The following is a 72,089-nucleotide window of genomic DNA, read 5'->3' as shown; positions in this document are numbered from 1 at the left end:
AAACAGTTTATTGTCCTACGCATACAATTTGGGAGCTTAATCACAAGAAGAGCTACAGTTTAATGAACACTTACTATGTGCCAGACAGTATTTCACATACTTGATCTTGTTTAATCTTTGTAACAACCAAGCAGAGTAGGCATTATTAGCCCACTCTATGGAAGAGGACACCGCAAACTGAATTTTGTTGACGTTTACTCAGCTGGTAAGTGAGGAGAGGGAGTTTGATGCCAGATCTCATCACCATGTCAGTGATCTTAACTCTTCACTCTGCTGCCTTCCACAGTCAGGGGCTGGGGCTTCTGATCCTACTTTACACCCTCACTTCTCAGGAGCAGTTCCTGGGTTTTCAGCTGGCTCTCATAGCCAGCCCCCGAGATGATCAGAAAAAAACAAATCCATGGGTAATCATCTTGCAATAGGCCAACGGAGATCTTGACAGGCATTTCATTCAAGACTGAGAAATAACCAGGATAGCAAGGACTGGGTGCCAGCAACAGAGTGACATTTTGAATTGAGAAGTGATTTTAGTTTCTTGATGACATAATGATGGAAATTGTTCCTGAATACAATGTTTTCACTTGCTGGAGTAATATAGGTCAATAATCGTTTACATTCAGGGTTTTAAGTAATTCAGGGTTTTAAGTGTTTCAGAGAAGGTGTCAGAATGCCATCAAGAATATGACTTGTATCCCTTAACAATAACACTCAAATACTTGGTGGTTGTAGAGCATTTTTCATTCAGAATCTAAATAATGTCCATGAACAAAAGCCTGTCCATTTGCCAGGCTCCCGGAAGAGGGCAGTGTGTGGCCAGGACATTGCCAATGTTGCTTCCCCGGTCATAGCCTGACCTAGTCATTGCTTGAAATTACTTCTTTTAAGAAATCTCACCATGTCCACATCCTCTCCCTCCCCCCCCCCCCACTTCTCTCCCTCTCAATCTGTTTCTTCTTCAGCTGCATCAAGGTTCCAGTATCTCAACTTTTCCACTCTAATGCGCTTTCCTGGATTTCTTTCTGATGCATTCTGGAATCCATGTTCAGACTCTATAATGGTGCCATGGGAAGGAAAAGCCAAGGAACCCCAAAGATTGCTGACCAGCCAGAAGATATGGAATCAAGGTGGAAGCAAGCCTTCTAGCTTCTGAAACCATAAGCCAATAAATTACTGTTGTTAAGTCAACTCATTGTATGGAATTGTTGTTTTATTTTAAAGATTTATTTATTTATTTCTCTCCCCTCCCCCCCACCCCGGTTGTCTGTTCTCTATGTCTATTTGCTGCGTCTTCTTTGTCCGCTTCTGTTGTCAGCGGCACTGGGAATCTGTGTTTCTTTTTGTTGCGTCATATTGTTGTGTCAGTTCTCCATGTGTGCAGCACCATTCCTGGGCAGGCTGCACTTTCTTTCACACTGGGCGGCTCTCCTTACAGGGCGCACTCCTTGCGCATGGGGCTCCCCTACGCGGGGACACCCCTGCGTGGCAGGGCACTCCTTGCGCACATCAGTCCTGTGCATGGGCCAGCTGCACAGGGGTCAAGGAGGCCCAGGGTTTGAACTGAGGACGCCCTAACCACTGGGCCAAGTCCACCGCCTCATTGTATGGAATTGTTTTAGCACCTAGGAAACTAAGCCACCACCTACTAGCTTTGAGATCTTGGGTAAATAGCTCCATCTCCATCGAATGGAGATGATAATAGTACTTTTTTCATGGAGTTGCCTTGAGGATTGAGGTACTAGATATACAAATGGTACCTGGCATTTAGTAAGCACTCTGTAAATATTAGCCATTATTAATATACATCAGATTAGTTACAATCATCCCCATTGATTAGTTCTGCTATCTCCAACTCTTAGTAACCCCCAACCTATTGTAATTTATTTTCTGCCTTGTAGCATTACCGTATCCTTACTTGAGGATTGTAACTTTTCACCTCACTTGATATGTGACTCTATTGACCATCCCTCCATCTCTCCCTTCTCTCCCACTGGTTTATAGATCATCTTTCCCTCTTTCCTCTTCCTACCTTTCTGGCTGCCCCTTTTCTAGGTCTCCTTCACTGGTTCAGTTCCTTTTCTGCTGGCCCCTGGGGTCCTTGGCCCACTTGTCTTCTCATTCTTTCCATTCTCCATTGGCAGTTTCATACACTCTTATCGTTTGCAAATAACTATGCCAGTGAAAACTTCCACATCATGATCTTTACCTCAGATCTCTCTCCTGAGCTATAGGCCAATATTGAGAAGTGTTCCTGGGACCCCTCTGTTCTGGATGTCCTTCATGGATACCAGAGTCAACATGTCTAAGTCAAATGCATTAATTTCCCTGCAAAATCTTATACAAATCTCTGCTTGAATAATTGCACATCCCTTGTAGGATACTTGTTATTTGAATCACAGGGCAAGTCCTCTGAATGCTAAACTAAACAAGGGATTAGCATTGTCTTAGGTAAAAAGAAACAAGAGTGAAAGGCTGATTAGCTATTCTAGAAAATCAATTGTGGTATTTATAGTGAAAAGACTTTGGAATTAAGTAGACACAAGTTCGAATCTTAGCTATCATCTTTACTAGCTGTTTTACTAAACAGGGATGATAATGCCTACCTCTTATGGTCTTAGCACGATAAAAAAAGAATGCAAAGCACTTGGCAGATAGTAGGTACATAATAAGTGGTAGCTTCATGTTTGTTTTTACACTTAGAATACCCTAGACCTTGTTTTATGGGCTTATAGATCCTGTATCTAGGAATTTTCTCACTGAACAAGGCCAGTGGTTGCTGGACTTGTTGTGACCAAGATGCCTCAGTAATGTCTATTTGGAGATGCTGTGAGCACAGCCTCTTGAATGGAGTCAACCAGCCAGGGTGAGATGCTCCTCATTAGCAGAGGATTAAAGATCTAGTTTTCCAAGGGACTGGTGGATGTGCTTTCCTACAAGTTACATGGTGATTTCTCTGTTGACATTTAAAAAGTTAAAAAAAAAAAAAACTTTCTATGTGTCAAATCCAAATGGATCCAATTCAGGACATCAACAACAGGACTTTTCAGAGGAGAACCCATGATGTTTAATGGGTCTCTCTGGACAGAAGATAATGGAACTTGGATGGGAATTTTGTGAAATAAAGGTTATGGCTTAAGCGTATGTTTTCCATTGTGTTAAAGATACTGTGTTCTCAAACATTCCCAGTTATGCTCAGTGCAGGGGGTATTTGCTTCTCTGAAGAATGGCATAAGTGAATCAGGTGAATGTAAAGTAGCCCTGGTTGTGGGGCAGAGGCAGGGAAGTGGGGAGAGTGGGGCAGAGATTGGGGAGTGGGAGTGGTGAGAAGAAGGCTGAACTTGGTCCATTTTGCCTCTGTTGGGTTCATTTCCCTGCACTCTCCCCATTTGCTCTTCTTGGGGAGTAGAACATATAAGTCAGCAATGTATAGTACCTGTAGCCCCCAAGCATTCATTTCCATCTCCTTATCTTAAGCTGATAAGCTCCATACACCGGAAACGGGTTGTCTTTTACAAGTGGGATTTATTAGATTAAAAGCTTACAGTTTTGAGGTTGCAAAAGTGCCCAAATCAAGGCATCATGAGGAGATCCTTTTTCCCTGAGCTGCAGCTGTGGGCGATCAGGCACATGGTGGCACCTCCATCTCTACTCTATCCTCAGGGACTCGTTGCTTTCAGCTTCTGGCTAGCCTCTCAGATTCTGTGTTCAAGTGATTTCAGCTTCTGGCTCCTGGGGCCTTCTCTCTCAACTTCTGGGTTCCTCACTGTCTCTGAAGCTTTTTTCTGTATCTACAGCTTTTTATTCCAGTAATAGGACTAAGACCCACCCTGGGTCACACAAACTAATCAAAGGTCCTTACCTGAAGTAATTTAATCAGAAGTTCCCACCTACAATAGATTTACATGCTCAGGAATGGGTTAACTTAAGAACATAATCTTCTGGGGCCTGCAAAAGACTCACTGCCACACTGGTCACTCCAAGCACAGAGTCAGTGTCAGTGGAGAAAGGTTGACATAGGTTATGTTTCATCAAAAGCCAACCCCCATGGAAGTAGACGTGGCTCAACTGATAGAGCGTCCGCCTACCACATGGGAGGTCCAGGGTTCAGTACTCAGTGCCTCCTGTGTGGTGAGCTGGCCCACACATAGTGCGGCCACGTGCAAGGAGTGCTGTGCCACGCAGGGTTGTCCCCTGCATAGGGGAGACACACGTGCAAGGAGTGCGCCCCGTAAGGAGATCCGCCCGCGTGCACAAAGCACAGCCTGCCCAGGAATGGTGCCGCACATGGAGAGCTGACACAGCAAGATGATGCAACAAAAAGAGACACAGATTCCCGGTGCCACCTGACAAGAATGCAAGCAGACACAGAAGACCACACAGCAAAAGGACACGAGAGCAGACAGTGGTGGGGGGGTGGGGGGGAGAAATAAATAAAAATAAATCTTAAAAGAAAAACAAACAAGCCAACCACCAACTGGAAAATTTTTGGTTGGTGTTTTGTGATGCATTACTACCCAGGTGATTTTAGTGTTTCATTTTTAAAAAATGCTCAAGACCCTATGTCCTTTTCCAAAACACTTTATTAGTGGAGACTATTTCAAAGTAAAAGAGTCATGTTTGCAAAAAATTAGAATTCCATGAAAAGCTTTTTCTCTAATTCTCTTTTGGGTCTGTAAAAGCTCAAAATATAGTCTCCTTTTTAGGAAAATATATTATCTGTTCCATACAGACAATGGTATTTAAGCTCACCCATTTTCTGCTTCCCATGACTTAAATCTTAAGGAGGGGTGGGTTAGGATTTAGGTGATACCATTGAGATGTTTAAAGCATTGACTTTGGTGTCCTGGCTTTGTAATTTACAAACTGTGTGACCTTGGGCAGTTATTTCACCTCCCTTTAGCCTCAGTTTCTTAATCTATAAAATGGGGATAGTCCTACCACTTAGAGCACCAATGTTACTGGATTTCGTTTAGGTTCTTAGCTATGCTGCAGAAATGAATTTCAAGAGCATGTGGGGTGAGTTAGGGCAGTAATTTATTTAGGTAGGCAAGGAAGAGAAATGGGAGAAAATGACAGATCAGGGGTCCCAGGTAGAGAGGAAGGGGCTGAGCAGTGATAAAGAGGGCTGATTTACAGGCTACAATTTCCCCTTATAGGTTATAAACGCCCAGGTTTTACTTGCATGGTGATTTAAGCAGGGGAGAAGGCAGCTGAAGTCCAGGTCCAGAGGCAAGAGAGCACACTCAGGCCCTGTGCCCCTTTTTAAACTGCTAATTATCCCACTCCTTTGCTAATGGCAGGGGAGGAGTTCCAGCTGTTCACTGCTTTGATTGCTTATTTCCCCCATCAATCTCCCAGGAGGGCCCAATGATAAAGTCCTTAGGGAATATCTGGGCTTCTTCTGGCTTCTGGAGGAAGTCTTCTGAGTGGCAGACTCTGGGGGAGGGTCTTCCAGCAGCCATCTTGGACTTACTGCTGTCCACGTGGATTTCTTGCCAGGTGTCAGATCCATCTATTGACTCCCTATCTTACTAGCCTGCTTCATTAAGACATCATATAATATAAAATCTTAGCATAGGACCTGGCACATGGTGAGTGCCCTGATGGTAATAATTATTAATACAATGCAAAATCTTTATGGGGCTTTAAAAGAGGATTTTAATATAAAAATTTTAAAAAGTGCTGTTTCAGGCTTATTATCTGCTTTATGGAAAGTAATGTGCTTTTCATTATTTTTGTTCAGTCACAATTGGCTTGCATAATTAACAGTTATTCAGGGACTGTTTATTCTGTTCGAGATTGTTCCAAGTTTTTCCTCTCTTCCAGCTTAATGAAGCTTGATCAGGTGAATATGGGTAATAAAAATACAGGGGTTAGGGTCACTCGGTGTTGCCACTTGCTAGCAGGGTTTGGAGTTGACTGGGTCAGAGTTTCAGACATGTCCAGATTCTGCCGACTGAGCAGAACCATTTTTGAGCCAGGAGGTCTCTTTTGTCCCACAGCTCAAGGCTTAGATAAGATGAAGGCATGGCAAGGCCTCCTCGGCCCCTTTCCCCCACTCTGGGAACCTAATGCTCTGGGTTAGAGATGGCCCAGAAAGACCCCTAAGGGGAGCAATTCTATTCTTTAAGGCCTGGAGCAGGCTGGCCTCAGCTGCCCCTCCATGACTCCTCTGGAAGCCCCCTCACTCCCAGTTTCGTTTGGTGTTTTCAGGGCTAAGGGTGAGTATGGGAATCTGGGGGCCCTTTATAAGTGGGAGGCAGCCTCTGGTATAGCTGACCTGGTAGAATGGGCCAGAAGGGAGGGAGAAGTGAGCTGAAAGTGATCTAGAAAAGGGGCCACTTATATCTGGATTCACCCCTTTAGTTTAACTATCCAAGCCCCAATCTCTACTGCTGTGGCCCAGTTTTGGGTACTGGAGAAGGAATCAGAGCTCCTCAAAGGTGATAATGTGTGTGGGAGGGGTCAGCGAGGGCTTGGTCTTTCTCTAGAGCCCTTCCCTACTAAAGTGTTGGGTTGTACTACCAGGTGATTGTAGATGGTCAACCTTAAATCACATAGTGAAGGAAGTGTGTGTGGCTCAAGCAGTTGAGCATGTGCTTCCCACATGGGAGGTCCTAGTGCCGACTTTCCACATACGAGGTCTGAGGCTCAATCCCTGGCCCTGGTATCTCAAAAAAAAAAAAAAAAAAAAAAAGAAAGAAGAAAAAAATCACATCGTGAGAAAGTTATTTACCTGTCAGTTCTCCTGCAGCCCTTTTGATTATCTCAAGAAAAAATTGACTCATTTTGGTTTTAGGATACTCTCAACTAAGACTTGCTACTCTTCTCTGAAAAAATTAGGTGAGTCCATTTAAAGAAAGAAAAATGTTAACTCAATAATAAGTATAGGTGAGTACACAAATATGGCAGGAATCATGATGGTGGCATGTACCTGACCAGGTGGATTCCTACCAACTTGGATATAAGGAATGGTTAGAGAGTACAAAGTCCTCAGGTGTCCCGTTCCCCCCCCCCCCCCACCCCCCCAGTCACTCTTATCTCAAGTCATCAAAAACTGCTTGAGGGAAGTATACGAGAAAAAAAGGGCAGGCATTTCTGAAGACTGTCCAAAGAAAGTAGACATCAACCTTTCTGTAGAATATGTAAGGTTTTCCCAGGTCAGCAGTCTCTGCCACGTAACTCCTGTGGGAAAAGCTAATCAGGTGCAGGATATTATGTGAAGCACTTGGGGGTGTTTGCTGGGTTGTGTCCTACGTGCCACTTCACTAGCTGAGATTCTTGGAGTTGACTTTCCTTGGTCATGCTCAGAGTTGCTCAATTTTTCAGGGCAAGGCAAAGGCCGGGGGGTGCTGACTGGATTTATGTGTTCTCTCCTCTTTTGTCCTTTACTTATGAAAATTTAGTGTAGTTCAAGTGCATATCATCTCCTGGAGCAAACTGGAACCTACACACTATGGTGTGTTGTGGGAATTTAAAAGTCGTCGTAGACCACGGCTAAAGGGCAAGGAGGAGCACTACAAGGTCTCCTCTAGCCATTCAAGGCCTGCTGGTTGCTGCTGTCAGTAAATTTGGTAGAATTCGTAGCACTGCATATGCTGTCCCTACCATGGAGGAAAATATCCCAAACAATTTTTGAAATCCTTGGACTTTTGGTCAAGATGTGTTGGTTTTTGGATTATGCTTCTGCTAAAGAATTGCACATGATCCATATCAGAACTTGCTTGGGACAATCCTTCTTGGGGGGTGGGAAGGTGGGAGGAAAAGCAAGGCCCGTAATCCTTGGGAAAGTGCTGAATCAAGAAAAGCACGTCTTTTTTTGTTTCTCCCACATTCCCTTTCCTGATCCTTCTCCCTGATTTCAGCAACCTTCTCTTTCTCAGCAACAGGACCCAATCCTCTCACATTGCCTGGGGTCCCTCCTATGAAAGAAAGAATCCATCCATGGGCTCGTTCTCACTGAGGTCCTTCCTCTCAAGATGTTCCTTTCCTAAGGGATGTTTTCTTTTAAAAGTGGATTTATCCCTAGAAAAGGCAATGAGTAATTGAAATTAGTTTAGACATTGCTATGCTTTTCCCAGGCTAGCAATGTCTAGCCCCTGGTGGGGGCTAGCTTAGTGTGAGACACTTTCAACCCCCAATCCTTGATTCCGTCCCTGGGTGAGATGAGCCCAGGAAAGGCAGCACCCTTGGCTCCTCTTCACCAGAACCCAATTCTTTCTCAGTTCACACTTGCTCTGGTGGGACCTAGGGCACCTGGCTCTGCTCCAGCTTCTCCAGATGGAAAGTTATAGAAATACTAGTCGTGGGACTTTAGCAAAATACCAAATAAATGTATTCTGCTTGATAACTAGCTATGAAAATGAGATATATGTGCATTATTTGTAGGCGGTTCCCTCCAGATATTGTCCAAATAGTTTCTGTGGTATTTTTGTATATTTAAAACATGAAATTTGTTCTGAGCGAGTGCCATGGTAACCCACATACAAAAGCCCAGGAAAAGCATTCCACTTCTGTGGCTCAACTATGAAATCCTTTTTGCACAGAGCTTTGCCTGTGCAACCGTTTCTGCTTCTCTCGATTGAAATGAGCCCCAATTAATACAGCTGGAGCTGGTCAGCAAATACCGGCAGGTGTGTCTCTTCCAGAGTGTATCAAAGTGAATGTAGAGTGAAAGCTTCCATAGACCAGTGTTCATGTCAGCGAGCCGCCAAGGCTCTGAGGGCTGTGCTTGGAGGGTGTTATTGATCCACAGTGCACGGAAGGGCACTGATTTTTCAGGTGGGGATACTGCTTGCTTAATAATTGTCCGGAAAAGAAGATGTCAGTCCTCAGAGTTACTGGGTCATCATCCTCATTTAGCTCTGCCTGAGGGGCCGAGTGGCCGCAGAGTCCAAGCTTCTCTGTCCCCTCCCAGCTTCGCAGCACACATGGGATTCGTTAGCCAAGGCAGCGCGAGTGAGTGTACCGGGGTGACCAGGACTCATTAGTCAGCGAGTGTGTCGGGGTACCCATGAGGTAGTTGTCTCTGCCCTGAATGCAGGATGTGACTTGGCAGCCATTGAGGGGAGCCAATTAAAGAGCCGTCGGGCGGGGATGCCATCCTGGGACCCCCCGGTTCCCTGGCGGACCAGATGATGGGCACTGTCAGTTCCAGCCAACTGGCGAGTCTGTCCCCATGGCCCCCTTCTGGCTGACGTGGCTGTTTCTTTCCTAATTAATCGCTTGCGTTTCCCCTCCCCAGGGGATAGGGGAACTGGTCACCTGTTTGCCGGAAGGAAAGAAGTTTGCTGCAGCCCCACAGAGGTCTGTGGCACCACTGTCCCTATTCAAGGACCAGAGAGAGAAGCTCTTTTTAATTCCAGGAGTCCTTAACATCAAACGGTTCTCTAACTCAATTTAAAGTGATTCCTTTGTTCTCCTCCTGGTTTTAGACTCTTTCTAGTCATGTAGATCAGCCTGTCACATTCTTCTAAAAAAATTCAGAGGAGCCTGAAGTTTTGTAATCTTAGGGACATCTCTGGGCCACATGGGAAGGGTGACATCTACCCCCTTCAGACCATTTGAAACCATAGAAAGTTAAAACTGTAAGTGTTCTCTCTCCATTTTCTTCTTTCCTTTAGAAAATGAGTGAATAGAGGTTCCCCACAAGAGTGTCCTCACGGTGAAAACGAGAGAATGCTGAGTCAGGTGGGAGTGAGGACCCAGCTTGTCCCGTTTGGGTGACAGATGTCAGGGCAGGTCTGATTTTCAGCAGAATCTTGAGGTTGGTAAATGTAGTCCCTAGGTCCCTTCATGCCTCTTTCCATATCCACTTCCTTTCTTCTTGTGGCCCCATCCTTCCCTTTCCCTACTGTGTGCTTTCCCTTGGCCCCCCACCCATGGCCATGCTCTCTAACCCAGGGCTCTAGAACATTTCATCCTCCAGACTCCCACTGACCTGTGTGGCCTCAGTGACTGGCTAATTGTTAACTGACTAAATTACTCTTGTTGAGACACTAAATATGGATGGGAAAGATGACATTTTGTATTTTAACAGGGATATCCATTGTTTTATCTGACAGTGACTCAGTGAGAACTCCAGGTTCGGTGGCAAGCCTCTGGAAGGCGGTTTTAGGAACCCTCAACACCTACTGAAGAGGAAGGTGTCTGTTCTGTCCTTGTGAATAACTGCATTCTTTTTAACAAGATATTCTTAGTTCCGTTTAGTATTAAATCTGACTACAGAATGCCGGCTGGAAGCATTTAGAGGTTGTTACTATTAACTGGTCAATTTTCCCTTTTGGTGTATCAAGAATTGCTTTTCATCCTTTGGGAGAGGCTTCTTACCATGAACACTTGAATCCCTTTGGGCTTCTGGTAAATTTTAATCAGGGAGTTTGAAGGAGCAGTCTGTGTCTGGAGGAATGCAGTCACATGCTGAGTCCCCTAGGAGCCTGCCCACACTATCTGCAGGGAGAGAACTCTGTCCCTTTTCTGCAGTTCCATATCCACTGCTTATACTATATTCACTCCCCAACTCCTCCCTCATATTTTTTTTTTAAAGAAGGTACCAGGAACTGAACCCGGGACCCCGTATATGCAAAGTGGGTGCTCAACCGCTGAGGTACATCTGCATCTTATTCCATCCCTGATACCCTTACCAGAATCATCATCTTAAACCCTGGTTCCGATCGTTCTGTTTCCCAGCTTAGAAAAGTTTCCCTGGCTCTCTATGCTAACCAAATTGAGTGTAAACCCTCCACCCTGCCCTCTCAAACTCTCCACAGTAATGATGCCTTGCAGTGTTCTAAGCACTTTACTCAAATTAACCCATTTCGTTCTCACAACCCTGTGATGTAGGCACTGTTATTGTCCCCATTTCATGGTTGAAGAAACCAAGGTACAAGAAATTACATGTAAGGTCACACAACTAGCGTGTGAGTGGGGATCAGAAACCAAGCAGCCTGGCCCCGGGGGTACTTGCTTTGTAAATACCACAGTCACTGCTTGGCTGTGCTCGGGCCTGCATTCCTCTCCATGCTCCTTCCTCCCTGCTCATTCACTGTTCCCAGAATCCCTCCCCTGCTTTCCGGGTTTCACAAAACCTTTGCTTTGCCACACTCTCTCCCTAGCTCTGTTAGTTGAATTTCCCAAACACCAACTCCTCCACGCAACCTGATAAAACCTCTCTTCTTTGAACCCTACTTATTCTATTTGAGTTACTTTTTTGGAAATACCCAGGTTCCACCACTTCATCTGTTAGTTGTTTGTGCATTACCTAATCATTCCTTATCTAGATTGTAAGCACCTATAGGCTAGAACTGTCTTATCTTGATGGGTCCATGACCTATGTTCTTTCAAAAGTAGTTTTTGTATTGAATAGGTATTTACTCCGACAATTTTGAACTATAAAATTTGTGACTGGCAACTCATATCTTGGGTGATGAATTTGTCTACTGGTGAAGTATAGGTATACTGTTTGTCTTCCTATATTGTGGTACAAATTTGCTCACTGAATTTCTAGTGACTGAGAACATAAAAGCTAAATAGCCTACTGGTTTGCTTTTCACTTCATGACAGGTAGAGATGATGTCCTGAACCCCTGTTGGCACTGTCCCCTTGGGCCACAAGTCTGACTATTGTCCTGAGGTCTGGCAGCAGGGCAGGGCTGGGCTCCTGGGGAGCGAGTTGCTCTATGGTGCGTCCTGGAGACACAGGCTCAGTCACAACAGAAACTTTCAGCAAATGGCCGCTTTATAACTTACACAGCACAAAGGGTCTGAAAGAGCAGGGGGATGATCCCACTGTGTCTGGACTGCTGGGGAGGCCAACTGCTCAGGTCAGCACTGGTGGATGGCAGCTTCCCATACCCCACTTCACGTTGGAGAGGAGACACAAATCTTTGCTGCCAAGGGTGGGGTATTTATATGACCCAAAGGGAGGGGGCCCTGTCACTGTCCTACCCTGAGAAGCAGCTGGGGTTGCTTGTTTCTGGTTTCCAGGTTTAAGATCTGCTCAGGTCACTCCAATAAATCTAACAGCTACCCTGGGCTGCAGAATGGAATTATATAGAAACATCTTCACACAACAGAAGAGAAGGGGAGTGATGGGGCGGGGTAGGCAAAGGCTGGAAGATATGGCTGCTCTGTGTGTCTGTGACTTCCCCAGAAGGTGCTCTAACTGGGCCTGCTGACCCCTGCGCCAGATGTATGACTGTGCCAGTAGTGCTAGCTGGTGACACCAGCAACCAAAGGCCTGGAAGTAGAGGGGTCAGGTCAGCCCGAAGCTGGTCAGGCCAAACAGAAGGGCAGGGCTGGTTGTGAAACTGATGTTGAGGAGGACCAAAAAATATAATTGGCCAGAAATGATCAAGACTGGTAGTGTACCCTTGCTACCATCAAGGACTCTGGATTTTTTCCCTCAAGGATTTTTTTTCCTGTAAAAAATGTATTTATTAATTATGCTTAATTTTTTCCCTAATGATCTTCACTCTTTAAATGCTTTTTTTCCCCCCTATCTGGTTGCGTCATCATCTTTTTTGGTGTGTTGCTTGGCTGCACAGGGACCTGGGGCCTGCACAGGTCTGGGGTGCCTTTTTTTTCTTTTTTTCTACCAAGAGGTCCCGGGGATCAAACCCAGGCCCTCCGTATGGTAAATGGGAGCACAACTGCTTGAGCCACAGTTGCTTCCCTTCAAATGTTTTATTTTAAAACAATTTCAGACTTACAGGACAGTTGCAAAAATAATACAGATCCCACACAGAGAACTCCAACATACCACCCCCACAACCCCCTGGATATCCAGATCTACTAATTTTAACATTTTGCTACATTTGCTGTATCATTCTATCTATCATCAATCTATTTTCCATCCATCCAGCCAGCCATCCATCCAGCCATCCATCCAGCCACCCAGCCACCCATCTGTATCCCTCTACTTTCTAAGCATTTGAGAGTAGGTTATATCAATCATGCTTTTTGAACAGTTAATACTTCTATGTACTTTTCCTAAGAGCAAGGATATTCACTTATTTAACCACCTTAAGTACAGTTAGCAAGTTCAAGAAATTTATCATTGATATAAAGCTTATAGTCTGTAGTCCAATTATCACATATGTCCCATGAGACATGAACCTTCTCCTCCATTATTAGATATAGCCCAGGATCTTATATTGCATTTAATTTTCATTGTCTCTTTAGTTGCTCACCTAATCTTAACTAAAAGTCTGTGTAGGGAAGCAAATGTGGCTCTCGTGATTGAGCTCCAGCCTACTACGTGGGAGGTCCATGTTTCAGTCCCCGGTGCCTCCTAAAGAAGACAGTGAGCTGGTGTGACAGGCAGGTGCAGCAAGATGATGCACAAGAGACACAGGAAATTAAAAAAAAAAAACATAATGAGAGGCACAACAAAGCAGGGAGCAGAGGTTCCTGGTGCCTCCAAAAGAACATGAGTGAGATAGAGAACATGAGTGGCAAGCTGTTGCAAAAAGATGACACAACAAGAGACACAGGAAGGAAAAGAAAACAATGAGAGACACAACAAAGCAAGGAACGGAGGTGGCTAGGGTGATTATGTACCTCCCTGCCACACTGGAGGTCCTGAGTTCAGTTTCTGATGCCTCCTAACGAAACAAGGAAGATGAACAGACTTAGCAAGTGTAATGAACAAGAGGGTAGGGAGAAATTTTAAAAAAGAAAAAAAAAGGTCAATGTAACTGTCAGCCAGAGGCTCTGAGCAGCAGAAGTAAAACCCTGTTACCAAATGGAGTTGGGATAACTCCAGCCAAAGTTGGCCAATGTAGGTTTTTTGAGAAGAATGTACCATTTTGGTCAAATTTCAGGGAATAATGAAACAGCTCTATGCCCTCCTTTAAAGACCACTAGTCAAAGCAGAGAGAGGGCTTGCCACAGTTTGGGGTGCCTGTGTCAAGTCAAAACTAAATGGATTCTTTGGCTGTGTTCCACCTTTACCAGGCTGTGCTCCGTCTCTCCGAATGTGTCAATACTGGAGGGCCATCGCCTGGCAGGTGTTCACTGAGTCCATTCAAATGCCCAGTCGTACACCAGCACACAGCCAGAACCTAAGAAAACCATGAAATGGTCAGTCGCAGAGCCCTGCACACCTCTTTTTCTCTCCCCCTTATTTCTGGCAGTCCTAACAATTTATGATTTTTGTGCAGGGAGCCTATTTTTGTTTAGGGAGATCTGTAGGAAGGAAGATAATGCTTATCTTACAGAGTTGTATTAAAGTTACTATGCCCTACTAAGGTATAGAGCAATTACTGAATATTTTACTTTCAAATATAAGAGAAAGGTTGTTATTGTCTAGGACAAGGGATAGGATAAACTATTGGGGGGTAGCAAATGTTGTTAGCATTATTGTGTTGAGTGCTCTGGGCAATTCTGAGGCTGGGAGAAAGAAAATAATCAGACACGAGAATTGTTGCTATGGAAAAATTGAGAGGATTTGGGGACTGGCTAGATGAGGAGATATAAAGAGAGTGGAAAAGCCTAAAGTGACAAGATGATTGAGACTTCAAATCTGTGTGATTAGAGAAATAGATGGTGGATCAGTGGACATGGAGCTGTGGGGTTAGGAGGGCTGAAGAGACATGGTCTGGCTCAACCCAAATACCTTCCTCACTGTTTCAGTGCACACCATCCCTACAGCTGTCCAAATGCAACACCTGCAACTCTTTCCTAAGGGTTTTCTCTGGCCTTGTGTCAGGGTATTGACTTGGAGTTAATGCTTTCCTAGGATCAGCCCTCAACTAATGACTGGTAGGAGTTGATAGATGATACCCCAGCTTCCTCACCCCTCAGGAAGGGCCCAACTCTGAGGTGTCTTCTACACTGTCTCCAAGAGATTCCCAACAGAATTGAGTCCCAGTTGCCTACAGCTATAACCTGCTCAATAACACATCCTGATTGTTTTCTTCTCTTCCCAGGTGAAGATGCTTTTTAGGCTTCTGTCCCGAATAAATTACTTACATTCAAATCCTTGGCTCGGGGACTGCTTCTAAGACACTTAATTTTTAAAATCCTGTTGTAGAATAGGTAGGCTTATAAATTGCCTATGTTTTGGTTGTTATGCAGAAGTTCTTCAGGTGATGAAGTGCAAACACAGATAGCCAGCCATCTATGTGTGGAGAATGCATGAAATGATAGCTTTGTTAGATCAAGGGCCCTGGAGGGAGAGTGACAAGAAAGAGGGTGGTGGAGGGATTTGCCGGCTTTAACTAAGCTAGGCTCCTGTGAGGTTCTGTGGAGGACGCTGCACGAGAAGCTCACATGGGTCCGGGCTCTTGCCTTTATTGTAATCCAGAGGAGAGGAGGAAGGTTTTCCATAGATATTGAAGACTGGAAGGTTCAAACTATATGGTGTGAAAAGTGGAAGCAGCAAGGGACGTTTGGAGAAGCTGAGGACAGTGTCTTATCATCCAAGCCATATGGCAATACTGACCTTGCTCACTGCCGTTTTGCCCAGGGCAGGGCTAATCTGGGGTGGTTGCTCAAAAGGGAGACTTATGACTAAACCATGCAGGATGATGAGGCACAAAATATAATTTCTTTTATGCCATTACAGACTTGAATCTTTTCTAGAACATAGCAGAGTATAAATAAATAAAAATCAATAATAGTTTTTTTATCCAAGTCAGTTTTTGTAACCTTTAATTTCGAAATCATTTCAAATATACAGAGAAGTTGCAAGAGCAACACAAAAATGCTCAAATATCCTTCACCCAGTTTCCCATATACTCTTCATCCAGATTACATTTGCTTAATCATTCTCCTGAACTTTTTGAAAATTGCAAACATGATGATCCTTTCCCTCTAAGTACTTTAGTGTCTATTTCCTAAGAATAAGGACATTCTTTTACATAACCATATACAATGACCAAAATCAGAAAATTAACATTGATAAAGTACTATTATCTAATCTACAAAATTTATTGAAATTTTGCTAATTGTCCCAATAATGCTTAATAATATTTTTTCCTCTGTTCCAGGATCCTATGCAAGATCATGTGTTGCACTTAGTGTCAGGTCTTTGTCTTCTTTTTTTTCCTTTTAGTAATTTTATTCACACACCATACAATCCATCCAAAGTGTACAATCAGTGGCTTTCAGTATAATCACAAAGTTGTGTACTCATCACCACAATCAATTTTAGAACATTTTCACTACTCAAAAAAGAAAAATCCCATAAACTTCATACCCCCTTATTATTGACCCTGAACATTGGTGTAGTTCCTTTGTTACAGTTGATGAAAAATATTACAATATTACTGTTAACTATAGCTCATGGTTTACATCAGTTGTGTTTTTTCCATATACCACCCTATTATTAATACCTTGTAATGACCCTGACATTTTTGAAGAGTACAGGCCAGTTATTTTGTAGAATGTCCCCCAGTTTTGGGCTTTTCTGATGTTTCCTCATGATTAGATTCAGGTTATTCAATTTGGGGGCAGACATACCATGGAAGTGATGAAGTGACCTTCTCAGTGCATAATATCAGGAGGCACATGATAGAGGTTTGTCCCATTACTGGTGATGTTAACTTTGCTTGTTAAGATGGTGTCTTCCAGGTTTCTCTACTGTTCTAAATAATAAGTAGCTTATGGAAGCCTCTTATGACAAAAAGTAAAGAATGTCCAAAGCAAGATGAAAACATATCAAAGGGATATAGGAACAAGCTTGAAGAGGCTCCCATGGGCCAAATCTGGGACAATTTGATCATTAAAAAAAATGAGAGTAACAGATTTAAACCATTGAATAAAATAAGAATCCAGGTTATTAATAGCTGCATGAAGAAAAATGACCATTTAGAAACTGTTATAATAGTAATTGATTCAGGCAAGAATCATCAACGGATACTAAAATTTTCATCATTGAGTTATAATAATATTCATCAATAATTACACAATCTAACTCATTTTTTTTTTTACCAAGCAAAGGGTTTTGCTAGGGCTCTATAGAAATGCCAGGCGGAAGACCACATCCTCCCTAGATTTTATTTTATTTATTTATTTTTTAAAGATTTATTTTTTATTTATTTCTCTCCCCTTCCCCACCAGCCCCCCTCCCTGTTGTCTGCTCTCTGTGTCCATTCGTTGTGTGTTCTTCTGTGTCTGCTTCTATTCTTGTCAGCGGCACCCAGAATCTGTCTCTTTTTGTTGCATCATCTGGCTGCGCCCCCTCTCCTTGTATGCAGTTCCATTCCTGGGCAGGTTGCAATTATTTTTTGCACTGGGCAGCTCTCCTTATGGGGCACATTCCTTGTGTGTGGGGCTCCCCTATGCGGGGGACACCCCTGTGTGGCACGGCACTCCTGAGCACATCAGCACTGTGCATGGGCCAGCTCAACACATGGGTCAGGGTTTGAACCTTGGAGCTCCCATGTGGTAGACAGAAGCCCTATCCATTGGGCCAAATCCACTTCTCTCCCTAGATTTTAAATAGCCTAAGCTCTAGTAAAGAAGATCATTACAACACAAAAAAGAAATTGATATGGTGTGTCATATAAGAGGAAAAATGAAATTGTCCAAAAAAAAATACTAGACTGAATGCACAAGTGCCTGACCCAGTGTAGTAATTTTTTTACATTGTCACCCACACCCATGCCATCCCCCAACAAAGGATGTTTTCCATGAGGAAGAAAGGCTGCTGGTCCTTGGGACTGCCAAGTGAGGAGAGAGGGAGGGAGATGTTTCTGCAGGCAGCTGTTCTTTGGTTTCCAAGGGAAACAGTGGTAGAAGCTGCAACAGAAAAGGAGTGGGAAGACTGTGATTTAGCACAGATGGGTTAATTTGTCAGGTGCTTATGCATTAGAGGCTACCTGGACTTCCTCAGTGAAATTGAATTATGGAGAATATTAAAGTACTGGAATACTGATAAACAGCAGACTTTAATTTTTCTTCCGAATTTCTTGGGAAAACTTTTACTCTTGAATTTGCTTCCTCCATCATCCATTTGTGCCTGAGTATATTGTTCTTCCAGGGTCATAGTTCAGTTTCTTCTTCCATTCAGTTCATGAACATGAGTCACAGGGCAGGAGAATGAAATTAGCTATTGGGATCCATGCACATAGAGCATGATTAAAATAGCACAAGAGTTAAGAAAATAATAAAGTAAACCACTTTTATTCTAGTGGTTTGAGGAAAGCATCCCAAATTCTAGTCCAAGTCTCTGTTTCAAAGTCACAATTGGAACCTGGATCAGTCCTGCTGGTAACTCAGGAGTGGTTTGGCAGGGAGAGAAGTCAACCAAGAATGGTTAAAACAAGCCCAATCATGATGGTATTGACTTTTGCCGGGAAAGCCAGGAGTCTAAATACCAGGTCCAAAGAGTGCCTAAACTATTTGGCCTCCCTCAGATTTCCTGTTGAAAGTCAAAATGTCTAATGGTTGGGCATATTGTCTCTGCAAGTTCTGGAGACAGGAAGCCATGAACCCAGTTGAATAAGTTGTTGTAATGGACAGGCTGGAGTTCCATCAGCGAAGGTGAGGTACACTCAGATCCTTAAAGGAGAATTCCAGTGTATGGCATTAAATGTACAATTTTTCACTAATTAAGTGAAATTACTTACTGAGAACCTATTGTGTGCAGGGCGTTAGGTCCAAGTGGTGCTCCAGGGGCAGAGCAGGACCCAGTGTCTACACCAGGCCTGGGGCTGTAAATCCAATTGAAAGGACACCAGGGTGGGGAAGAGACCCAGGACCAGCATTATTGGCATCACCTTGGAATTTCTTAGAAATGTAGATTCTACTGAATCAGAAACTCTGTAGGGTGGATCCCAGCAACCTGTGTTTTAACAAGCCCTAATTCTGATGCATGCTAGAGTTTGAGAACCACTGGCCTGTCTTGATGAGGTTGGCTAAGGGTCTTAGGTGAGGCTGAGACTATTGGTTCAAGGTCTTCCAGGGTGGGATTGGAAAAGGCAGAGATTACAATTTCCCATTGGTTTCTGCCTCCCTAACACATTACCTCAACATCATAAAGCTTCTAAGAACTCATAAAACTCCTCATCAATTTCTGGTATCTAGGATGAAGTCAGGACCTGGCAACCTCTTTTTGGGCAATCCTGGAGACATGGGCAAGTTAAAATCTGCAGGCAAAATATGTTCAGCTGATATATTTTTGCCCTAATCACCCAAACTCTCCCTGATGAGGAAAGAGTGGTTGGTTGGGAGACTGCTATTGGGTGAACCGTAATCATAAGAGCCAAGAAAATGAGTGTCACTGTAGTTGTTATGCAACTTTTCCTGGCTTTGAGAGGCTGATGCCATGACCTGGCTCTTCCCTGTCTTCCCCCTCTCCCTACTTGGTACTGTACTCTCCAGTCATCTGACGGAACTTTGCATTTCCTCAAAGAGGTGTCATGCTCTCCCTCTCCCCTTTTGGTCTTCATATATACTGTTTTCTTGGCTTGGAACACTCTCCCCACCCCCCTCCTTTAACCAGCTCCCTCCTAATCATACCTCAGGTCTTGTAATAAACACCTTTCTTCTATGAAATCTTTCCTCATTCCTGTTGCTGCCTCCCCGCATGTGCCTCCCAGCTGTCCTGCCATGTGCTGCTATATAACAGCCTCCTCTTGGACCTTACATGGTCTTTTTTATTCACCAGCCTCCCTATTTGACTGGGAACTCCATGAAGGGAGCTGTGCTGTTGATTGCTATACCCTAGTCCCACCACAGCACTGGCTCATGCACACCCCTTACCCAGCCTTTGCAAAAGGAAAGAAGAATGGACACCGGGCTGTTTTGTGGAAAGAGGAGACCAGGTAAGGCTGACGAAAGCATAACCAGTGACATGTGTCCTGTGTTAGGTCCTCCATATGGCTACTCCCCCCATTGCTCCAAACATGCCTGCCTCTTTGGGTGAGTATCTGGATAGCATCATGTCTAAACTTCTTTCTACTGGGTGAGTGGAGTGAGGATCATGTGGTAGGCAATGAGAAATCAAAGACATGATGGTGTTGACATGATTTTATGTCATCTGGACAAGAGGCTGAATGAAATTCTGTCCTTTATTGAGACATTTGGTTCAGTCAAGCGTTTGTCCACATCTCCATTCTCAGTTTAGTTTTTTTCCAGGAAGGAACTGAAACACATAAAATTAGTGGGTAGAGTCTATTGAATCCCTGAATTTCCAGTTCATTTGTAAAAGTCACTAATAGGTAACAATATATATACATAGTAAATATCTTATAAAATATGTGGTGAGGTACTTATAAGAGAATTTTTTGAAATATTACAAAGTAATTATTATTGCCATTTGGCTTGTTGAACATTATGCTTTTGAAAACTGACGCTGTAATTTGGTTTTGAGAAAAACAGCTACCAGTACCTTAAATAGGGAGATGTTTTCATCTTACTCTTAAAAATACAAGCTCTGGTCCTGATGGGGAGATCTTTTTGATGAAGCATAATTTTGCCTTCTACTCTATGTCTTGCATCTATGTGAGTGGAGAGACGACCTGAATAACTATGGAGAGTTGGATCCATTTACACAGTTCTCTCCACCCCCAGCCCTATCTATAAGTATGTAACTTTTCAATAGTAAATTTTCGTCTCTATGAGCACATGGACAAATAACGTAGCAATGTTACCAACAACTGAAAAAACAAATAAAAGCAAAAACAAATAAAACCATCCATAAAATTCAATATCTGGGGGAACAGATGTGGCTCAAACAGTTGAGTGCCTGCTTCCCACATGGGAGGTCCTGGGTTTGGTCCCCGGTGCCTCCTAAAACACAAAAACAAGCACTAAGCAAACAAAGAAACCATCTTAGGGGAGCTGATGTGGATCAGTGGTTGAGCACCGGCTTACCATATACGAGGTCCCAGGTTCAATCCCCAGACCTGGTACCTCAAATAAAAAATAAATAAAAAATAAATAAATTTCAATATCTGGCCTGCATGATAAATTATGGCATATCACCAAGATGGCATGTTCTTTAATGCTCAATAAGAATACTGTGTAAAACATGAGAACATACTTAAGGTATAGTTAAAAGAGCTAAGAAAAGCACATGATTACAACATGTAAGCCACTTATGCATGTGAAGGGGGCATACAAGATAATATGCTAAAATGGAAATAGTTCTGTTAGGATGGTAGGATTGTGGATTTTCAAAAATATTTTCTCAAATATTAGAAAATAATAATAGTGAATTTACCAAATAAATGATGTTGTGGATACAGTGGGTAGATATTAATAAATAAATAAATAGAGCTTGGGTCTGACAAAAGGTAAAATATTTAAACAAATAAACTTTTCCTACATTTAACATTATTTGCCAGCTCTTTGGATGTTAAGATCATAGTATTGAAAACATTTTCTAAGAAACTCATTAGTGGGGTTTGGAAGAGAGCCTGATCTTAACTATATCTGGATATTGTTTGCTATGATAATTGCAGTAGGAAATAAATCTTGAAACATTTGCCTGAATATGCTCCAGATTGGGAATCTTGGCTGAATTTACACTTTGGAGTCAAGAAGCAGTTTGAAAAAGAACCCATATGCATAATAAGTAGGAATATAGAGCAAGAGAAATTCAATAGGGAAAATTTCAGTAATAAAATACCTATTTAAAATCAAGTTGAAATGACTACTCAGATTAATAGGAAATTAAAGAAAATTGATAACTACTTAAATTTACATCTGCTTGGAAGCTCTTAAAAACTAACAAGAACATACCCTCATGTCTATTATGTTAATATTACACAATTTGCTAAAATCTTTATTGAAACAATCTGCTCTGTTTTTCCCTAAGCAGTTCAGATACTTTTCTCACCTTGTTTGCCTTCTTTTCTAACTTTGTTCAAAAGAAGAGCAGTTTTACCTTGAATAGTACCTACAAGTATTGATTTGGGGCACTAGGCTACCTTACTTAATATTAGGAAGAGGTTGCTTAATGTAGGATGTTAAGAGAAGTCCACACACATAATAACACATTTTATTCTTTCTGGTCAAAGTTAAGCCTACCATCCTAACATCTGCAAACAGCAGAGTAGTCCCTCAAATATATATTTAGATACCATAAGTATCTAAACAGGGGCATGGAAGAAACCTGAAATAGGTTTCTTCTGAAATAGAACCTGAAAATGTGATAAAACACCTTATATCCCTAAACTAGTAGTGGACCCTGGATTTGGAAATTGGAGCTGTGTGTGTGTGTGTGTGTGAGAGAGAGAGATATGAAGGAGCTTGAACTGCTTTCAAGTAACCTTTCCGAACCCCAAACTATACCTAAAACTATGAGCATCTCTTTTCAGATCTTGTAAATTTGAAGAATCTCTGTGAGAATCTCTTTCTGATGTCTCTCTGTCTCCTCACCTCTAAAGATTTCCACTGTGGTTAACACATAAGAGGAAGTTTTTATTTCTAAGAGTTATCCAATAATTTTCATCTTCATGGAAATATGATTTCCCTTTTTCAAAATTCATTAGAATTATTAAAAAATATTGTGATTTCAGGAAACTATTCTTCCTCCTGCCTGGAATCCAAAATAAATTACATTTAGTGCAAGGCTGTGTATTAGATTACTTTAGGCTATACCAAAATTTAAAAAAATTCTCAAAAATTTTTTACTCCTAACATTTTTATTTTTATTTTATTCCCAGAAATGCATCTCATTGAATAAATAATATTTGGTAATAAAACAAATCTGCTTTTATATCTCTACAAAATTCTTTTGTGTAATAGCAAGAATTCAATCCGTGCTCTATAATTGTTATTATGAATTATAGTATAATTTTGGCATGCATTTTGCTATAACTCAGTTTTTGGCAACATATAAAGTACCTTTGATATAATATCGTAGAATAGTCAAACTGGGATGAACAATATAAATAATCTAGTGTAAATTAGGTCCCCTGCCCCCATTTCATAATGTAAGAAACTGAGGTATGAGAAGATGAAAGTCTCCCAGGATCACACATTCTGTTTTCTGACATTTAAGCCCTACTAAGAAAAATTACACAGTTTAGAACTTGATTTGTAAAGTATGACTTTTAAGGACATGTTTCTTATGAGAAAACAGTTGTTACACTTGCATTCTTTAAGAAGGGATTGCAGAGTTGAACCTGACATATATAAAAGAAGTATGTCCAAAATTTTTGTCCTCATTTCCCCTTTTGAGAGAAAGTGGTTGAAACTATCTGATCCTTTAAAATAATCATTTTTTAAAGGATGCAAAATTATCCTTGTATTTAAGATGAAATCTACCATTATTTCTAAATACAACTCAATATTTCTCTTAATACGGATCAAGTGGTATTCTGGCTGATTGCCCTTCTTTTCTATCATAGTGAAACAAGTAGAATAGGAAATATATTTTACTTTCCCATTTTGATTTTTTTCTGAAACAGCAAGAAAGTAAGTATGAAATAAAACAGACCTTTGTCATATACTGTTCACCCATCAGATAATCAGTGTAATAAAATCTGGGCTTTAGTTAAATCTAGTACCTCAACTTTTTTTCATAGGCATTTACAGTCTGTGGGAGTTGTTGAAAAAGTGTACAAAAACTGACAAATAATGATACTTGCAAAGGTTTAACCATTGTGTTTTCCTACAAATTCAGCATCAAGTCCAGGACTGATTTTATAGTCTTCAGATTTGAAAAGACATATAAGAATAGTAATTACTAACATGTGTCTCCCAGAAATGTCAGATACTTGTACTTATATGTAAAATTCATTTTGACTTAATGAAAACAAATTCTAATTCTTTAAAAATATTTCACCAAGGCATTTTATACCTGATGAGGAAATGACACATGAATTATAGTAAATAAACACTTCAGGTAAAGTCCCAGTAAATCAATTTAAATGGAGTGTTTAAGAAGTAAAATAAACATCTAAAAATATTAATTTTTCACATAGCTGGTCACATTTACTTTACTTTATTTGAGGTCCCACATCCTATCAGAGGAGAGTGCTACAAAACTCAATTACATAATTCAACTGTCTTTAATGCTCTGTCTCTCCAAAACTCATCCTACCCAAGAAGGAATGTAGTTATTCTATCTTCATTTTTTTCTCTCACAGCAAATACCAAGTATGAAAAGTTTCCCACCAGACAAAAATAATTTCATACAATGGAGCATTAAATTAATTTTTCTTTCAGTTTCTTCAGACACAAAATCATTCTAGTTTCCCTATGGTTAGCCCATGTATCATTTGATGCCTGGTCTCTGCAGTCCACTCCAGATTAACCTTGTTCTCAGCAGGTGCTGGAAAGCTCTTAATATGGGGGGTGTTTTATAAAACATTTGACATTGTTTAAAATGTTAAAAAGAAACCGGAATTCCTGCTCCCTTTCCTACCCACCTCTTACAGTGATCTTGACCCTCATCACCCTTCCTGAAAATGTGTCCCCAACATGCCTATTTACACGGCTTTCACGCACCAGAGGTTTGCACACCCATCACATACCAGGTCAATTTCTAACAGTGTGAAGGCTGTTGGAGCAGGGCAGTCTCCTTCCATTGGATAGTCATGTTACTACCAACACAGAAAGCCTTCCACGCAAAGCTTAGACTATCGTCTCATGGTCCCACCTGCCTTGGCTCTGATTGATGTAACAACAGTATTTGTCATAGGGGCTGTTCTGCTTGTAGGAGCAAACGATGATACTGTCCTGGGGCACAAAGAAGATACTATCCTCAGGCTCAGGGCACTCGGACCTGTCCCAGGCTGAGCACTTGGCGTCCAAGGCACTGTAAGCGAGGGAACTGCCTGAGGGACAGTAGCCATCCAGGTATCTGGACGTCTCTTGAAGTCCGCTTGGGATCAAGCTCTGGCATTCTCCTTCCTCCGTGGGTGTGGGAGTGGTGATGGAGCTGGCAGCCGGCACCTCACCCTGCCCCTGGGTGGCAGGCTTCCCCCTGAGGCTGGCCTTCTTAGCCAGCTCATCTGAGCTCCCCTTGCCGGACTCCAGGTCTGAAGGCGTCCTCAGCAGTTCCACCACCTCCTTGTCCTTGGGCTTCCGGAAGCAGGGCAGTTTGCGCACCCAAAGCAGCTCGTTCTCGGGCCACCTGGTGCATCCCTCGGTTTTCCTGGCCAGAGCAATGGCTGCAATGCCAGGTAGGCAGATGGCTGGCCCGATGGCCAGAAGGGGGATGTTTCCCAGGGTCTCCCCTTTCATCCCAGAGACGGTGAACATGAAGCCAAAGACCAGGAAAACACTGACCAGGGCCACCACCAGCCCAGTCCTCGGGTTAATGTCATCCGGCCGCATCTTTCACTCCATCCAGGTTGGGGGCTGCTTGCTGGCCAGGGAGCAGCGCTCCTCTCTTCTGTCGGGCGAAACCACAGTGGGTTAAAAAAAGAAATCCAAGTTTCCTCCTGTCAAGCCTGGCTCTCCCTCTCTATCTCTACCTTTTGCTCTCTGACTCTAAGTCTCCTGATCTGTCAGTTTTGATCTCTGTCTCTGTCTCCCTGACTCGTTTTCTTTAGCTCTCGCCTTCTCTTTCTCTCTCTCCTCTCTCTGGCTCTTTTTCTCTGTCTCTCACTGTCTCTCTAGCTCTTCTCTCCCACTCCTCTTGCAAACTCTCTCTGTCTCTCACTCTCTCTCTCTTACTACTGTAAACTCTGACTCTCTTTCATATAAACATCCACCAACTGCGGTCACCAAGGTACCTGAGGCTTCCTGCCGCTTCCCGGGGAGAGGAAAAGAAGTCCGTCTGAATCGCCTTAGAAACCGCCCTCACGGCTGGCTTCCTTGTCTCAGGACGCAAAGCTCGGCTTTTCCCACCGACTCTGCATCCAGACGTGGGACGTGCGAGCGTGGCTTTCCCAGCAGCGCCGGTCGGTGCCCGGGGTTCTGGAAGCCGGAGCCGCGGCGCAGCCAGCGCCGAGCTCTGCGCGCCGAGCGAGCGCGGGGCGCCGATGGATGGGTCGAGGATGGACTTAGTGTGGAAAGAGGGAGAGCGGCGCGCGGGCCTGGCCTCCTTACATCACGCTCAGAGCAAGCTCAGAAACAAAGACGCCCGGGCACGGGAGGGGGTCAGATCCTGGGGAGAGGCCACCGGCGGAGGGGCCTGCCCAGGGTCTCATCTTGGGGTGCTTGGAGCAGCCGGGGTTCCGCCCATGCCCGGGAGGGCCGAGCAGGGCTGATGGTCCCGCTCCCGCACGGGGGCGAGTGGGGGAGTGGCTGGGGTGCGAGGTTGTCGCCTGGCCGGCACGGGGACCCAGGTCGGTTTGGCCCACGGGCAGCTGCTGGATGTCTGAGCCTGACCTCCGGGTCCAGGGTCCGAGGGGCAGAAGTGCCGGCTGGAGGTGTCCCCCGCGGAACCGAGACGTCTCCAATTACAAATCTGGGAGACCCACACCGGACAGACGCGCCTTCCAGCGGTGGTTTCCTCAACCCCGCGCCTCTCTGGATACCACCGGCTGCACCCTTCGAGGGGCCGCGCGCCCGCGGGCCGCTCTGGGCCCGGCGTGGGCTGCAGCGATCCGCGCTGCCCCGGAGCTTAGACGAGCGCAGAGACCGAATTAGTGGTGAGGGGTAGTGGTGAGGCGAGGGCGCCGGTTTCGCCTGGGTCTTGGGTGAATCATTGGGATCCCCACCCACTAGCCTTCCAGCTCGGGACCCGGGAACGCCCTCGGATTTCCGATCCCGCTCTGTCACTACAGTGGCGCCAGCCAGCAGGGCTGGGCGAGGGAGTGGGCTCCCCCTGGCACCTCCACTCTCGCTCCCCGCACCCAGCTCTCGAGGAGTCGAAGGTTTCTTGGCTGGCGGGTCAGGCCTACCACCCTAGAGACTTCTCCAGCTTTGGGCGATTTTCTCCTCCTGCGCTGAAGCTGGCCTCGACCACCTGTCACCGTCTCACTCGGCTCTCCTTTCTGCAGCGGGGGAGGTAGTCCTCTGTCCCCAGGGGCGGGACTGGCTGAGGCTGTGGTTCTTTAACAGGGCTATGCATTGGGGCCTGAGGGGTGTAGTGGGAGAGGAGGTTGGCTGGGGTTCATTCTTTCCTGTCGGGCACTACCTTGCCCTGTGCCAGATGCCCCCATTAAACACCTTAAACAGGTAATCCTTCCTTATTATATTTTCTAAAGAGTTTTCTTAACACTATAGTTTCAGCCACATACCTGACAATCTCCCATGTTCATCTGTTCCCCCTAACCCTCCCCCCAATTCCTTGGGCCATGTGCCAGCTGGGCCCTGAGCCTCAGCAGAGTTGCAACTCCTAGTCTCTGGTTTGTTTGGACTTACCCATGTCAGCTAACAGGCAGGTGGAGATGGTCAACCACCACACCAGGGAACTGAGAGTGCCTACAGCGGCAAGCAGGAGAATCGCATCCATCAACCATGTGGGATCTAAGCCCCCTCTCGATTTAGAGGTGGAGTGGTCATGACCATCCCAGGGTCCACAGGATGGAGGAATAAAATATGGATTAGAGTGGATTTACTGATATTCTACTATAGAACTATTGTGACTCTAGCAATGGAAGAAATTGTAGCATTGATCTGGAGAAAGTGGCCATGGTAGTTGCTGAGGGGAGGGAGAGGGAAGAAGAAATGTGATTGTGGGGGCATTTTCGGGACTTGGAGTTGTCCGGAATGATATTGCAGGGACAGATGCTGGACATTATATATCCTGCCATAACCCACTGAATGTACTGGAGGAGAGTGTAAACCACAATGTAAACTATAATCCATGTGGTGCAGCAGTGCTCCAAAATGTATTCACCAAATGCAATGAATGAATGTGCCACAGTGATGAAAGAGGTTGTTGATGTGGGAGGAGTGGGGTGGGGTATATGGGAACCTCTTATATTTTTTAACATAACATTTTTTGTGATCTATGTATCTTTTAAAAAATACAATTAATTTAAAAAAATTAAAAATGGGGGAAAAAAAAAAAGACACTACCTTGGTGGAAAGAGCTTTGCCATCCAGCAAACTGGCCTGCCCCACTTAAACCAGTGATGTGTTCTTGGGTGAATGACTTAACCTTTCTGAGAATCAGTTGGCTCAAAATCATACAATTAATACCGTATATATGGAAGGACACCATGAGGTTTAAATAAATATAAAGTTCCTAACACAATATTGGTTCAGGGTCCTGTTCAAAAAAAAGATTGAAATATGTGTGTTCATAGTGTTCTCATCAGAGATACCATTTATTGAGCAATTATGGCATTTGTAAGGCAGATGCAGTAATTACTTGCATTCATTATTTTACTTAATTTTTACAACCCTCATTTTCCAGATGGGAATGAGATTAGAGAGGTTAAATCACTTGCCTAAAGTTATACAACTATTAAATGTCAGCTCTGTATTTGAACTCAGATCTATTATGACTTCATTGCATGAGTTATTCAATCACATGCTTTGTGTTTAAATCCTCTCTAGAACATCTCCTCTAAGTAGATGCGAAACCATGCTTGAATACCTTTAGGGGTGCTGAACTCACCCCCTCCTGGGGTAGCACATACCAATTTTGGATACTCTGACTGTTAAAGTGTCCTTCCTTATATTGGGCTGGTCCCTGTTCCCCTATGTCCATCCCCTCGTCCTGTTTTTTTTTTTTTTTTTTTTTTTTTTACCATTTGGTGACCCCATATATCAATTAAAACCCTTCTTCTGCATGAGAACCCTTCAGATATTAGTAGATAGTTCTCATGTGCTCTTTTTTAAAATTTATTTTTAAAGAAGCTTTAGATTACATAAATACTACATCAAAAATATAAGGGATTCTCATATAACCCTCCCACCCCTACACTTTCCCCTATTAACATCATCTTTCATTAGTGTGGTACATTTGTTACAATTGATGTACACATGTTGAAGCATTGCTACTAATCATGGTCTATAGTTTACATTATGGTTTACACTTTGCACTGTGCAATTTTATAGGTTTTGACAAAATGTATAATGTATAATGGGCGTTGTAATATGCAGAACAATTTTAATGTTCCAGTGTCATGTGCTCTTGAGCTTTGTTTTCTTTAAACTAAAGAGTCCTTTGGTCACCACATGCAAATCCATTGGTTGGAACTTATTCCAATTGCAGTTCAGACAGGACAGCAAATGGAAAAGTATAGAGGTGTGACAAAAGGAAATTTCTGGAAAGACCAACATGTGACATCTTTGGCTGGAGAAATGAACAGCATGAGCCAAATCATAAAGGGCCTTTTGGCCAGGCTAAGGACCTTTGACTTTATCTTCTAGGCAGTGAAGAAATGTGGAAATTTTTAAGCAGGGACCAACACAAACATATTCTACTTTTGACAGATACTGATAGCAGATTGAATACTGATAGCAGGTTAGAAGGCGAGTTGGAGGGGATAGTCTAGAAGAGGGGAGATCTGTTAGGAAGGCAGTGCAGTAAGTCAGACGATATGATGCACACTGACAGGCTAGTAGGGTGGCTAGAAGAAAGCAGTTCTGAAGGTTATTTAAGGATAGAATCAAGTGTCTTGGCGCACAAGAAAGCGAGATGGTGGGAGGAATCAAGGCTGACTACGAAGTTTCTCACTCAACTGTGTGGATCTGGAACCAGACACCTAATTTTCCACTACATCATCTAGCATATGCATCTTTTGTACTCATGCTCATTAGATGACTTCTGCATTTGTGGGCATAAAAATCATCATTTAGAAAGGAAGAAAAGGCAAAGAGCAAAAGTGAAGTGTCAGCTATTTGGCCATTTGTTTCAAGAAAATATAGTTTTCCTGAAAACCCCACCAAGTAGATTTTTGCTTATATCATATTAGCCAGAAGGATGTCATATGACCATTACTAGCTGCAAAGGAGCCTGGGATACCAGTTTTCTTTTTTCAATTAGGTACATTGCCACTCCAAAAAAAAGAATCAGTGTTCCATTAGTAGGGGAGAAAAAAAGGGAGAATGAATATTAAGGAAGCAACTAGCAGCGTGTGCTACAATTATTGAACACTTTTTCCTTCTTGAAACCCTCTTCCCCCTGCCTTTATTAATATTATTATATCCAAGTTCTCTTTCTAGCTCCTTGGTCGTTCATTTGTAGGTTACTTTGTAAAACCCCATTAATTTTTATTTTTAACAAACCCTTTAGATATGGATGTTCTGCTGATCTGAGATATTGATGTTCTGCTTTCTTTCCCTTTCCTTCTCTCCTCATTTTCTCTACTTCCCTTCCCTTGCTCTGCCCTCTCTGCCCTCCCTCTTCTCTCTTCTCCTCTTCTTTCTTTTCTTCTTCTCATTCTATAATAGTTTCAAACATCAACTGAACAGGGTGATGGCTCCTAAATTAATTTCTCTAGCCCTGTCCTTTTCCATCAACCTCAGATCTATTATATCTAATTACCTGCTTGATATCTCTATCTGGACAGCATACAAACACCTGAAACTCAAATATGTTCTTTCTCATTTGACCCCACCCTCCTCCTATTTTCCCATTTAAGAAATTTGGGGGAAGCAGACTTGGCCCAGTGGATAGGGCATCTGTCTACTACATGGGAGGTCCGCGGTTCAAACCCCAGGCCTCCTTGACCTGTGTAGAGCTGGCCCATGCGCAGTGTTGATGCGCACAAGGATTGCCCTGCCATGCAGGGGTGTCCCTGAGTAGGGGAGCCACACCCACAAGGAGTGTGCCTCATAAGGAGAGCTGCCCAGCGTGAAAGAAAGTGCAGCCTGCCCAAGAATGGTGCTGCACACACGGAGAGCTGACGCAACAAAAAGAGACAGATTCCTGTGCCACTGACAACAACTGAAGTGGACAAAAACAAGAACATGCAGCAAATGGACACAGAAAACAGACAAGTGGGGGTGGGGTGGGGAAGGAGAGAGAAATAAATAAAAATAAATCTTTAGGAAAAAAAAAAGAAATTTGGGGATTGTGCTTGAATCCTGAAGAAGTAAGATTGCTGAGCAGGAACCCCCTGTCACTTCTAGAAGCATCTAATTCCATTCTGACTTTTAAGCCATGCAGTTAATCTATTTAGGCTTAGATAAGGCTTGTGCATAAAACCAGAGGAAACTTCAATTACTGTTAATTATAAGCCTCATTCTCAAAGCAATTCCTTCTTGGAGGTAATTTCAGATGCCTTTGAACAGCAGGTATATATGCCCAAGTCAGCAGCAACAGTGGGTGGTGGTGGTGGTGGTGGGAGACATCACTTAGGGTCATGATACTCAGAGACAGATCAGGCATTCCAGTATTTAATTTCTTGCCTTTACAGGCTGAATCAGGATTTTAAAATCGTAAACGGTTCTTGCAATGCTGTAGGCATATGCAGCCATTTACAAAAGCTTTACAACAGGAGAGAATAGAAATTTAGTTTGGAATGAGGCTTTAGTGTGTGGGTGTTTTGAGAAGGAAACATAGAACCTTTTATTTCTGAAATTAAAAAAAATCATGGGATGCTAGCATTTGAAGGTACCTTATAGAATCTACTTCTATCTGCTATTGTACAGATGAAATCCAGAAAGTTCTCATTCATTCAGTATTACTTAAATGTTCATTATGTGTTTTGCACTATGCTAGTGCTGGAGGTACAAGTCAAGTAACACATGATCTGCTTTTATAGAACTCACAATCACAGAGCAAGATATGTGTATATCTGTCAGGATAGGAAAGATTACGATGTGAAACAAAAGATCCCCCAGGTTTGAATGGCTACTTGTTCATAAGACAAGTGTGGCAAGGGTCAGCTGCAGACCTGCTCCATGTTGCCTCCACTCTGTGTTTCAGAGCAGTCTCCATTTGGAACATTGCTAATCTTGCAGCCGAGGGTAAAGAGAGCAAGGCAAAGCATATGCTGGCTTTATTTTTTTCACCCTTGTCTTTGTCATCACCCCTATTTCATGTGAGGACTTCGTCCACAACATAAACATTTTGTAGTTATCTCTGAGACGAATGGTGGGTGTTTCACATTGTGCTGGAGAGATCATCTGGCATCAAAGACCTTATTTCCTGGTGTGGGATCAGTCCCTTCCTAGTGTGACAGCAGGAGCAGATGTGCTCAGAAGCACAGTGAATGTGATGGCCAAAAACTGCTGAGCCTGTTTCAGTTGGTTTCTTCTCTGGACTTTTCCTGATTTGTCTGCCTTCCTCTAGTCTTTCTGTCTCTTCTGGGTTTTGGACTTTTAGTTCAGGACTTGAAAGCCCACAGGACATGGATTCTGTCTCTCTTCTCTCTGTATTAGGAATGCTTTTTTAGTTATGGTAACAGAAACTCGTTGGAGCTAGCCTGAATCAGAACACAAAGAAGCTTATCACAAGGATTCCAGGATTTTTCAGAGAACTTAAGGGCAGGTATGCAACTGAACCCCTGGAAAGAGGTTGAACCAGATACTCAAATACCCTTAGGTCTTTCTATCATGCGTATTTCTCTTTTTGCTGTGTCTGCGTTCTTTCCTTTGTTTCCTATAGATTAGTTTCATTTTTTATCTGGTTTCCATGTCGAAAAGCATGTGTGGCAATTTGGTATTGTTTATGAATTCCAAAAATAGATATTCAATTGTGTTTGTAAACTTAAACTGGTCTGTTCCTCCGGGTGTATTAGATTGTATTCGATTCAGAGGTTTCACTTTTAATTTAGTAAATCAATATTAGGGACTCCGTCATTAGCGCAACTTGGTTTGAGTCCCTGCCCTACCCCACCCTCCCTTTGTGGGCTATATAAATGGATGCTCAATCAAAGACAAGGAAGTAAATACACATAGAAGAACACAAAGTTTAGTTTTGGATGCTGGAGTCCTGGGGTGAGAGCCGAGCCTTTCGCCTGATAGTTTGTAGCTGTGGAGACCAGATCCCTGAACAGCTGAGAAAGCCTGGAAAGAAACAAGCCTTGGGGACAAAGATGAGTCTTATGCTAACCTATAGCTGAGATCCGAAGAAGCTGGGACCACAGAGCCTTAGGAGGGAGAGGAAGGCTGAACCCTCGCAGAGACTGGCAGCCACCTTGCTCCAACACGTGGCAACAGACATTGGTGAGGGAAGTTAACTCTTTATGGTCTGGTAACTGTAAGCTCCTACCCCAAATAAATATCCTTTATAAAAGCCAGTAGATTTCTGGTATTTTGCATCAGCACCCCTTTGACAGCTAATACAGCATGATCCCCAGCAGCTCTCTTATTTTACATGGTAACAGTACAGTCACCTGGAAACAAAGTAATCCCTCAATCTTAATCTTAAAGCTCCAGAGAAAGAATTCATTGGATCATTTTGGGAGGTGCCCATCCACGGTCCAGTCACCTGTTAGGTGACATGGTCGTCAAGGACCCCTTTGCTGTAACATAAGGATGGTTGGGATAGTGCCCAGGGAAAAGGGTGGGGTGATTTGTTGGCTGAGCTACCTACATAATTCTATAAACAGAGGGCTTATAGAATTAACATATAAGAAATATCTGTTATATTCTTTTCTACCCACTATCATTCTAGAGTTTAAACTCCTTGACAGCAGAATCCATATCTCTGAATTCCAATAGGGCTTGTCGAGCAGAACAAGAAAAATTCTGAAGATAGTATCCCCTGTTAAGAGATATAAACCGTAGGGTCAAAGTCAAGAAAAGTAGAAGATTTTATTGAGATATATTAAAGAAAAATGGAATGAATGACATGATTTTGGCTGGAAAGACTGAATTTGGTAAATATTTCAACTCTTCCCAAAATAAATTATAGACTTAACACAATTCCTATTGAAATTCCAATGGAATTTTTCTTCGACTTTGAAAACATGATCCTAAATTTCACTGGGCAATTATACATATAAATAATAATGCTTGGAAAGAGAATAAAGTAAAGGCTTCACTAACCACATATGGAAATAAATTTAAGAGCTACAATAATTAAATTGTCTGGAGTGCTGCGAAAATGGTCACACATATCAACAGAATAGTATAGAGACTTCAGGCACAATACTGAGTGTTTATTTGAACTCAGTTTTAAGGTAAAGGAAGCATTATAGACCCAATGATTTTAAGAAAATCGACTATTTTGGACAAAGGTTAGATCCTGATCTGGGATAACTTTGGGACCACTGGAGCCTTCTGATGTCGCTTCATGACCATTTTTTCATTTCCTAGGAGATGGATAAAACTAATGAACTTGTGATGATGTTTTACTCTTCTTAAGTCAGTTATATCAAGATTTGTTTCATCCCTAAAGAAGATAGACTACAGCAAGGATGGAGAGAAGGCAACTTCCCTACTATTTCATACTCAAGGCCTATAAGGAGATTATATGGGGCATTGTCTATGTTACTGTTAGAGAAGAGAGAAAAACTCAAAGAACTGAATTAGGTGGTTATACTCGAATATAGTCACGGGCTTACAATTTCTTCCCTAGGGGAGTAAATAAAAAGGGTCATGCCTCCTCCTTTTGAAACAGTCATTCTGCCATAACCAAGGAGCTTGGCTATGAGTGAGGGGTAAGCCCCTTCATCTGCCTTGACCACCAGCGTGCCTTGCTTGCTGAGACCCAACTGGTGCTGAAAAAAAATTTTTTTTTAAAGATTTATTTATTTATTTATTTCTCTCCCTATCCCCCCACCACAACCACCCCGTTGTCTGTTCTCTGTGTCTATTTGCTGCGTTGTCTTCTTTGTCCACTTCTGTTGTCAGCGGCATGGGAATCTGTGTTTCTTTTTGTTGCATCACCTTGTTGTGTCAGCTCTCCGTGTGTGCAGTGCCATTCCTGGGCAGGCTACACTTTCTTTCACACTGGGCGGCTCTCCTTACGGGGCACACTCCTTGTGCGTGGGGCTCCCCTACGCGGGGACACTCCTGCATGGCAGGGCACTCCTTGTGTGTATCAGCACTGTGCATGGGCCAGCTCCACACGAGTCAAGGAGGCCCAGGGTTTGAACATTGGACCTCCCATGTGGTAGATGGATGCCCTAACCACTGGGCCAAGTCCACCGCCCTGGTGCTGAAAATTGCTCAACTTTGGCAGAAGGCTGGAAGCAGTGCAGGGTGCTCTCTGAATGATGTCTGGCATTTCTTTGAATCGTGATAAAGAGGAAGTGAAAACTCCTTTGCCTGGTCTTTCTTTGTTGGAGACTGACTCTTATGTCTTGGTGTATTTTAATAAAAGTAAGGCCAGGCCCAGAGAGGGGTGTTGCTTGTAACTTCGGTAGGTTCTAAGACATCTTTACCTGATGTCATATACCAAAATAAACTCTAGATGGATTAAAAAGTGAAATGTGAAAAATAGAGTCATAGAAAATCAGGACAATATATAAATTAACATTTAAATAATCTCTGAGGGGGAATATCTTTAGACAGAAAAATGATAGAAGATGTCACAGATAAAAAGACAGGCTTGGTAATTAAAAAAATTAAAATTTTCTGAACACAAAATTCATCAATGGATGAACAACCTTGGAGAAATATGTCCCTCAAAAATGGCAAAGGGCTTATAGGATTAATATATAAGGAATATTTACAAGTCAATAAGAAAAAACACAAACACCTTGATTTTAAACATGTGTAAAGAACATGAACAGAAAATTCATAGGAAGAGGAATATACATGACCAATAAATAAAAATGTTTGACCCCAATATTAATTCACCAATTGGTTCATTTATTCAACAAATATTTATTGCACTTATACCCTGTGCCAGGTGTTGTTTTAGGTGCTAAGGAAGAAGGAAAGACCAAAATAGACAAAGTCATTGTGGAAAAAACAAAACAAAACATCAATATATAGGTGTGCCAAATAATAATCACTACAGAGAAATATCAAGCAGGGTAAAGAGGACAGGGAATGCTGGGGGTGGTGTTTGGTATATTTTATATTGAGAGATCAGGGAAGACCTTACAGATAAGGTGACATTGGTGATCAGAGGGAAGTAAAAGATTAAGCCTTGAAAATGGCGGGGGCAGAGGGAGGAGTAAGTGCAAAGGCCCTGGGGCTGGAAAGTTCATGGTCTGTTCGAAGAACAGTAAGGAGGCCAGTGCAGCTGGAGCAGGAAGAGCAAAGGGGAGTGGAGCAGAAGATCAGGTAGAGAAGCAGCAGAGAGTCAAGTCATGGAGGCCTTCAAGGCCATCATAGGGACATTAGCTACTATTCTGGATGAAATTGACAGCTGCTGGAGGCAGTAAACCCTAGAATTCAGGACTGGAAGCTCTGAGCTGAGCCTTTATTTCTTTGAAGATTAATTTATATATTTACTTTTCCCCCTTCCCCTCCTCCTGCCCTGCTGTTTTTGCTGTCTTTGTTGTCTTCTCTTCTCATTTGCTCTCCTCTAGGATTCACCGGGATTCAATCCTGGAGACCTCTGATGTGGAGAGAGGTTCCCTGTCAATTGTGCCACCTCAGTTCCTGGTTTCTGCTGCGCTTCATCTTAACCCTCCCCTTGTCTCTCTTTTGATGCATCATCGTCTTCCTGCGTGACTCATTCGTGAGGGCACTGGCTCACCACGTGGGCACTCATGCGGGCCCTGGCTCACCATGCAGGCACGCTTTCTCTTCTTCTTTTTCACGAGGAGGGCCCAGGGATTGATCCCAGGTCCTCCCATATGGTAGGCGGAAGCTCTATCACTTGAGCCACATCTGCTTCCCAGCCTTTACTTTAGATGCACCACTCTGGCCCTCCAGCTGTGTGCCTCCATTCAGTTAAAGGGGCCTCAGAGCTACAACCCCACCTGGAGACTCCTTCCCCCATCCCCCATTCCCCTGCTCCGTTTAGTCCCTGTGCTGAGTACATGGGACCCTAGCATTCCCTGCCCAAACAGCCCCATACCTGCTCCCAGGGCTGTACAGAGCTCTTCTCTAGGTCCTTCCTCCTAAGGACTGACCATACTGCAGGTGTGTGTACCCCTCGGCCTGTGGAATGGCCAAGAAGCCACTGTTTTTAGAGTATGACTGGAGCTTGGACATGCATGATGGGGAGTCCACACCCTCTATGCCAACCTCTTCATGGTGCAGACAGAGCCTGGCATGAGTAGAGAAAGGGCCTCCATTATTTTCTTGCCTGAGGCCTTATACATGTTAGAAGTAGGTTTAGGGAATTGGGCAAAGGGGGGAAAGGGAAAGTTTATGTTCTAAGAGACTCATGCTGGCTGCTGTATAGAAAATAGACCTAAGGTAGGTCAAGGGCAGAAGCTGGGACCCCAGTTGAGATGCTATTGTAGCTATCCAGATGAGAGATGACAGTGGCTTTGACTTGGGTGGTAGCACTGGATAGCAGCACGTGGTTGTATTTGAAAGGTGAATCTGACAGTATTTGCAAATGGATTTGAGATGTGAGGGAAACTTAGGAATCAAAATCAGAATGTTGCTTGGTAAGCAGAGAGGTGGTAAGGCTTGACAGATTTTAGGTGCAGGAGATCCCAAAACCTAATGAATTACCCCTTCCGTATAGCCCCCATCTTTGCTCTGAACGGTGCTAGAGACATAGTGGATTTCTGAATCATTGTTTTCCTCTTTTCTTTGGCTTGTGATGACTCCCTCTCTCTAGATATTCACTCTGTGTTGAACAGATGCAATGAGATGGATCTCATTAGTATTATTCCCCCTAAAAATATATCTCAACTGCTCCAATGATGATTTTTAATATTTCCAGAACTCTTCAGTCACACATTTTCAAACAAGCTCTTGATTTTGTCCCACAGCTGGAGAGCCTTTCACTGTGTATAAATTTTTTTAACCCTTGAAGTTTTTTGGGGGGGAATCATCACTATCAGGAACATGTAACCTTTATATGATATTGAGGTCAAGTTTATCAGAGATCTAGGGGGAGTCTAGGTAGATTATATCCATTTCTTCAATTAGATCTCATTTCTGGCTTTCAGAAATTTCTCAGTATTCCTGGTCTTCTGATGGCTTTCTTTCCTGTTTTCCAGGGTTGTGGAGAAATTAATTTTTAAATACCTGTGCATTAAAATCTTTAATCCTGCTTCTAGATTTTGGGAACTTGAAGAAGGGTGAGGCTTGTGTGGTTTTTCTGCCATGTTAATCCAAATGCAACTTCTTTTTTTCATAACTGTACAATATCCCAGTTGTTGATGTAACGTAATTCATATAACCAGTCCATATTTTTCCATATTGAATGAACATTGTAATCAACATCTTTATACATAATCTTGGCATAAGACTCTAATTGTTTCTAAAGTCATCCTTTCTTTTAATGTTCCTTGAATAAAATAATAAAATGTGTTGGTGGTCTCCGGTTATTCATAAACACATGAAACTTTAAAATCAAACTTCTTAATCGAAATGTTGAATGTCAGTGCACTAACGTATTTAATCTAAGGAGAAGAGAATAAGAAAACTAGGTCATTCTTTAGTTTGGGAGTCAAATCACACCGGAATTATCTATTTTCAACTCTTCGTGATTCCTAATGATCCATTTTCTTGCCCTTTCTTTATTCCCTTACCAAAGATCCTGTGCAGAATCAAAAGCGAGAGAATGTGGAGAAAGATCTAAGCTGTTGGACAAGTTTAATCCTGCAGAGCGAATGGATGTTTGGCTGGCACTGCTAAGATACGTAAAAGGTTTTCATCTTTGGAATCATTAATTGGACACTTTTAACTTGCACTAGCTTTAATTTTTTTAAGTGAAGAAGAGAGTTGTGAAAATTCTAGGCCTCTGGTGGACTTTGTAGTGTGTTCTGCACACTCTAATGAACTCTAATGAACTGCAAGAGCTTTTTAAACTCTGTTAATTCAGCACTGGAAAACAGTTGAAGTGACTTCACATCTCTGGCAGCCCCAAGTACAATCAGGAAAGTTGGGAGTGTAAATGTAACCTCTGGCAGGAATCCTCAGTCACCTCCTAAGAGGTAGATAAGGTGGGAGACGGTAGCAATGTAGAGAAGGCCTGATTTCAACCAGGGTCATAGGAGGCACTCAATAAATATTTGTTAAATAGATGAATCAAAATGATGTTAATAGCTGGAAAAAAAATTAAGCCTCTTTCGGGTGCATCTAAACAATCATCTTCCAACTAAAAGGGGAAAATAGCACATTTTTTATTTTCTAGATTGAAAGCAGGGTTAGAAGACATCTCAAAATGCTGATTAGTAGAGAGTTGGGAGGGTCTTCAAGGTCCAAACCTGGAGCTATTTGCTCCTCTTTCAATTTTCTTCTTTCCCTAATTCAAGCCCACACCCTCTCCCCTCCTGCCAGTGAGTTCTGGAATGAGGAAGGGGGCAGGATAGACAAAGGTTAATTGTTAAGTTGGAAAAATTGGGGTTTGTTCATTCCGCATTTGGTGTTTGGGATTTTATGCATTTTTCTGTTGGTGTGGTGTAGAATCTCATCTCAACTGTTCACTTTTATACTTTTTTTTTTTAATCTTGATTATTTTGAAATAAATTATAGACATTAAGACATGCTACTTAGGCAAAAAAGCATTATCCCTCCTAACAAATTGTCAATATTTTCTTGTTACTAATTCAAATTTCCACTGTGGTCCCCCAAACACACGGGTATTTGAATCATTGGGAAGTAAGCCCTCTCTTTGTAAATCAGTAAAGCAGCTTTCTGGTTTACATACCAGCCCCCGGAGAGTTTTCTTAGTATGTGTGCTTTCTTGACTGAGTTACTGAATGGGTTGAATGGCTGTTAGCTTGAGTCTTGGGCAGCCTGGCTTTAAGAGATGAGCCAGGCCCTTCTGTTCTTCTCTGTAAATTTGGAGCGGGGACACCGAGAGGGAGCACCCCTCCAGGTGAGAGGTGAGAGACGTCAGCTGTGGGGAGCCAAGCTGAACAGTCAGGTACACTAGGGAGTGCAGCCACCACATCAAGCCACGTGTAAGAAGTACAAGGAAAGGAGGCAGGAGACAGTGAGGGAACGAAGCAGCTGTGCTAGGAGACGTTGAGGTGAGACAACAGGTCTTGAGGGTCGGGGAGAAACCTCAGTCCCTGATGCTTCTCTTTCCCAATCCCAGGGTTGGTGAGGAAGGGTTTTTCCCCACTCCTGGTTTCCATAACGAGGGATTTTTCCGATCTGGGCTTCCCTCCACTCTGGGGAGGTTAAGGTAAACATCTAATTGGTAAATCTGGGAGGAATAAGTGGCTTTCTCTTCCTCCTGGAAGTGGGCTGCTCTTCAGGCACAATCATTCAGCCCTGCCTCTTGCGGGTTGCTCCTCCAGTGTTCTCAGAACCGGGTGGATTAGCCAGCCGAGGCCTAAAGTTGGAATTGGCAAGCATGCTCAGCCAGCAGGCTGCAAACCTCATGCTTGGGCTTAGCCTTCCTCAGTGATAAACGTTGTCTTTGGTCTCCCTAGTCCACTCCTTTGTATTATCTCTCAGTTTCTTCAGCACTCTATAGGGAGGAGGTGTAGCCCTGAGTGCTCCTCAAAGACCCCAGAATTGAGGTTCCCATGAAGGCCAGCAGTACTTCCTGCCCTTAAGATTGATGAGAATCCTTGGTATCCTTTCAATTATGCCCCCTTTATTTGACTTAGCTTGAGTGACTTTTTTCTTCCTTGAAACCAAAAGAGCCTTGGGTAGTGTAGTGAATTAAAAGAAAACAAGGGCTTCGCACTGTCGTAGTATCTCAGCATCTTAGACCCTGTCGTTAGATCCCTCACTGCCACCCCTGACACCTCCCTATACAGAAAAACAGCTTCTCTCATTCTTCCCAGTGTCCTGCCCAGGCTCATGTCCCCACAAAAATCAAATACAAACCCCCAATCTCCACTCTTGTTTGACCAATTGCTATAGTCCCAGCCAGGTAACATTATAAAGGCAGAGTCTCCAGGTCCACTGTAGCTTCTTGCTTCCTACCTGCTTGGTTGAGCCCATGTTCCTATTGTGTTTCCCTGTGTGACCCAGCACGTCTTGTGCTGTCCGTCTCTGTTCTAGGACCTGTGTATACTAATAAATTTTCCTTTCATATATCTCTTGTGTCCCTTGTCCCTGCTGTGCCTGACTGTCCATATAAAGATTCTTACAGCACAAGTAGAATACAACATTTCTCTGAAAGTGATGCTTGAAAGATAAAACTAACAACTGATTTATTTTAAGGTTTTAAAATTAATTTGGAAGAGATGATGCAGGTGGACAGAGGAAGCAGCACTAGCCATATATATATATGTACATGTATATGTATATGGAGGTACTGGGGATACTGAACCCAGGACCCCAAACTAATAGCCAAATGAGTTTATATGGCTATGAGTCTCCAAAAAAGAGTTGGGAGGTCATCAGAGGGGTTGCTCTTACATGCCTCAGCAGGGTCCCAGACACAGCTAAAGTAGATACAAGCCCAGGTGCTGGTGCTCCTGAGGGCTACAGAGACCCACAGGTTCTATGGTCACAGCAGATGGCTCTGGAGCTCAGTGCCATGTCAGTTGACCCTACTTTGGAGTTTGTGCTCCTGAGTGTGATGGAGTTGGACTCAGATGTGACCTTTCTACAATTGCCTCTTCTGTCACTTTTACTGGACCTGCAGTTGGCATTGGGGTTGGTGTATACTCAGGAGGCCTGAATCTCTGGACTGTCCATGTGACAGCCAGGCCCTGAGCCTCATCAGACTTGCAGCTCCTACCCTCTGGATTATTGGATTTACCCTGACCAGCTAACAGGGAGGTGAAGAAGGTCAACCCCCAAACCAGGGAGCCAAGAGTGCCTACAACTGCAAGCAGAAGAATTACATCCATTATCCATGTGGAATCTATGCCCCCTCTCGATATAGAGGTGGAGTGGACATAACCATTCCAGGGTCCACAGGATGGAGGAAGAGAGTATGGATTAGAGTGGAATTACTGATATTCTACATTAATTTTTATTGAAGTATAAAAATTTGCATATATATAGAGAGAAATGAGCACAAATCGTTAGTGCAGAGCTGGATGAATTTTCAAAAAGGGAACATGCACATTTATTTAAACAGCACCCAGATCAAGAACATTTTAGCATCCTAGAAGCTCCCATTTTTCCTTCCCTCCCATTAAGTAACCATTATCTTGACTTCCAGCAGCATGGATTAGTTTTGCCTGTTATTGAACTTTATTTATATTAATAAAGGGCCAGGACAAGGGTGAGGCAAGTGAGGCATTTGCCTTGGTGCAAAGTTTAAGAAGATGCCCAAAAATCCAGTGATCAAGATAAATTATATTTTAATGCAATCTCTTTTTCAAAACAAAAAAATTGCAAAATTCTAAATTAAGATAGTATCAATATTACAGATTTTTCCTTTCACCTTAGGTGCCTATATGGTTCAGCAAGGCACTGCCTTTAGTAAGTTCTTTTTGGTTGGTTTTTTTTTTTTGCTCAGCATTACTTGTGAAATTCATATATGTCATGTTATGTAATAATAGTCCCTTCGTTCTCATTGTATAAATTACGTCCATGTGCAGTGTATGCGCATTCCAGTTGCCCTACATTTTTTTCTTATCACTTGGTATTGTCATTCTTTTTAATTTTAACCATGCAGCTTAGCAGTTAATTTTTGTGTGTACTGTGGAGGAAACCTGGTCAGAATCCTTGATAATGAAAGTGTCAGTTGTTTCTCTCTGTGAAAGCATCTGCCCAGCCTGGTTGCTGCTTAACATCTTGGTATAATTAACCTATTTGACTTCTAGGTTCCTGCCCTAGTCCTAATATATTGTGATTGTCATCTGGAAGGACAGCCATTAATTTAGTGCATACTTATTCATGCCCTTCTATGTCCCATGGTGCCAATTTCAGAAAGAGTTTCTTGGTAATCAAAACAAGGGATTTCCAATTTTTTTCTTTATCTTCCCCATACCAATATTTTGGGTACTTTAAAGCATATGAAAAATAGAAAATAAAAAGATAAAGAGAAAATAAACAACATTTTATAAGCCTTGCTAATTGAGATGGCTTCATACTATCATAATGAAAAGGCATAATATATATATGCTAAGGTGAGGTTAAGCATTTATGAGAGTGACTGCAAATCCACGTTTCATAGTCTTATGACTTCAAAGTTTTGAGGCCGACTTCTTGACAGATCATATTAGCTTGTCATTGTTTTTACCCTATGATGTGGCTGACAAAGAGCTTGTTCCAGGAGTAGGAAGAGTGTCAGCTTTGCCATATTCTTGTTCACTTCTGCTTGCATTATAATTATAGTATTGTCTTCAATCTGAGGATACTTTGCAGGAATCCTTTTTAGCCTCTTGTCCATTTTGTGCAGTTAGTTTAATTAAAATTATATAATAGAACTCATATATCCTTTTAATTGGGCATGCATAAACTGCAATGTGTTAGAATAAAGAGAAAGTGGGGGAAAAATTGTGAAACTTCTCATATTCTCCCCAAGCTGCCTCGTACCCTCTAAGGGTATCAATCCATTTTTTAATACTAGCAAAACTTGAGCTCTAATTTTCAGGAATGAGTAGAAGTTCCAGCATTTTCCCCATTCCATGCCAGTTACTGGTTTCCAACTTTGGAGAACACTGATTTAGAGTACTAGGTCACAACAACCTCTTTCTCTGTTCTTTTCAGCTTGAGTATATTGCCAAGCATTGGAGAAGAATACAGCAGAACTGGGGGGGGGGGGGGGGGGGGGGGAAGCACGAAAAAAACCCAGAAATAAAAAACAAAAAAAACCAAAAAAACAAAACCCAACAGCAACACACAAAACAAAATGAAAACCAGACTATTTGATTTTCTAGCAGCAAAAATTTCATCAAAATTATAGGGCTGCCCTGTAAAAAAAAAAGTCCACTGCCTTCCCTGTGATGGATCCTGCAGTCCTTTCCCGTGGTCAAACAAAAGCTCTGCTTCCATTTCACAGGGACACTGAGACCCTCCTATGTGCTGGGCCTGGTGAGAGGTTCTAGTTCTCCCTTTCAAGGGCAGTTGGGTGGCGGGGGTGGTGGTGGTGGAAGGAATCCTGGCTTAGGGGTCAGCAAATTTGATTCTTGCCCTGGGCCCAGTCTGTAGGTGTTTTATCCCATGCATCTAAGTGGCTTATTTGGATGATGACAGAGAAGGACATTTGTCTCTTCCTCTGACTCCACCATACGTAGGTCTTCTGAACTTTATAATACTTAAGTTTTTAAGACATTTTTATTGCATACCCTTTGTATGCCAGGCATAAATTTTTATAGTTCTGTCATAGCACTTACCATGGTGTACTATAATTGGTCTCATTACTTATCTGTGCCTCCCTGATTGTGAGTTTCTTAAATGCAGGATTGCTTCATTGATTTCTGAGTTAAAAAAACTGGTACCCTGGCCCAGAGTAAGCAATGAATAAATGATTGATGAAAGAACAAACGAGTCTCCTTGGTAAATGGGGATCTTCTAGACACTGCTAGCACCCTTCCCAATACCCTTAGAATTCACTTCTCCAATTATGCTGCTGGGTTCTGGGAGAATCCAAATACTGCCTACTTGGAAATATTGTGGTGATAATCAAATGGAAAACACACGCAAAAGTCTTCGAGTTCTCAAAATAGAAATGGTGTTACTCTTAGAATGAGTTGGTCTCAAGGGGAGTGTGGTAGACTGAATAATAACCCCCAAAATATCCAGGTCCTAATCCTCAAACCTTTGCATGTTATCTTATATGGCAAAAGGGGCATTGCAGATGCGATTAAGTTAAGGATGTGAGATGGGGAGATTATCCTGGATTATCCCAGCAGACTCTAAATGTGATCATGAGTGATGGAGGCAGAAGGAGATTTGACAGAGAAGAAGGCAGCAATGTGACTGCTGAAGCAAGATGGTACGCTGCTGACTTTGAAGATGCAGGAAGGGGCTGTGAGCCAAGGAGTGCAAGGAATGCAGCCCTGGAAGCTGGAAGAGGCAGAGAAATGGATTCTTTCTTAGAGAGCACAGCCAGCTGACTCCTTGACTGTTGCCCAGTGGAACTGAATTTGTACTTCCCATCTCCGTTACTGTAAGAGAGTAAACGTGTGTTGTTGTAAACTCCCAAGTATATGGCAACTTGTTTCAGCAGCCATAGGAGACTAATACAAGGAAGGTTCAGCTTACCACCCCTAACCCACTCCAGTGGATGGCAGGGTGGGGTGGAGGGGTAGGAGTCATCACCATCATCTCCTAAGAATCCTGCCCACTCTTCATTCCTTTGTCTTCAAATAAAGCAAGACCAACCTGTGCTGTCTTCACCCCCTTGGAGGGCAGATCTAGACCACAGGCTCAAGAGGAATTTCCACTGTGTTTCAAGGACAACAGAAGGCTTTTTTGGACTAACTGAAGTAAATCAACAAGCATTAAGGGAGGAGGGACAAGATGGCATTGGAGTAAGTGCACCTACATCATCTTTCTTACAAAAAATGCTGAGTGGGGGCCAAATCCTGCCAGAGTGAACAGGAGGCTTCAGGGCATCAACCTGGAGAGACTGCAACAAAAATAGTGATTGCTCAAGGTGATGCCAGCTTGTTTCTCATTTGCCGTGTTTCCTCTTCCTTGATTTCCTCTTTTCTGTGTGTACTGATTTTGACTACCAACACTATCTCTTTTCCCTCCTATATCTTTCTGTCTTCTGCCTCTGTTGTTTCTCTTACATTCCTCCTCTCTTGTTTAGCCCCCAATTTTTCTGGCTTTTTATTTCTAACACTTCTATTCTGTGTTCTATCTTTTATTAACTCTATTTTTGTGCTTTCTTTTCTCTTTCCCTCTCTCCTCATCATACTGGTCTTTTCATTCTTACTATATTCTTCTCCACATTCAGTTTCCCATTTCATTACAGGTACTCCACTTTTTTATTCCTGTAATTCTGCACTGCTTGCTTGAGTTTAATATTCATTTTCCTATGTCTTATATGGTTCTTCTGCTAATTTTACTATCAATATTACTATTACATATTACATATTTTCTTTTCTTACCTCTTTTCCTTTCTCTGGCCCTAATCTTTTTCCTTCAAGGGAAATTAGACAACAACAAGGAAATAGAATAAGAAGAACAAAGTGTCAAAGAGAAAACTTAGCACACACACACAAAAAACAGCACCTAAATAAAACCCAAAACTAGACAGAGAAGCTAATCAACTGAACAAACACATCAAGATAAAATGATGACCAGATAGCAACAAAAACATACAAACCATGCTGATAATCAGGAAGACATGGCCCAATCCAGTGAACAAACTGAAAACCAAGAAGAGGAACAGAACATCAAACAACTAATCAAAGCTGTCCAAACAAATATCATGGGCCAACTTAATGCAGTGAAGGAAGAGATTAAGGATATTAAGAAAACACTTGGAGAGCATACTGAAGACACTGTAAACATACACAAAAAGATAACGATATGATGGTGATGAGTGGCACAGTAAGAAGTCAAAAATACACTCTCAGCAAATAAAAGTAGATTTGAACAGGCAGAGGAAAGAGTTAGTGATGTGGAAGACAGTACATCTGAAATCAAGCAGGTAGTAGAATTGATAAATAAAAAGATAGAAAAAATCCAGCAAGAACTTAGGGATCTGAATGACAATACAAAACACACAAACATAGGCATTATAGGCATCCCAGAAGGAGAAGAGAGGGGAAAGAGGACCGAAGGAGTGTTGGAGGGAATAATGGCTGAAAACTTCCCAAACCTATTGAGGGAGATGGATGTATATGTCCAGGAAGTGCAGCATATCCCAAACAGTATAAATCCCAACATGCTTACTCCAAGTTATCCAATGCTCAAGACAGAGAAAATACTGAAGGCAGAAGAAAAAGAGAACCATCACATACAAGCTCAATAAGATTAAGTGCTGATTTGTCACCATAGAGGCAAGAAGACAGTATTATGACATACTAAAAGGAAAAAATTTCCAGCCAAGAATACTCTATCTGGCACAGCTGGCATTCAAAAATGATGGAGAATCCAAAATATTCACAAACAGAAGCTAAGAGAGTATGCCAATAAGAAACCTGCCCTTCAAGAAATACTAAAGGGAGTTCTGCAGGTTGAAAGAAAAAAACAGGAGAGACAGAGTTGGAGGAGAGTTCAAGAACAACTAAAAAGACAAAAAGAGAGATAAAAACAACATATGACATACATAAATCCGAAGAAAATATGGCTAATGTAAGTAATTCTTTGAGAGTAATAACTCTGAATGTTAATAGATTAAACTCACCAGTCAAGAGACACAGATTGGCAGAATGGATAAAGAAATATGACCCATCTATATGCTGTCTACAAGAAATCTACCTTAGACCCAGGGATTCAAGGAAGTTGAAAGTGAATGGCTGGAAAACAATCTTACAAGGAAACGATAACCATAAAAGGGCAGGAGCTATACTAATATTGCACAAATAGACTTTAAATGCAAAACTATTGCGAGAGAAAAAGATGGACACTATAAATTAGTAAAAGGGGTAATCTTTCAAGAAGAAAGAAAAATCATAAACATTTATGCACTGCCGCAACCAGCTCACAATAAGTTGGCTCGAAGGGAAGGCAACACAAAACTTTATGAAATAAAGGGATGGAGAGAGAGACGAGAGAGGAGATAAAGATGGGACCAGGGACTCATAGCTTCTGGAACTGGGAGGCTCGACCCTAGTTTCCACCTTGTATTTATTTGAAACTACTAAGAAGCTATTTGCTATTAGAACTGCAACATCATCTACAACAATAGAGAACAACTGCAACATCTAACAACTGCAACATCTACAATAGAATAGGTGTAACATTTACAGTAAGGAACAGGTAAGCCAGTTTCCTACAACATTTCTCCTTTTTTGTTTTTGCAAAGTCTATGTAAATGACATTTCACTGATTAACAAAGCTTCCTGCATGATATTTTCACTTTTAGTTTGAACAATACTCGTTAAATTTTTTTCTCAATATATTCCATCCCAGGATTGTTTAAACTTAAAACAAGAGATTTACATCAAGGTACATTTATATATCACTTAAATTCATCAAATCACTTAAGTACACAATATGTTACATTATTAAAGTTCTGATTAGTATTCAAGCATTTTGTACATAATCCATAACTGCTGTAGATTAAATAATAACAACAACAAACAATAAGCCTTCTAACTAGCAGACATTTAATAAATAGACTTTCATTTCTCATGGGCTTAATAGTCCCAACTGGCAAGGGTATATAGGCAAGTACTTGACATTAGTACTAGCCACACCCAATTCACAGGCTAAGTCAATACAAATTCCATTAACTTGAGAAAACATTGTATTTATCAATTTCAGCAGAAAGTATAGTTTTGTCTTACCTAAACATTTAAGAATTCAATTGAGCAGCAGGGACCATACAGCTTGTCTCAATTATTTGCCTCTTCCAGGCCCTAAAACTACCATTGTCTCTCATGTTTCTTAGTAGGGTCACTGCCACAGGTTTCTTCTCTGCAGCCAGATTCACTGGCATCAGGCCAGGGCAGAAAGCCTTGAAGAACTGTAGAAGTCCATTGCTGACCTTTTCACACAGTTTTTGCACTTTTTGTATTAATTCAGGCTTGTTTTACTTTTATAAAACACATCTCACTGAATGCTACCACAATACTTTTCCAACTTGCTATATGCATACTCGTTATGTCCTGCATATCTCCATATTAACCATTTTGTTTTAGGACAAAATACACCTATAACATTTCAGTTAGTATTCCCACAAACTTTTTACCTTTTTTTTGATATTCACTTAACTTTTATATCCTTCATTTCATCCTTCCTTTCTCTCTTTTTCTCTTCTTTCCTTCCTCTTTCTTTTTTCCTCCCTTTCTTTCTCTCTTCCTCCCTTTCTTTCTTTCACTTCCTTTTTTCCTTCCTTTCTTTCTCTTCCTTTTTTCCTCCCTTCCTCTCTCCTTTCTCCTTTTTGCCTTTCTCTTTTTCTTTTTTCCTTTCACACACACTGAAACAATTACAACATACACACTGACACTGAACAAACACAAAAGCAGTTCCAAATCTATTAATCTAGAATTTCTTCATTGCTTCCTTTTATAATTCAACATTACTCTTCCAGTTCTCCTCCTCTCAATTTCCTTCTTAATCTCTTTCTGTCCCCAAGCCATACTTGCTTTATGATGCCATGCTTGAACAAGTTCTGTAGTTTAGATACTTTGATGTAAAGTCATTCTAGTCTTTGGAATGAGACCCAGCTGTGCAGTTTCCAGTGTCTCTCTCTCCATCTGCATGACTGAAAGTTCTGGGTCCCACAGGAACTTTTGTCGTCTCATGGCGTTCAGGGTATGGCTTTATTCGACGAGCTGGTGCACACATAGGACATTCTCTATCTCCTGGGGAAATACAAGCAAACCCTCAAGGACTTGGAAGGCTTTCCAAACTGCTCGGAACTCTGCGCCATTACACCAACTTTAGTTTCACTTGAGGAGATCCTTCTTCCCTTCCAACCCTTATTTGGAGCCCCACATTGGGCACCAGTTGCAGCAATTAGGGTGGCTCAAAGGGAAGGCAACACAGAACTTAAGAAATAAAGGGACAGAGAGAGACACAAGAGAGGAGATAAAGATGGGACCAGGGACTCACAGCTTCTGGAACTGAGAACCTTGACCCTAGTTTCCACCTCATATTGGAAACTACTAAGCAGCTGTTTGCTATTAGAACTGCAATATCATTTACAATAATAGGGAACAACTGCAACATCTAACAACTGCAACATTACAATAGAATAGGTATAACATTTACAATAAGGAACAGGTAAGCCAGTTTCCCACAACAATGCACCTAACCAGGGAGCCTCAAAATACACATGGACACACTGGAAAAATTAGTGGAGAAATAAGCGCCTCTACAATTATAGTGGGGGAATTTAATACACCATTATCACCATTAGACAGAACATCTCAACAGAGAATCAATAAAGAAAGAAAGACTTTGAATAATATATTAGAGGATCTGGACCTAATAGACATACACAGAACACTACACCTAGATACAGCAGGATATACATTCTTCTAAAGAACACATGGATCATCTCCAAGATAGACCACATGCTTGCCCACAGAGAAAGTCTCAATAAATCAGAAAGATTAAACTTATATAATGTAATTAATGGAATGAAGCTGGAAATCTGGAAAGGCCAGAGATCCAGATTAGGCACCAAGACATGGAAGTTAAACAACACACACCTATATGAACAGTGGGTCAAGAGGAACTCTCAAAAGAAATCAATAACTACCTTGAAACTAATGAAAAAGACAACACAGCATATGAAAACTTATGGGATGCAGCAAAACTGTACTGAGAGGGAAATTCATAGCCATAAATTCATATATTTAAAATGAAGAAAGAACTAAAATCTAAGACCTAACTGCACACTTGGAGAAATTAGTGAAAAAACAACAAACTAATCTCAAAGGAAAAAGAAAGAAAAAAATAACAAAGATCAGAGCTGAACTAAATGAAATAGAAAATAATAAAGCACTAGAAAAAATAAAACAAAGAACTGGTTCTTTGAGAAAAATCAATAAAATCAAGAAACACTTAGCTAGACAAACAAAGAAAAAAGAGAGAAGATGCAAATACAGAAAATAAGAAATGAGAAAGGGGATATCACCACTGACTGTACAGAAATAAAGAGTATCATAGGAGGATACTTTAAAAGTTGTATGCAAAAAGGACAATTTAGAGGAAATGGGCAAGTTTCCAGAAACACATAAGCAGCCTATATTGATGAAAGAAGAAAATGATGATCTCAACAAACCAAACACAAGTAAAGAGATAGAAGCAGTCATTAAAAACCTCCCAACTAAGAAGAGCCCAGGGCCAGATGGCTTCACAGGTGAATTCTACCAAACATTCCAGAAAGAACTAACACCAACATTGCTTAAACTCTTCCAAAAATCAAAATAGAAGGAGCAATGCCTAACTCATTCTATGATGTCAATATTACCCTGATGCCAAAGTCAAACAAAGATGCTGCAAGAAAGGAAAATTACAGACCAATCTCTCTAATAAACCTAGATCCTCAACAAAATACTTGCTAATCATATTCAGCAACACATCAAACGAATTGTACACCATGACCAAGTGGGTTTCATCCCTGGTATGCAAGGATGGTTCAACATAAGAAAATCAATCATTGTAATACATCACATAAATAGATCGAAAGAAAAAAACCACATGATCATATCTATAGACACAGAAAAAGCTTTTGACAAAATACAGCACCCTTTCCTGATAAATACACTGCAAAAGATAGGAATAGAAGGAAACTTGCTGAACACGATAAAAGGTATATATGAAAAACCCACAGCTAACGTCATATACAATGGTGAAATCCTAAAATCTTTCCCTCTAAGATCAGGAACAAGACAAGGATGCCCACTATCACCCCTCTTATTTAACATTGTGTTAGAAGTACTTGCTCAAGCACTGAGGTAAGAAACAGATATAAAAGGTATCGAAATTGGAAAGGAAGAAGTAAAAATTTCACTATTTGCAGATGACATGATCCTATACATAGAAAGCCCTGAGAAATCTACAACAAAGCTTCTAGAACTTATAAATGAGTTCAGTAAAGTCACAGGTTATAAGATCAATGCACAAAGTCAGTAGCATTTCTGTACACCAATAATGAGCAATCTGAGGAGGAAATCAAGAAAGAAATACCATTTACACAGCAAATAAAAAAATCAAATATCTAGGAATAAATTTAACTAAAGATGTAAAAAGACTTGTACACAGAAAACTACACAACACTGTTAAAGGAAATCAAAGATAACTTAAATAAATGGAAGAATATTCCCTGTTCATGGATAGGAAGACTAAATATCATTAAGATGTCTACCCTACCAAAACTGATCTACATATTTAATGCAATCCCAATAAAAATCAACACAGCATTTTTTAATGAACTGGAAAAACTATGAAATTTATTTGTAAGGGAAAGAGGCTCTAAATAGCCAAAGACATATTGAAAAAGAAAAATGATATTAGAGGAATCATACTATCTGACTTTAAAACATACTACAAATATATAGTGGCCAAAATGGCATGATACTGGCAGAAGGGTAGATATACTGACCAATGGAACTAAATTGAGAGTTCTGATATAGGTCCTTGCATATACAGTCATCTGTTATGTAAGCCCACTCAACTGGGAATGAAGGGCCTCTTTAACAAATGGTACTTAGAGAACTGGATATCCATATGCAAAAGAATGAGAGAGGAACACCACCTCATACCTTATACAAAAATCATCTCAAGCTGGAGCAAGATCTGAAAATAAGAGCCAAGACCACAAAGACCTTGGAAGCCAGTATAAGGAAGCATCTATGGGACCTTGTAATAGGAAATGGCTTCATGAACTTCACACCCAAAGCATGAGCAATGAAAGAAAAAATAGATAAATGGGACCTCCTTAAAATTTTAAAACCTTTTGCACCTCAGAGGAGTTTATCAAGAAAGTGAAAAGACAGCCTACCCAAATGAGAGAAAATATTTGGTAACCGTATATCTGATAGGAGCCTAATATCTGTCATATATAAAGAAATCCTATATTTCAAAAATAAAAAGACAAAGCAATCTTTTGAACAGAGGCTTCTCTAAAGATGAAATACAAATGTCTAAAAAGCACATGAAAAGATGTTCAACATCACTAGCTTTTAGGGAAATGCAAATCAAAACTACAATGAGATACCATCTTACACCCATTAGACTGGCAGCTATTAAAAAATCAGAGGACTACAAGTGTTGGAGAGGATGTGGAGGAATGGGAACCCTCATCCACTACTGGTGGGAATGTAGAAGGATCCAGCCATTGTGGAGGACAGTTTGATGGTTCCTCAAAAAATTAGCTATAGATTTGCCATGTGGAACTGCTGAGTATATACCCAGAAGAACTGAAAACAAGGACATAAATATTCATAATGGCATTATTCACTATTGCCATAAGTTGGAATCAACCCAAATGCCCATCAACAGATGAATGGATAAACAAAATGTGGTATATACATACAATGGAATACAACTCAGCTGTAAGAAGAAATATAGTACTAACACATAGGATAACATGGATGAATCTTGAGGACCTTGTGTTGAGTGAAGCAAGCCAGGCATTGAAAGACAAATACTACATGACCTCTCTGATATGAATTAAGCAAATCAAGCTGTCTCAGAGAGCTAGAGACTGGCAGATAGGCTTACAGGAAATGGGGGGCAGGGGAGAGGAAGGTTGTGAGCCATTGCCCACATGGGAAAAATCTATGATAAAATGGAGGCATGCAGTAAAGGGATAAGACAGGGGCATTGGGATATTATTGGGTTGGGCTTTGCAGTCTTGAGGAGTGCTAGGGTTGGGAGGATGGGTCAGATGGTCCATGGAATTGGGGGGATGGTTGTCCTTCAGGCAGTGAAACTTGGTTGTCACTGAGGGCCTCGGAGATGGGATGGGGAGAGGAATAGAGTAGATGGAAGAGGGGTAACTGATGGTCAATGGAGGTGTTCTGCATGATCATGTGATGGATGCAGGCCATGCTAAATTTCACCAAAAATTTGTAGAAGTGTATGGTCTAAAATGTAAATCATAATTTAAACCATAATGTAACTAAAAATTTATAACAGTACAGTCTAAAATGTAAACCATAATGTAAATCATAATGTTACCATGGTTGGCAGCTATGTTTCAATATTTGTATACTAGTTGTAGCAAATGTAACATCCCCATGTAAAAAGATCATTGCTGGGGTGCTGGGTATGTGGGAGCCCCTACATGTGACTTTACTGTGACCTAAAACTTTTTTGAAGACATTTAAAAAAAATTAAGACATTGAGGAAGAAATGGAAGAGATTGCTTTGCCACTGTACCTACAAGGCAACAACTATTATAGGGATGAAAGGCAAAATGTCAAAAATTTTGTATAGTTTTCATTTTTTAATATCCTAATTTATTTTTTACTTTAGTTTTTCTAAATTATTATGTGTTTTATTTCTAATCTTTAAACCTATCATTACTATTTCATTTCCCTATTAATTGAATTTGACAATATATTAGGCTTCATTTTTGAAGAAGTTTTGGATCACGGAGGGGTTCAACTATGACAGGGGAGGAGCATTGGTGGGGGGGTGTAATTGATGGGGGATGCATGGGTGGGGGGGAGTCTTCCAGGGCTTGCATATAAGGTATATAGATATGTTCAGGTGTTCATTGGGTATTGACAGAGTGGGTAGAGTTTCATATGAAAACTGAGGGAGTGCTAAGTTCCCATCCTGGGGTGCTCTGTCACATCCCCCAATGGAATAGCAACAATCCCCCAAGTGCAAGGGCAAAGATGAGTGAAGAAGGATGGTCCAATAATGGGTCCTTGATACTGATGACTATGCTTATGAGCCTGTGTGCTTAAAATACCAACTTGGCCTAGAGTTGCAGGGTCCCTAAAAGTTACCTCCTGAGATCCTCCATGTTGCTCAAATGTGGCCACTCTCTAAGCCAAACTCAGCATATAAATGCATTATCTTCCCCCCAGTGTTGGGCATGACTCCCAGGGATGAACCTTCCTGGCACTGAGGGATTACAAACACACTCCAGCTGGTGATGCAACTAGAAAAAGATCTTGAATAAAAGGGGAGAAATGGTGAAGACAAATGAGTTTATATGGTTAAGAGACTTCAAAATGAGTCAGGAGGTCATCAGAGGGGTTGCACTTATGCACTTCTCAGCTGGAACTCAAAGATAGCCAAAGTAGATGCAACCCCCGGTAGTGGTTCTTCTGAAGACTAGGAGACACCCAGGTCCTACAGTTATGGCAGATAGCTCTGGAGTTCAGTGCCTTGCCAGTGGGTCCTACTTTGGAATTTGTGCTCCTGAGCATGATGGAATTGGACTTAGATGTGACTTCACTACACATGCCTCTTCTGTTACTTTTACTGAACCTGTGGTTGGTGCTGGGATTGGTGTATGCCCAAGAGACTTGAATCTCTAGACTGTCCATATGGCAGCTGGGCCCTGAGCCTCAGCAGAGTTGCAACACATACTCTCTAGTTCTTTGGACTTAACCCAGGTCAGCTAACAAGGAGGTGAGGATGGTCAAACACCACACCAAAGAACAGAGAGAGTCTACAATTGCAAGCAGGAGAATCCCATCCATCAGCCATGAGGGATCTAAGTCCCCTCTCAATTTAGAGGTGGAGTGGGCATTGCCATTCCAGGATCCTCAGGATGGAGGGTTAAAATATGGATAAGAGTGGACTAGTATTCTACTATAGAATTATTGTGACTCTAGCAATGGAAGAAACTATATCATTGATGTGGAGGCAGTGGCCATGGGAATTGCTGAAGGCAGGGAGAGGGAAAAAGAGATGTGATTTGGGGGCATTTTCGGGACTTGGAGTTTTCATGGAAGATATTGAAGGGACAGATGGAGGTCATTATATATCCTGCCATAACCCACTGAAGGGACTAAGAGAGAGTGTAAACTACAATGTAAACTATAATCCATGCTGTACAGTAGTGCTCCAAAATGTAATCATCAAATGTAATGAATGTACCACACTAATGAAAGAAGTTGTTCATGTGAGAGTGATGTGGGCTACGGGTGGAAGGCTGTTCGTCTCTTCGTAGATAACCTAAGCTGTATGTGTCCTGACCTGTGGGTGTGGGACAGTGAGAGGCTACAGCCCTGCCCTTGGTGACCATGGCAATGACTCCAGTCCTGGAGAAACAGTTTAGCAATGCAAACTCTATAAACTTTAAATATCCAGGAAAAATGCAAACCAAATGTGCTAAAAGCTTTTCTAGAATGTATGAAGTCCATGCTAAAAGCTTATCTAAGATGTGGAAGACATATGCTAATTCAAGCTTATTGAGCACTGAAACAAAGAACCATTTGGCCCTTCCTCTGTATAAAAGGAACTCAAAAATCTTGTTCAGGGCTCGGATTTTGGAATGAGAAGCTCCGAGCCCGGCCGGTCATAAATAAATCATTTCTCCTTCCCAAAAATTATTCCTGAGTCCTGGCCTTTCTATGTGCAAATAACTGAACCTCTTGACTTCTACAAGAGGAGTAGGGGATGTGGGGATTGGGGTATACGGAAACCTCTCATATTTTTTAATGTGACATTTTGTGTGATCTATGTATCTTAAAAAAAGGATAATAAATAATAATATAAAACAAACAAACAAAAAACAAAAATTAAAATGAAATTATAAATATGCATTGAGAAAGTTAAGTCTAGAACCCCGGTATCTGGCCCCAGTTCCAGGCTGTTATTAAAATGAACTTTAATGATCAACCATGTTCCTTCTCACATCAGGACTCATATCCCGAAACCAGCAAATAGGATCTTCGTTGTTGTTCTGGGCTGTGTGTTTTTCTTTTATTTTCAGCCCAAACCATGTAGAGTTCCTATGAAATGTATCTGCCTGACTGCCTCCTCCTTCCCTTTAGGATCCACACCGTGCTGGGAAGGGCCACTGCATCCTTTTTTACCAGTGTCCAAAGCTGGACCTTTTAAAAGACTTAAAACAGTGTTTTTGAGATAATTGGGGGAACTCGAATATGAAACGATATCTCAGAGTTATTGTTAATTTTGTTAGGTATGATGGGCATTATGGTTGGGTAAGAACAGGAGGGAGGAATGGAGGGAGGGAAAGAAAAAGGAAAGGAAAGGAAGGGAGGGCAGAAGAAAAAGGGGCAAACAAATCAACTATGGAAAACCTTGACAGTTATTAAATTTAGGTGATAAGCATACAGTTGTTCATTGTATTAAGCGCTAGAAAAAAATGATTATGAGCACAGATGCTGCAGTTGCCTGGATTCCAATCTAGTTGCCTCCACTCTCTAGCTGTGTGAACATGAGCAAGTTACTCAACCTCTCTGTCTTGGTTTACTTATAGATAAAATGAATATAGTAATGATGCTCACCTCAAAGGACTGTTGAGAAGACTTGATAAGATTATACTCCTGAAGCACTGAGAATAATATTTCTGGCACAGAGCACCACAAATGTTAACTGTTAGTATTACTTTTAGTATTGTCTGTTACAGTAGTACAGTGATTCTCAAGCAGAGGCTATTTTGCTCCCTAGAAGACCTTTGGAAATTTCTAGAAACATTCTTGGTTGTCACAAGTTGGGAGCGCAGCTAGAGGCTAAACATCTTACAATGCACAGGACAGCGCCTCACAGCAAAGAATTATCCAGTCCAAAATATCAATAGTGAGAAAATGCACTAGTGAACAAGCATATTGTAAAAATATTAGAAAGTACAGATTAGCAAAATGAACAGTAAAAATTACCTGTAACTGCACCTTTCAGAAATAATCGCTATCCAAAATTGGAAACTTAAAAAAAGAAAATGATGCCTTCATCAAAATTGAGGTACATAATAAAGATAAAGCTACTTCATCTCACTGCTTTCAGGTCTCACCTGTCCTCATTTCTTCGAAAATATCACAATTTAGAGAAAGTTGCCCAACATCTTCAGACTTTTGTTAAGTGTACCATTTGGTATTTGACTAGACTATTAGCTTCTGGTCTAGTATATGTTAGAATGAACATAAAGAAGCCACTTGAGGCGGTGGACTTGGCCCAGTGGTTAGGGCGTCCGTCTACCACATGGGAGGTCCACAGTTCAAACCCCGGGCCCCCTTGACCCGTGTGCAGCTGGCCCATGCACAGTGCTGATGCGCGCGAGTGCCCTGCCACGCAGGGGTGTCCCCGTGTAGGGGAGCCCCACGCACAAGAAGTGCGCCCCATAAGGACAGCCGCCCAGCACGAAAGAAGTGTAGCCTGCCCAGGAATGGTGCTGCACACACGGAGAGCTGACCCAACAAGATGATGCAACAAAAAGAAACACAGATTTCCTTGCCGCTGACAACAACAGAAGCAGACAAAGAAGATGCAGCAAATGGACACAGAGAACAGACAACTGGGGTTGGGGGGAAGGGGAGAGCAATAAATAAAAAAATAAATTAGTTAATTAAATTAAATTTAAAAAAAATCCTATTTAAAAAAAATAAAAAAGAAGCCACTTGAAGTCATGAGTGATCCATTTCAGAAATGTTGGTGGGATCCTACCCTGATATCAGTTTTCCAGGGAACAATTTGGTAAATTATATCAAAAGACTTAAGGTTTTTTTTTTTTTCAGGAGGTACTTGGGATTGAACCTGGGACTGCATACATGGGAAACAGGCGCTCAACCACTGAGCTACACCCACTCCCTCTTTTTTTTTTTTTTAAGTCTGTGGCTTAATTTAGGTTTCATTGTTTGTGTTGTGCAGTTCCATGGGTATATTTTAAAATTTTTTTTTATTCTAGCAACATATATGCAACCTAATCAAAAGCTTTTTAAAACTCTAAAAACTTTGACTCGAACTTTCCACCTCTAAAAATTTATCCTAAAGAAATAATCAAACAGGGAAGCGGACTTGGCCCAGTGGTTAGGGCGTCCGTCTACCACATGGGAGGTCCGTGGTTCAAACCCCAGGCCTCCTTGACCCGTGTGGAGCTGGCTCACGTGCAGTGCTGATGCGCTCAAGGAGTGCTGTGCCATGCAGAGGTGTCCCCCACATAGGGGAGTCCCACGCGCAAGGAGTGAACCCTATAAGGAGAGCCGCGCAGCGCGAAAGAAAGTGCAGCCTGCCCAGGAATGGTGCCACACACACAGAGAGCTGATACAGCAAGATGATGCAACAAAAAGAAACACAGATTCCCATGCTGCTGACAACAACAGAAGCGGACAAAAGAACATGCAGCAAAACAGACACAGAGAACAGACAACTGGGTTGGGGGGGAAGGGGAGAGAAATAAATAAATAAATCTTTAAAAAAAAAAAGAAAGAATCAAACAAATGCATGAAGATGTTTGTACAGATGGTTCACTGTGTTAATGTTTATAAATGTGAAAAATTGGACTTGACCTAAATTGGAAACAACTAACAAAAGAGAATTGATTGGTTGCATTCTGGACTGTCCAATAAAATACCATTCAATTACTTAAAAGAATAATTTTTCTCTATGTGTATTTACATGGAAAGGTAGTCATAACTTATTAAGCAAAACAATACCGCAGGAAAGGTCTGGAAGAGCTAATGTGTTAAAGATGGTTTTGCGAAGGCCATGGGTGAACACACGAGGTGAAGTATCAGAAAACACGCAGGTCCCTCCACCTCCTGGCATTCTGTGGAGAAGGGTGCTTTGGCCAACGTGCAGCTGGGTTAGGTTGGGACTATGCACAGTGGAGGGACCTCAACCCTTTTTAAAAATCAATAGTTTTTAATTTTATTTTTAAGTTTATCTCTCCCTCCCCCAGATGGTTCTCTTGTTTGTCTGCTCAGTGTTTTCTCTCCTTCTCCAGGAGCCACTGGGCACTGAGCCTGGGACCTCCCACATGGGAGGTGAATGCCCAGTGGCCTGAGCCACATTCATTCCCCATGGGTTGCAGTGCATCTTCTGGATTGTGGCATCTGCTCGTTGTGGTGGGTGCAGCATCTGCTCGTATTCTTTTAGGAGGGACCAGAACCTGAACCCAAGACCTCCCATGTGGTAGGTGGGTGCCCAACTGATTGAGCCACATCTGCTTCCCCCACCCCTTTCTAATGGACCTAGGATGGCCCTGTCAAGGGGTAACAAATATTTTGCACTCAGGGGGCGAGTAGTCTGCTCTTAGGTATAGCTTTTGGAGCTCTGGGAAACTCAGCTGTGAGAAACCAGGAGTTTTTGGCTCCCTGGTGCTGGGGAAAGTTGGTTTGGGTACAGCCCGAAGTGTTCCAGCTAGCTCATCAGCCCAGAAAGGGTATGGGGGTCATTCACCAGACAATCCTGTTGTCTCGGCAAAAGGTGGTGACATTTTGGATCACTCTAATTCTTTTCCTCTTCTTGTCTGTTTTAATTAAATTTTCTATATTTCCTACAATGTGCTGTTGGTATAATAAAAAAATAAGTGGCAAGAAAAAGGGGATGAGGTGAAGACCCTTTATAATCTATGCGGGAGGCTCTGGACCAGGAGTCAGCAGGTCTGCCTCTGGTCTCATTCTTCACTGTTTTTTGCAACCATAAAATGAGTGGGCTGTACCAGATGATCTGAGAACCCTTTAAGCCCTAAGCACTTAATGATTCTAATCGTTTATTCACTGTCACTGGCAATTTCTGTAGTTACTAATGACCTGTAAAATTCCCTGGGGGTTTCAGTGACTGGTATTTGACCAGGGGGAGTTTCATCTCGGTTATCAGGCAACCCTTCCCCTGGCCTTCTCCCTCCTCTTTTTCTACCTGGGTTTCTCTCCGCCTCTCAGGAGGTTTGTGTGGCTTAATTAACTCAGATCAGTCAAGTGCTTTTGAGAGTCTGAGTTAAGTCAAAGTTTTGCTATGAATAATAGCTCATTGGGAACTCAGATCACTCACAGGATTACTTGCAGGAGATCTTAGTCTTGTTGCATGTTTAACTGGAAGCCTATTGGGTCTAACGGGCAACATCTGCTCCTTGGAGGAAAAAGTGGTATAAGGGAGCATCCGAAAGCTCCGAGTCCTGTGCACAAATGTGCTGGGGATTTGGAGATGTGCTTGAGGCTGAGTGAAGGAATTGGGGGAAATGAAATTCCTCACAGGTAAAGTATGTTTTGGAGGTTGGGATGGGAGGTTCTTTTTTCTTAGGCTTTAGGGGAAATGCCCTCCTCCAATCTTTTCCCAGGGGTTGTTTGAGGGCAGAGGGTAGGAAAAGTCACTGAGGCCCCTCTAAATGAGGCAGTTTAACTGATGTGGGCTATGGGTGGGAGGCTCTTTGTCTCTTTAGAGATAACCTAAGCTGTCTGTCCTGACTTGTGGGTGTGGGATGGTAGGAGGCTGCAGTCCTGCCCTTGGTAACCATGGCAATGACTCCAGTCCCCGGAGGCCATTTAGCAATGCAAACTCTATATACATACCAGTCAGTCCAGGGAAACTCTGATGGTGGTGATGCCAAAACTTAAGGGAACTTGGACTTGGCCTCGAATGGGAAATATAGCCTGTGCATAAATTCAGAATCATCTAATTCTGTATCCAAGTGTGCCTAGTCTCTAGAAATCCAGTAAAGTGATATGGGCTTTGAATGTTCAGAAAGGATGTAAGACTGAATGTGTATTCAAGGTTGCATCCAGACAGAATGTGGGCAAGATGCTAATTCAAGCTCACCTGAGGTGTGGGCGATAAGTTAATTCAAAACCTACCTAGTACTCAGGCAAAGGCTTAACTAACAAAGAAAGTAGTTTTCTTTGATAAAAACACCATTTGACTCCCCACCCTGTATAAAAGGAACTTGAAAATCTTGTTGGCTCAGGTTTGAAACAGAAAGCACCCAAGTCTGGTCGGCTGTCAATAAATCATTTTTCCCTCTCAAAATCATTCCTGAGTCCTGGCCTTTCTATACGCAAATAATTGAACCTCTCTCAACTTCTACAACATAACCATCACCGGCTCCCACTCTGGGGAGCACAGCTGGGCAGTGGAGGATCTTAGGAGGAAGGACTGGGGAGAGCTTGAGGTCACAGGCCTGCTGGGTCCAGTCGGGAGGTTTCAGCTTGCAGCCAACCCCTTATTCAATGAGTATTAGTCAAATTGCTTCTAAGCTCCTGATGTTATCTTGCTGCTTGAAGCTGTTCTGATCAACAAAAAGCGTAGGTGTCGTCTGAAAATATACACTCACTTTTCAGCATCTAGACTCTGTTTTAGAGAATTGACTATTTTTTAAACATCTCAAGGATGAACAAAATACACCCCAAATATGACCATTATTGACTAGGTTATGGTGTTTGAAATGAAAGATAGAACTGTCAATTCATGGAATTAATATAACGTCCAGGGGACTCGGGTATTTCTGGGTGGAAAATGAAGTGGACAGAAAAACCAAACTCTACTGGATGTTGTTATTGACTAGAAACTCATACAATTTCCCACTTTACTCTGTTTTTCTGTTTTATTTTCCTACATCCAGTGATCAGGATCAGATAGAGTCACTTTTGTGAAATCCAGTATTATAAGAATTTGAAATATTGGAAAGTTGCATGTATTTCTAATTTTCCAGTTTCAGCATTACTATTGTAGAAGATGAGAGAGGTTCAATTATTTGCATATAGAAAGGCCAGGACTCAGGAATGATTTTGAGAAGGAAAAATGATTTATTGAAGGCCGGCTGGGCTTGGGAGCTTTCTGTTTCAAACCCAAGCCTCTAACCAGATTTTCAAGTTCTTTTTATATAGGGTAAGGGCTAAATTGTTATTTGTTTCAGTGCTCAATAGGTTTGAATTAGCATATATCTTCCACATCCTAGGTAAGCTTTTAGCATGGACTTCATATGTTCTAGATAAGCTTTTAGCACATTTGGTTTGCATTTTCCCTGAATATTTAAAGTTTATAGAGTTTGCATTGCTAAACTGTTTCTCTAGGACTGGAGTCGTTGCCATGGTCACCAGGTCAGGACTGCAGCCTCTTACTGTCCCACACCCACAAGTCAGGACACAGACAGCTTAGGTTATCTATGAAGGGACGAACAGCCTCCTACCCATAGCCCACATCATTTTCAGTGAAGAAATTTTTACTATGGGAGAGGAAATGGAAGGAAAAGGTAGATCTGTGTACGCTGTTTTGTCTATTTATTTGTACTCGGCCTGGTTCCAGAAAGATCAGTTCTTCATAAAGTCCTACCTATGAAAGGAATGTTGAGGAGGAAGGGTTGGAACTGTGGTAATGGTCAAATTTGTTTTCTTTTCCTCAGTAAGCCTTGGTGAAGGTAACAAATTTGCCCCTACCTTTGCCTTCTGTGCTGTTTTCCCCTATCATGTGAAAAGGAATATTAGGTCCAAAGTTGGCATCAGCATTTACAAGATTCTGAGATGACCCAAGAAGTCTTTCTTTCAAACTTTATTTCTTTCAAACTTTCTTTCTTTCTTTCCCTCCCTCCCTCCCTCCTTCCCTTCCTTTCAAGATTTATTTTATTTATTTATTCTAGCCCCCTTATTGTTCGCACTTGCTGTCTACTCATCGTGTGCTCACCTTCTTTTTAGGAGGCACTGGGAACTGAACCCATGACCTCCCATGTGGGAGAGAGGAGCCTAATCACTTGAGCCACATCTGCTCCCTACTTGTTATGTCTCTCATTGTGTTTTGTCATCGTGTCTCTTTGTTGTGCCATCTTGTTGCATCATCTTGCTGTGTTGGCTTGTTGCTCCGGTCTATTACATCAGCTCGCTCTCTTGTTCATCTTCTTTAGGAGGAACCAGGAACCCAATGCGGGACCTCTCATGTGGAAGGCGGGCACCCAACTGCTTGAGCCAAAGTTGTAGGTTCGTAGACAATTCACACATAAAATACAGAGTTCCCATATACTACCTCTGATGGTTTGAATTTGGTGAATCCCCAAAAAAGTTATGTTCTTAAACTAATCTATTTTTGTGGGTGTGGTGTACTTTGTTTGCATTAAATGCACTTTAGATCACCTGATTAGATTGCTTTTGACTGGACTACCTCAGTGAGGGGTGACTCAGGTTGAGTCTCTGCCCTCTTGCTGAGATGCAGAGCAAGACACACAGAGAGAAAGGAAGTGTCATATTTGATCATGCTGTGTGGCAGAAAGGACTCCAGGTTTTCTTGCCCACAGCCAAGCTCAAGGAGAGAAGTCCTGAGAGACTCAAGGAGCAAAGGCCCAGGGAGAGATGACTGACCCGGCCACAGCTGAGTTCAAGGAAAAAGTAGAGAGAGGCCCAGACCTGCCGTGTGCCTGATCTTCACGTGGCAGGATGCTAGGATCAATGGTAGCAGACTTTGGTGAGAAAACATCCCTGAAGGTGCCTTGATTTGGACATTTTATGGCCTTGGAACCATAAGCTTCCACCCTAATAAATTTCCCATTCTAAAAGCCAGCCCTTCTCTGGTACTTTGCATCAGCAGCCCTGTGGCAAACAAAGATGCAACCCTATTATTAGCAAACTTGCATGAGTGTTTTTCCTAGTATAAGCAGTTGGTAGGTCTAGGAAGGCATCGTCAAGGTTTTAAAGACCTCTTTACACCAGTGTTCAGTCTCCAGGCTCAGCCACTTTGCTCTTGAATCTATTATAGAATTTTCAGCAGGCTGGTAGTTTCTCAACCTCCCACACTCTCCATGGTGCTTGGTCACTTGTAGGTATCCATGGCAACCAAAAAGATTTCCCAAGTTTTACTTTCAGTGGTGGGTGCTGAGGGAAAAAGGAACATATCTTCTGAGAGAGATAGCCCTCCTTTCCTGTCCGCTAGATTCTGACAAGCCCCTGTCCCCACCCCTCCTCTCTGAGAGTGTAAAGAGAGCAGGCTTTGGAAACAGCTTCAGGTGCAATGACTCCTCTGCTGTTCATGAACTCTGTGGCTTTGAGCATGTTACAGAACCTCAGATTTTCAGTTCTTCACCTGTAAAATGGGCATAATAATATCTGATTCCCAAGTACAGAGATGATTAGATAAGATATTAAATTGTCAGTATATGTGAAGCTCTTAGGGCCACAGTAGGTGCTACATGAGTATCTGCCATGACACACATGCAGCTCCTTGTGTGAACCGGTGATGGGAATAGCTATTGTTTATTGGGTGCTTTTGCTGTGTTGAACAGTTGACATCTCAATTAATCTTCACAACAAACCTAGGAGGTAGCACTATTATGTACCCATTTTAGAGGTGAGGAAACTGAGTCATGAAGAGGTTAAGTAAGTCATTCAAGGTCACACAGGGCGGAAATTGAACACCGGCTCTTAATTCATTAGGTGCTAATTGCCATCCCATCTTTCTCTCTAACTTCCGGTAATGTCGAGAAAGCTTTTCATAGGAGTTAGAATTAACTTCCTCAATTATGATTTTAAATCAGAGGAGAAGGAACATTTGTGGATGACCTGCAGAAAAAAGCCCACTCTGCCAAATTCTCAGTATCTTGTGATTCAAAGCAGGGAGGCTGCAAGACACCTCAATTCATCACTCTTTGTCCCCTTTTGCCCCTTTGCCTTTCTGACTGGCAGTTCCCATTTGAACACCAAATTGAGGGCTCTGCAATACTATTCATGTCTGAGAACTAATTCAAGTGGTTCTGATTTAATTTTTATCAGAGTCTGTTCTGAAAAGCCTGGAATACCTTGCTCCAGAAATTAACTTCTGGTAGCCACGATGAAAAGAACCAGAATGACAAAGTGAAGCCAGTCAAGAGAAGGGCGGGGTACTGGAATCCCTCATGGGCATCCACGTTTTTTCAGGCCACCTGAACAAAGTTTTGTGGGAGGTGTTTATCCCCCTATAAAGTTTTAATGATTCTAAAAGCAATGCGAGTTTATTGTAGAAAATTTGGAAAATATACAGGAATAGAAAATAGAAATTATGCCAATCATAGTCCACCACTACTCTGAGACAGCCTTTGTGAAAAGGAGGTTTATTTCCTTCCAGCTTTCTTTCCAATGGACTTGAAATATAATTGGAATCTCTATAACATACATATTTATTTCCCTATTTTTCATTTAATATTATAATGCAAATCTAAAATGAAAATTATTTGCAAATACACAACTTATTTGCAACTTTTTAATGCCTGCATAATATTCCTTTGTATGGAGGCAACAATTTAAAGAAGAAGAATGTAAATCCTATGTTAACTCTTAGTCAGGTTTAGGAATGTCTAATGGGACATAACAAGCACAATACTGGCAAAGGTTTGATCAATGCTTGCATATTGGCATAGATTCTTTTGGAATATTCCCTCTTGGAACACAGACCAATGTGCTTTGAGGAAGCCCAAGAAAGCCATGTGCAGAGGCCAGGTGGAAGAGATCTGAGGAAGCCATTTGACAGCCAGAACCAACACCCCATGATTATGGCTCTGGTCAGTCTGTTGGGGGCAGATTCCAGACATTTGAGCCACCCTCGCCGAGGCGCCTCACATGGTGGAGTAGAGACAAACCCTTCCTGCTGTGCTTTGTGCAAATCCGCAATCCACAGAATTGTGAGCAAGTAGAATCGTTGTTGTTTTAAGCCACTAAGTTTGGGCATAGTTTGTTGTGCAGCAATAAATAATTGAAACACCATCAATGTCTAAACAATATATTGTTTAGATTTGTCTGTTTGGGGACGCTGTATAATTAGAACCATACTATATATTTTCTTTGGTGATTTGTTTCTTCTATAAAACAATATGTATGAGGCATCTCCATGTTTTGTGTGGGTGTGGTTCATTCATTTTCTTCTCCAAGTAGTCTTCCACAATTATTTATTCATTCTACTGCTGATGGATATTTCTAGTTTGGGGCTATTAGAAACAATGCTACTATGGACATTCTTGTGCATGTCTACTGGGGCCTAACTGCAAGAGTTTCCCTAGGATATATTCTTAGGGGTGGAATTGCTGTTGAAGGATATATGCAAAGTCAACTTTATTAACAACTGCCAAACTGTTTGCCAAAGTCGTCTCCTTTTACAAATCCTGCTAACAGTGTATACAAGTTCCCATTGTTCTTCATCCTTGTCAACACTTGGTATTATCAGACTTTAAAATTTCGCCCGTTTGGTAGGTGTGCAATGGTATCTCATTGTGGTTTTAATGTGTTTCCCTAATGACTAATGAGTCCCCTGCCCCCTTTTTTTAAAAAAAATGTTGACTATTTGGACATCTCTTTTGCCTATAAAAACTCAAATATTTTGCCCTTTTTTCTATTGGTGGTTTTCCTTTTCTTACTACTTCATAGCCATTCTCTTTGGATTCTAGATCTAAGTCTTTTGTTGGTTGTATGTATTACAAATATCTCTTCCTCTTTTTACTGTCTTTTATGATGTCTTTTTGGGACTTAATTTTAATGTTAGCAAATTCATCACTATTTTCCTTTTTATCAATGCTTTTTATGTCTTGTTTAAGAAATCTTTCTGTACCCTGAGGTCATGAGCTATTCTCCAATATTGCTTTTAAATGATTTGACATTTAGGGTCTTTTATTCTATGATTTTATCTCATTAATTTATATCCCCCCTCCTTGTTGCTTGAGCTTGCTGTTTGCTCTCTGTGTCTGTTCATTGTGTGCTTCTCTTCCTTTTAGGAGGCACTGGGAACCAAACCTGGGACCTTCCGTGTGTAAGGTGGGCACTGAACTTCTTGAGCCACATCTGCTTCCCTAGGGTCTTTTCTTTTTTTTTTAAAGATTTATTTTTATTTATTCCTTTTTCCTTCCCTCCGTGTTGTCTGCTGTGTCCATTTGCTGTGTGTTCTTCTGCATCTGCTTGCATTATCCTGTGGCACTGGGAAACTGTGTCTCTTTTTTGTTGTGTCATCTTGCTGTGTCAGCTCTCTGTGTGTGTGGTGCCACTCCTGGGCAGGCTGTGCTCTTTTCATGCCAGGTGGCTCTCCTTGCAGGGCACACTCCTCGCATGTGGGGAACCCCTATGCGGGGATGCCCCTGCGTGGCATGGCACTCCTTGCGCATGGCAGCAGCACTGCATGTGGGCCAGCTCACCACACGGGTCAGGAGGCCCTGAGGAGCCAACCCTGGACCCTCCATATGGTAGAAGAATGCTCTATCAGTTCAGCCACATCCACTTCCCATCCCTAGGGTCTTAGTACACCTGGAATTTATTTTTGTATATGGTAATGATGTGGGCTATGGGTGGGAGGCTCTTTGTCTCTTAATAGATAACCTAAGCTGTCTGAGACTTGTGGGTGTGGGACGATAAGAGGCTGCAGTCCTGCCCTTGGTGACCATGGCAACGACTCCAGTCCCAGGAAACAGTTTAACAATGCAAAGTCTATAAACTTTAAATATTAACTGAAACAAAAGGACCATTTGGCCTTTCTTCTCTGTATAAAAGGAACTTGAAAATCTTATCTGGGGCTCGGGATTGAAACAGAAAGCTCCCGAGTCCGGCCGGCCGTCAAAAAACCATTTTTCCTTCTCAAAATCATTCCTGAGTCCTGGCCTCTCTATACGCAAATAATTGAACCTCTCTCAAATTCTATAACAGTAAGAGGCAGGGATTCCATTTCTATACATATCTTTGCATTTTGATGTAAATTTGAGCATCGGCTTATCATGTTCCACGAAATACACGTAGAGATTTTGATCACAATTGGATTGACTCTATAGATCAGTTTGGGGAGAATTTTCAGCATGACTTTAGCTGTGGTGAGCAGAGTTCTGTCCAGAGAACCCCACTGTGCTCAGAGGTCTTCCAGAAGCACTGGATCTCATGGTCACAGTTTGAGGAGCAGGCCCTTCTTACTCCAGAATCCAAGGAACCTTGACACAGAGGCTTTCTCATATGTGCTGTCCCCAGACCTATCAATGTTCTGTGGCAACAAAGAGGGTAATTGAACAGCAGACACCTTGAAGTATGAAAGAGAAAGTTGCCCTACAGAGACTTCTTCAGATCAGTTCCGGGAGCTTAGAGGTTTTGCTCACTCGCATGACAATCATGAGCTTCAGTAGAGAGGTGTCTGATACGTTCCCTCATCGGCCTCAGCTTCACAAGCGCAGGAATAATGCGGTTCCTTCATTCATCCCGTGTGGTGCTCCCGGCAAGGAGCCTGTGTTCCAGGCCCCACGGGGCCTAGGAACACCCAGCAGCAGCAGCAGAGGCCACCTAAGCAGGGCATATGGCATTTGTTTTTCAAACCTGTTGCCTCAAATTACAAACTCAACAAATATTTCCTAAGGACCTACGTGGTGCTTGGTTTTGTGACTGTAGGAGCGGGCAGGACATGGTTTCTACCCTTAGGGAAGACACAGTGGAGCCAGGAGATAGACAAGTCGACAGATGATTACAATGGAATTTGAGAACTGCTAGGAAGAGGTCTGTAGAGCGTGCCCACAGCACTGCTAGAGGGACTGGGGCGCCTCCTCCGCCTGCTCCTCCAGGTCGGCTCTCGGCCCTTCCTGGCCCTGCTCTCTGCCTAGGAGGCTGACCCAAGAGCTAAAGCTACAGACTTCCTTGTCTTCCCGCCCCTGATAGCTCTGGACAGCATGGGGCCGCAGTAGGTGACCAGGAGAGGGCAAGGAGAGGAGAGCGAGGTGGGGATGTTTCCTCAGCTCTCTCCTTGCGGTGTGGCCGTGGCTGGTATGTCCCCCGAAGTCATAGCTCCTCTAGGGTGGCCATCCGTGTGCGGCTTTCTCCTGCAGTTTCCCACAGCCACTCCTTTCCTGGCCTGGCAGGCCTCGGGGTGGTAACAGTCCTGCTCCCGGGACCCTGGATACTGCACTAGCCCTTGTATTTTCCCTATAAATTGCGTCCACCTCTGTAAATAGTCCTCTCTCAAGTTTTTGTCAAATGAACCTAATGTGAGTGTATCATTTTTCCCACTGGGATCCTGACTGATTCTAAGGGGACCCAGCAGGGAGAGTCTCACAAAGGAGGTGACACTGAGGTTCCGTTTAAAAAGCTAAATAGGATTTTGTCTAAAACTAATTTAGCCTTAATTTCTCACTATCCAAAGAAAACAGTACAGTTGTTACAAACCCCAGAAATAACCTCTCCATGCTGTAAGTTTTCTTTATCACCCATGACTCTCCACTTCGTTAAAAGGAATCATTGTAAACAAATCAAAAAACAGACAAACAGATTTCTCCATAATCGTCCTTGGTCTTTTGACACCTGCTGAATGAAAAATTTTTTAAATGAGGGAAAATTACCTTTATAATGAATTTGCTTTTAATTAGTCCTTGTAGCACGTATGTATATTTTAAAAGTAATAACATATTTTATTCAGTCTGCAGACAATGCTTGGCTTATGTACGGATTTTAGAACCCCTTGCAAAAATTCTGTGCCCTCTCTGCCATGAATCTGTGGCCAACATCAGGAACCACAGATCTAGGCTGCGTCTTCATGCCCCTCCCCTTTGCCTCTCCAAGCTTCCTGTGCCCAGGACCCCAGATCCTCGAATATTAGCGCTGGAAGGAGAACGCACAACTGGTGAGGAAATGGAGGTGAAATTATGGTCTCAAGGCCACACAGCTGAGCAGCTGAGTCAATCTTAAAACCTGGGTCCCCTCTCTCCCTGTCTAGAGTATGCTTGCTACTAAGAATTAAAAATTTGTCCTTCTTCCATGGTAACAATTTGTGCCAAAAATTTGATCTCCTGGTGTCCTCCGGATTGAACAGATGGTAAATATTTCCCTTTCCCCCGCCGTACCACCCCCTGCTCATTCTAAGGCAGAAAGTCCTGGCACAGCAGGGTGTCTGCTCCTCGCCAAGGACCCATCCCTAGACCACGGGAACAGCGGGAGTGACCAGGCTTGGCCCACTTCAAATAAAGGCAAGAGTGTGACCATCGCAAGCACCGGCATTTAAGTCAGCCACGGGCAGGACAGACCGGGATGGGGACTAACTGTGGAGGCAGTCCTGGGTGTGAGGCCAGCTGGGTCAGCTTGAGAGGGTCTGGAAGAACTTGTTTGCTTGGCGTTTCACAGCTCAGGTGTGCCTGCTCATCCCCCAGATCGTGAAGTAGGAAGGGCAGATGTTGAGTCCCTGAGTCTCAAGAATAGTGGCCTGGCCAATGGCATCTCCTGACTCCTTGTCATCCACAGGCTGTCACTGCACCAGAATCCGTAAGGCAACTTAGCGACTCAAAGATAGAACTTTACCCACAAGAGATAAATATACTTGCTTATTATGGTTCATTCCCAAGGCCCCAAAATAGAGATTTGACCCAGTCAGTGGAGAATATCCTAGACCAGGAGGGCATTAGCTAGAGAATAAGCAAGTTTAGAGGACAGAGGGGTCTTCACATTGAAGAGCTCCAGACTTTTCCCTGAAGTCAGAGGCACCCACATACATTTGAGAAATGTTATAAACCACTGAAATATAAATAAATGGTCCTTCCAGGAAATGTCTCCATCTTAGAATGTTCCATGAGTGAAAGGAACTACTTCTTTAATTAGTAGGCATGCTTATGGTGTTATCTGCCAAGAATTATTTTAGACATATAATTTTAATAGGAGCTGCTGTGTTCTAACAGTTCTCAGTCTTCTGGTCACTGTTGATTGACTGAGGACATCTGATTCAAGTTGGGCTAATTGTACCAGCCATCCCATTGGCCACAGCTGATTGATTTTGGAATGAGCACTGGACCCAAGGTGGGTCAATCAAAACTTTCCCTGGTTTTTTCTTTTTCTTTGGGTCATATCTGGTGACAAAGCTGGATGATATGAGCCCTGGTGCTGCTAACAGTCGTGTTTCCAGTGACTTGGAGAAAGTTGATCTAAGAGAAAAAAGCCAACATGTAAAGAGAAGCTGGGATTAGGGCTCAGAAGGGAGTCATACTTTTTGTTGAATTTCAGGCCATAAATTTCCACAATTCAGTTAAAAATGTAAAAAAAAAAAAAAAATACCACTTGCTACCAAAGAATTCTGACTAATTCTGATGTAGTACAAAAATGGTAAATTTCTTGAAAACAAGCTTCACATCTTACTTATCTTAAAATAGCTAATATTTGGTGCCACCACATGATTTTCTCTGAGTAGCTCCAGAGGAACTTATTAACACTATTATTAGTCAATCTCTATTATGCCAAGCTCTAAATGTATGTTGAATGTCCTTCTCCAGATCTATCTAGTGAAAACTGCATTATGGTAATTCCTTGAGAACCGAGTGCAGTTCCACATGGCATTTAGTGTTTAAGGAATGCCTTCAGAATGCCGGGTCTGGAATTGCTACTGAGAAGTCAGAGAAAGCCCTGGATAGGATCAAAGGCAAGCCAAGAGAACAGTGGAGAGCTAGTCCCCAAAACTAAGACCCTGAATTCCTCAAGACCCAGGAGGCAAGGAGGCCAGAACACTTGTATGGGAACCAAATCCCAGGAAGAGAAATCTGGAGGCCTGAAGGGTTTTTAGCAGAAATTTGGTGGTAAGAGGGAAAACAGGAACAGCTGGCTGAGTAGCCAGCTCCTGAGTTCCACTTTCTCCGTGGCCTGTTCTCGCACTTGTTTGTTTTATTTGTCCATATCTTTGAGTACCTCTGATGTGCCAGGCATTGTGCCAGTCCTGCACCATAGTCCCCTAACTCTCCTTTAAATCCCTGGTTCAGGGGTGAGGTCTTTTGGGGTTCCAGTCAGGTGGGGTGATTGAGGCAAGGGGTTCAGAGAGGGCAGGGGTCTTTCCTGTCATAGGGCAGGTGGGGATTGGGTAGGAGGGAATGGATGTGTCCAAAGGCAGCAGGGCGCCGGGCACCTGCCGAGCCCCAGGCTGGGGTCAGAGTCCTGGACTAGGCAAGGCAAGAGATGTGATAACTTAACATTTTGGAACTTGCAAGAACCTGAGAACAAATATTCTACCCTCAGTCTTATTCTCTAGAATGCACCATTCCACAGGACACAGTCGGTGGAAATCTTCTGCTTG

The 72,089-nt window shown here is 42.2% G+C and overlaps 1 protein-coding gene and 1 long non-coding RNA gene across 2 annotated transcripts; one reads left to right on the top strand and one right to left on the bottom strand.

Moving 5' to 3' along the window:
- Positions 1-19,996: 19,996 nt before the first annotated feature.
- TMEM215 (transmembrane protein 215) lies at positions 19,997-26,684 on the bottom strand. Its single transcript, XM_004478184.3, has 2 exons — positions 25,637-26,684; positions 19,997-25,293 (listed from the first exon to the last, which is right to left on the bottom strand). Exon 2 carries the CDS (start codon positions 25,233-25,235, stop codon positions 24,531-24,533), a length of 705 nt encoding a protein of 234 aa, XP_004478241.1. The 5' UTR covers positions 25,236-25,293; positions 25,637-26,684; the 3' UTR covers positions 19,997-24,530.
- Positions 24,891-42,701, top strand: LOC131279460 (uncharacterized). The gene is made up of 2 exons (XR_009186824.1): positions 24,891-25,081; positions 38,317-42,701. It is a non-coding gene; the product is annotated as an uncharacterized lncRNA (long non-coding RNA).
- The last annotated feature ends 29,388 nt before the right edge of the window (positions 42,702-72,089 follow it).

Source organism: Dasypus novemcinctus, chromosome 8 (assembly GCF_030445035.2).
Source record: "Dasypus novemcinctus isolate mDasNov1 chromosome 8, mDasNov1.1.hap2, whole genome shotgun sequence".
Classification (NCBI taxonomy): domain Eukaryota; kingdom Metazoa; phylum Chordata; class Mammalia; order Cingulata; family Dasypodidae; genus Dasypus; species Dasypus novemcinctus.
This window is presented reverse-complemented; position numbering and strand designations above follow the sequence as displayed.

Bases quoted from the DNA above. Each gene is read 5' to 3' on its own strand.
- TMEM215 (XM_004478184.3), bottom strand. From the start codon at position 25,235: ATGCGGCCGGATGACATTAACCCGAGGACTGGGCTGGTGGTGGCCCTG.